This window comes from Manihot esculenta, chromosome 8, assembly GCF_001659605.2.
Source record: "Manihot esculenta cultivar AM560-2 chromosome 8, M.esculenta_v8, whole genome shotgun sequence".
NCBI classification, from domain to species: domain Eukaryota; kingdom Viridiplantae; phylum Streptophyta; class Magnoliopsida; order Malpighiales; family Euphorbiaceae; genus Manihot; species Manihot esculenta.
Genome location: NC_035168.2, coordinates 7,696,356 through 7,768,444, shown reverse-complemented (window position 1 = coordinate 7,768,444; position 72,089 = coordinate 7,696,356). Strand labels below are relative to the sequence as shown.

The window sequence follows — 72,089 nt, the reverse complement described above, 5'->3', positions numbered from 1 at the left end:
AAGTCTGGTCTGGGATTAGGAAGTGGTTCGAGCTCAGGTGCAGATAATGCAGTGTAACGACCCGAAAATCGGACCGCTACCGGCGCTAGGATCCGGGTCGACTTAAGGCCGCCGGGACCCGTAGCAAGCCTGACATATAACCTGTAAACCTGTATAATCCCATACATGATCAACAACATGCATAAACATTAAAACTTTTCTTCATACATACTGTCATCAACTAACTCAACCTGTGCATACTCTGAACATATACATAACATAGTCCCTCTGGGGGACCTCATCAAGCCTTAAAGGCAAAACAACCTGTGTTGAGTTAGTTTACATAAACATCATAACATAAGATCATGTAAATACAAAGGGATTAACAATATATTATGGTCAAGCACAACTCTATCCTCAATAACCTCATTACATACATACTGTAATCTTTTACATATCATCATAATACAATTGTCATGTCCACAAACTAACTATTACATACATATGACTTTTTCTCTTCTTGCCTTCTCTATCTATCCCGTACCTGCAAACCTGGGGGTTAGGGGAGAGGGGTGAGCTAGATGCCCAGTGAGTAGAACTATATAAAAGAATATTTAAAACATGCTATCATGAAATACGTCACTGCACAAACAAATCACACCACGGATGGACTGATTCAAAAATCCCTCAACTCCATGCCCGGCCCTATTATGGGCACCACAGGACTTCGTATTGCCCGGCCCTATTATGGGCACCACAGGACTTCGTACTCGGAGTTATTGCCCGGCCCTATTATGGGCACCACAGGACTTCGTATTGCCCGGCCCTATTATGGGCACCACAGGACTTCGTATACAGAAGGCTAATGAATCATCCTAATGTCCATCCACTATCATCTATCACAACAATGCAATGCGGCATAGTCGTGAATTCTAATGCAAACAACCTATAATATGATCATGATGCATGAAGCATGATAAAAGCATTTCATTTCTTAATTTAAAAAGGTTAAGTTTAGTTCCACTCACCTCTGGCTGACTCTGACAAACTCTGTAGCAGCTGGCTCACTGCTGGGGTCCTTGGTTCCTCGGGTCTGAACCTACACAGGTGGACTCCAATGAGGGACCAAACATACAAAAACATAACTCTAATATATCCCCCAAAAACCCCCTAAAACATCCTGAAAACATCACATGAAAATATGCATGAAATGGCTGAACAGGGCATTTTCGGCGGCACCTTCGGCGGCCGAAAGTCCCAGACAGAGACGAAAGTCTCTTTTCGGGGGCAACTTCGGCAGCCGAAAGGCCTGCCTCCCCAGCCATGTTCGGCGGCCGAAAGTGCCTTCGGCTGCCGAACCTGGTTTCTGCCAAAGGGCAGAAACTTGGCTCCTTTGTGCATTTTCGCCTCCAAACTCACCAATCATGCATATATCTCAACCAAAGCATGCATACAAGTTCCTAGGGGCCTCAAACATGCATATACCCCATCTACAACACTTCAATCACACACAATCAAGCTACATTGTTCAAAATCACAACATATACCCATAAACCTAACCATGAACTAAACATGCATTTCTACCCATAGATCTTGCATAAAACTTACTTAAAACACATAAGGAGCTTAAGATCGGCTCTTACCTCTTGAAGATCGAGAGGGAGACGACCTAAACTTGGAGATCCACGAAAATGAGCTCCTGAGTTCCCAAAGCTCCAAAACTTGGTTTAAATGCTCAAAACTTGCAATGTGAGTTTAAAACTCAAGAAAAATGGAAGAGATTTGGAAGAAGAACACAAGAGTTGCAAAGGGAAGGTCGGAAGTTTGCTGTGGCCGAAAATGGGAGAAAACTCACCCATTTCGGCTAAGTGCCCCTTTTATAGGTGGCTGGCCAGGCCACGTTCGGGGGCCGAATGTGCCTCCGCATCCATGCAATGCTCGGCGGCCGAACTTGACTTTCGGCGGCCGAACCTGAACTTCCCTAGCTCATGCTTTCGGGGGCCTAACGTGCCTCCAAAACGCATGCATGTTCGGCGGCCGAACTTGACTTTCGGCGGCCGAACCTGGGTTTTCCTCCAATGCTATTTTCATGCAAAAACTCATTTAGTTTCATACTTTAAAACCATTAAAAACATGAAAACATTTTATGAAAGCATGGTTCTACCTTTCTAGAGGTCTCCGACATCCGAGATTCCACCGGACGGTAGGAATTCCGATACCGGAGTCTAGCCGGGTATTACATGCAGTATGCAAAAAGTGTGGGAAGCCGCACAAAGGAGTATGTCTGGTTGGGATGACAGCCTACTTCAGATGTGGGCAGGAGGGACACATGGCACGGGAGTGTCCTAGTGCGGCTTTTGTGGCACAGCCTCAGCAGACAGCTTCTGGTAGTGTGGCTCAGCCAGTAGCTGCAGCCGCGACTCAGGCTAGTGGCAGAGGCAGAGAAAGAGGGGCAGCCTCTTCTTCAGCGGGTTTCAGGGGTGAGGGCCCGTCAGCTTCAGCACGGATCTTCACCATGACTCAGCAGGAGGCAAACACATCCAACACCGTGGTGTCAGGTAATCTCATCATTGGTTGTTCTAATGTGTATGTATTAATGGACCCTGGTGCATCTCATTCTTTCATTGCTCCGAGGGCCGTCGAGAGGTTGGGATTGATGGTCTCTGGGTTAGAGTGTCCCCTATGGGTCAGTGGACCCAAGTGTGACCCGTCAATGGCAGAGTCAGTCTGCCAGTGTAGTCCAGTTTTTGTGGAGGGAAGATACCTGTCCGCCGACCTTGTGGTTCTAGATTTGACAGATTTTGACGTCATTCTAGGGATGGATTGGCTATCTACCCATGGTGCCACCTTGGATTGCAGAGACAAGGTAGTCAGGTTCAGATGTCAGGATGGGTCAGAGGTTGTCTTCAGAGGAGACAGGAGGGGTACACCTAGAGGTTTGATATCAGCCCTACAGGCTCGTAGGCTGCTCAGGAGAGGTTGTCAGGGTTTTCTAGCTCATGTGAGAGAGCTGGATAGTCATGTCAGAGAGCCCGCCTCAGTGCCAGTGGTCAGAGAGTTCTTAGATATTTTCCCAGACAAGCTGCCAGGTTTACCACCTGCTAGGGAGATAGAGTTTGAAATTGAATTAATGCCTGGAACTAGACCGATCTCTATCCCTCCCTACAGGATGGCACCAGCAGAATTGAAGGAGTTGAAAGAGCAGTTGCAAGAGCTGGTAGATAGGGGTTTCATCCGACCGAGTACCTCACCTTGGGGTGCTCCAGTGCTATTTGTGAAAAAGAATGATGGATCTCTCAGACTTTGTATCGACTACAGGCAGTTGAACAAGGTCACTACCAAGAATAAGTACCCGTTGCCAAGGATCGACGATCTATTCGACCAACTAGCAGGAGCAGGTTGTTTCTCCAAGATAGATCTGAGATCAGGGTACCATCAGCTGAGGATAAGGGAAGAGGATGTACTGAAGACAGCATTCAGGACCAGATATGGGCATTATGAGTTCCTTGTGACGCCGTTCGGGTTAAGCAATGCCCCTGCAGCATTCATGGATCTCATGAACAGAGTGTTTAGCCAGTACCTGGATCACTTTGTTATTGTCTTCATAGATGATATCTTAGTGTATTCCAGGAATGTAGAGGAGCATGCCCATCATCTGAGGTAAGTTTTTGTGCTTTGTATGAATGTTTATGTTTTATCCTATGCCATGTGTTTATTTGGTGAACATTCGGGGACGAATGTTCTTAAGGGGGGAAGAATGTAATACCCGGCTAGACTCCGGTATCGGAATTCCTACCGTCCGGTGGAATCTCGGATGTCGGAAACCTCTAGAAGGGTAAAATCATGTTTTTATAAAATGTTTTAATGTATCTTATGGTTTTAAGCAAAAAGGAAATTGAGTTTTAAATGAAAAAGACCAATGAGACATTTACAGGTTCGGCCGCCGAACCCCAAGTTCGGCCGCCGAACGTGGGATGGTTTAGGGGGGCAAGTTAGGCTTCCGAAAGTTTCAAAGGTTCGGCCGCCGAACTTGCATGAGTTTTGGAGGCACTTTAGGCTGCCGAAAGGTGGTCTGCCAGCCCCTATATAAGAGCTCCATGGCCGAAACGGGCGAGTTTTCTCCCCATTTTCGGCCACGGTGAGTTCTTGCTCTCCCATGGTTCATTTTAGATGTTTTTCCTTCAATCTTTCATGTTTTAACAAGCTTTACGTTGATTTGAAGATATTTGAACAAAAGAGCGAGTTTTGGAAGCTTGGAGACCAAAGAGTTGAGATCTCTCCCATCTCCAAGTTGGATCGTCTCTCCTCTCGTTCTTCAAGAGGTAAGAGTAGATCCATAGTTCCTTTAATGTTTTAAGTAAGTTTTATGAAGTTTCGTAGGGTAGAAATGCTTGTGTAGGTTTATGTGGAGTTTATAGGTTTACTGTACGTTTATGAACAATATATGTTGGATATGCATGTTTGATGTGTTGTAGATGGGGTTTAGGATAGTTTGAAGCCCCTAGGAGCTTGTATGCTTGGGTATGCATGTTGTAGAATAGGAAAAATGCATGATTGAATGAGTTGGGAGGCGTTTATGCATGTTGGGCTGAATTTCTGCCCTTTTGGGAAGAACTCAGGTTCGGCAGCCGAAGGCTCTTTCGGCAGCCGAAGGCTCTTTCGGCAGCCGAACCTGCCTTTGGTAGCATGTATCGGCTGCCGAACCCTGCCCCCGAAAGTGGACTTTCGGCTCTGGAAGGGAGTTTCGGCCGCCGAAGGTGCCGCCGAACATGCATGAGTTTCATCTCTGGAGGGAACCTTCGGCCGCCGAAGGTGCATGACTTTCGGCTCTGGAGGGCCTTTCGGCCGCCGAACCTGCCGCCGAAAGTGCCCTGTTCAGCCCTCCTTTGCATGATTTATGTGATTGTTTTAAGGTGCTTTAGGGGGTTTTTGGGGAGTATTTTAGAGTCATGTTTATGTATGTTAGGTCTCTCATTTGAGTCCACCTGTGTAGGTTCGGACCCGAGGAACCGAGGACCCCAGTAGTGAGTTCAGCTGCTTCTGAGTCTGTTAGAGCTTCAGCCAGAGGTGAGTGGAATATCTAATTTCGTTTCAAAGTAAATAAATAAATTCTGAGCATGATACACGCATCATGAATGCCATGAGATATACTAGGGTGCTTGCATTAGAATTCACGAATATGTTGCATTGCATAATATGTTGTTGATGTGGGTGAATGTTGGATGATCCTTTAGCCGCACTACGTTATGATATGATGTGATACGGTATGGAAGACCAGTGAGGCCCATTCTACGCCCCTGGCACTATGTAAGAGAAAGACCAGTGAGGCCCATTCTATGCCCCTGGCATATTGGAATGTTATGTTATGAATGTAATGTAAGAGAAAGACCAGTGAGGCCCAGTCTACGCCCCTGGCACTATTGGAATGAGTAGTGGGCTATTGGTGACAAGTTCACCCTTGATGTGGATTATTTGTGATATGTTGCATTTCATGAAAGCATGAAATTCAAATTGAATGTTTAATTATTCTGCTCACTGGGCTTTATAGCTCACCCCTCTCCCTTAACCCCCAGGTTTGCAGGTACAGGGTAGACTAGGAGGTCAGCAGGAGTAGAGTCATGTGTTATGTAATAGCTAGATGTGGACATGGATATGATGTAATGTAAAAGTATGATATAGAAATGTTATGAAATGATGCTTATGAAAGTTTAGAGTTGTGCTTGACCATAGTATTATGTTAATCCCTTTCCAGTACATGATCTTAATGTTTAATGATGACTATTGAAAACCAAACTTAATGTATGTATGTTACCCCATTGGAGCATTGTTGAGGACTCCAGTGTGGGTTGATGATTATGATTATGTATAGTGCATGCACAGATTGAGTTTGGTGAATGAATGAAAGAAAAGTTTAAAATTTTTATGTGTGTGTTGATCATGTATGTGATTAAACAGGTTTACAGGATGAATGTTTGGCTTGCTACGGGTCCCGGCGGCCTTAAGCCGATCTGGATTCTAGCGCCGGTCGCGGTCCGAATTTTCGGGTCGTTACATTGTAAGTGCCATCCTCGGCCACTATTCACCTAGTCTTTCATGTTTCCTTATTGAAGAAAAAGGTGGGAGGGGGCACAACCTTGTTCACTAGTTTTCAAAAGGATGCAGTTGTCATTGAACCTGAGAGGGTGTTGAAAACAAGGGTGATTTCTAGAGATGGACAATAGATTTTATAATGTTTGGTTAAGTGCTCTCAATTGCCAACCGAGAATGCCACTTGGGAAGATAAGTCTTTTATCCTTGCTCGATTTCCTTTTTTCAATCTTCTTATGAACAAGAAGATCCTCGTGGAGGTATTATCACATATTATAGAAAAAAATAAGAAAATGAATAATTGAATGAGTAGATTGGAGGGAAATTATATTGAGAATGCACAAGTAATGTTGTTTGGTGGAAAAAAGTTAGTTAACAACCTAACTGATTTTCGTATAAATACTATCTCGATACTTTATCAACTATGATGAATAAGAATATAAGATTCCTCCCTCCTCAATTATATTCTCTCTCTCATATATTCTATTTTCTTCTCTTCTCATCTCTATTCTTTCTATTCTTCTCTCAACTAATTCTTTGCTACTTCTCATCTACTCATTTCTCACTATGATTTGTGATAGCCATGAAAAACCTTGCACTGACGTTACCTCCACCAAACAACACTCCTATCTCACTTATGCTTTTAATACCGAGCCATGAGCAATATAATTCATAATCAGTATCACCAACTAATGATCTCTCTTGTTGTTGATCTCTCCACCACAATAACCAATAGTGGATGCATACTATAATTACAGTCTCAAATTGATATTTTAAAGGCACAAACCTTTCTAGCCAAAGTGCATCATGATGTGCTTACATGTTGCTCAATAAATGGCAACATGCTATGCAGCAAGAGCTTAATGCCCTTATTCAAACCGGCATGTGGATGATAGTACTAAAAACAATCACTCAGAATATCAGTAAATGTAATTGAGATCTTTGTGTTAAGAAAAAACTTAGTGGCTTCATTAATAGATTCAAAGTACATCTTATAGCCAAAAAGTATCATCAACATCTTGAGATAAATGGCTTTGTTGATTCAAAGAAGGTCTCGTAGCCATGGAAAGTTCTTAGATAGATCCGGATCATTGTCAGTTTAAGAGATATTATAGTAGATTTCATCTATTTTTTATGAATAAATCTACTTATCTATATTTTAAAAATTCCTTAAATTCAGACAAGGAGGATATCATCATCAATCTGGAATAGGTTTTGCAAAGACATTTTCTTTGATAGTCGAGCCAAAAACAATCAGATTAATTCTTTCTTTTATAATATCAAGTACTTAGTCAGTATTTCATTTGAAACCATAATCTTATAATAATTAATTCCAATAATAAACTTCAGGCAGTGTTACTTATACATGAAATTTTTTATGCCTATTAAGTGTATATATTGGATCAATAAAAAATAAAATAAATTTATAATAAATTTCATATTTAATTACATTTTAATGTTTATCATGATATTGAATTCTCTTTTTAAATTTTACGATCTAAACGTAAATATTATTTAAATTATATTTGTCTACAAAAATATGTTATAAATATTAAATATGGTGTTGGAATATAAATATTTTAATTTTATAAAATGAAATTTACTGGTTAACAAAAGCGCTGTTGTCAAAATAATTTTAGTATTTAATGATTTATAAAAATTGTTGTAATCCATTTGGAGAAGAGATCGTAAGTTAAAAAAGTTTTGAAATTAATAATTTTTTTGTTCTTATATTACTTTATATATATTATTTTTGTAATCTAACTTTTAGATAAAAGGGCTTACACTTCACAATATTACAATAAAACCAGCGGAAACACACCCACAGATATTTTATTTTGGGGTAGGCTGTCATCAACACTGTCGCCAACAATATGGTCAAACGTATTTCAAGGAACAGCAGCCACAACAGCAATTTTGGCTGAACCTTTTGGCAAGGAATCAAATAATTGAAAATTACTGCTTATTCAATATTAGGTTTGAAATTTTTATTAATTAATTAATTAATTTTAAAAAATATATTAAAAATATTTAAAGATCTTTTAAAAAAATTAAATAAAAAAATTATTATTTAATTTTTTTATTAATTTTAACTAATATGATGAAACTTTTTAATAATTAAACTTTTTTTTTAGATTAAAAAAAGTTTATTAGTTAATTTTTTAATTAAAAATGTTTTAACTTTTTTAAATTTAATGGTACATCATTTGCTAGGGAAGACATACAAAATTCTCACTCTCTGGCTCTCTATCAAACAAATCATATATTATTTGCTAGAGAAGACAAACTCCCGCTCTCTCTCAATCTCTCTCTATCTGCTCCCGATGCAGCCACAGAAATGGATTACCATTGCAACAATCTCTGCGACTTTACTCTTTTTAGCAGCAGAATCAACCTCAGAACCTGATCAAATTGTCACTTTACCAGGCCAACCAGTGGTAAGTTTCAAGCAATATTCTGGTTTCATCACCATTGATGAAAAGCAGAAGAAAGCTCTTTTCTACTACTTTGTTGAAGCAGAGACAGACCCAGCTTTAAAACCTCTTGTTCTCTGGTTAAATGGAGGTATATTACAAACTTCCAGTTCAACTTCATCTCCAAAACAAATTCAAATTACATATTTTCAAGCTTCGATGATCTAAACTCATGAAATCCTTTATGGGTTTTGCAGGGCCTGGTTGTTCTTCCATTGGAGCAGGAGCTTTCTGTGAGCATGGACCCTTTAAACCAAGTGGAGACATACTGCTAAAAAATGATTATAGCTGGAATAAAGGTAAAGTTCATGATTTTGGTGCTAGCCCATAATTGAAACTTTACCCTTTTTTTAATTTAATATAATTTATTTTATTTGCTTTTGATTCCTTTTATTTTTCTTTTTTCTGCAGAAGCAAATATGCTGTACTTGGAATCTCCTGCTGGAGTTGGCTTCTCCTACACTGTTAATGAATCCTTCTACACTTCTGTGAATGATGAGCTGACAGGTTTCTTAATCATGAATTAATTATTCCGTAATCACCATAATTAATCCATTTAAATTCATAACTCGGATTTTATTTTTCTTTGGTAGCTCGAGACAATCTTGCATTTCTAGAACGCTGGTTTTCCAAATTCCCAGAATATAAGGACAAAGATTTCTTCATCACAGGGGAGAGCTATGGAGGTTGAATAATCTTTTCAATCCTTAGTTAAAGAATTTATTGGAACTAATATAAGAGGAGGATGAGGATGAGGATTCAGAAAGAAAGAGGAAAGTACTGAAAATTTTGATATTTCTTATCAGGTCACTATGTCCCACAGCTTGCACAGCTCATTGTCCAGTCCAATGCAAAAATCAACTTGAAAGGGATAGCTGTGAGTAACAAGACTATTATCTTCATAGATTTTCTGAAACTTCAATGGAAAAATTTGCTGATTTGAACTGTTAATTTTTCAGCATTTGCTCCGGCCTTTTCAAATAATTTTCTTTCTCTATGCGTATTATCTGCATGAATTTTCGGAAATTGAAATGGACACTTACTGATTAAAATTTTGAGCATTCAACCTCATCATTCGATCCTGCCTTGTAAACTTGTCATGCTCATCATTGCTTTGTTGTGCTTGCTAATTCAATTTCCTCTTCTGTCTGCAAATCTGAAGTGTCAGCTGTTAACATTTTGATTCAACTTTAATGGCTGCAGATAGGAAATCCTCTTCTTGAATTTAACACAGATTTCAATTCTCGAGCCGAATACGTTTGGTCTCATGGGTTAATATCAGATGCAACCTATGAGATGTTTACAACTGTTTGTAACTATTCTCAAATCAGGAGACAGTTTGAAACTTTTGGTGCTCTCTCCCCAGATTGCTCTAGAGTAAATAGCCAATACTCAAGAGAAGTCAGTAAATTCATAGATACCTATGATATTACTCTTGATGTTTGCTTATCTACAATCCAATTACAGTCTCATATATTGAATAAAATGGTATGCTCCTTTGCCTGTCCTTCTCCCATTTGTTATCCCCTCAATGAGATTGATTTACAGTTCTGATTCCATTGAAGGTTAACAAAGTGTGCATTGGAGTTACTAAGGCAACTGTATTCTGTGATGAACAGGAATATGTAGGGGAAATTGATGTTTGTGTAGAAGATGAAACAGTGAAGTACTTGAATAGAAAAGATGTACAGGAAGCTCTCCATGCTCAGCTTGTCAATGTCGACAGATGGACTGTGTGCAGCGAGTAATTATCTTTAACTTCATGACTCTAATACCAACAAAACATTTTTCATTTTCCTTGTGCTTGTTTACATATCACTTCCATATAAACTTTATTAGCAGCAAACCTAGGGTTATAAATGAATCAGGCTGCTCATGAGCTATTCGATGCTCGTCATGATAAAAGTTTGGCTTGGCTTGATTCTTTTGGTAAATAAGCCAAGCTCAAGGCTAATTTTTAGGCTTGTTTAATACATAAGCCAAACTTGAGTTTGTAAATATTTGGCTCATTAAATCTTGATAGATCGTCTGTTTATAGGTACACGAGTCGGCTCGCATATATGATTGTTTAACCTAAGATTGTTTAATTTTAAACTTATTATTTTTTAAATAAAACTCATTAGAGTTGTGAATAAATTAAATTATTTGTGAGCTATTTGAGACTTGATTCAACAAAAGCTCAACTCATCTTGACTCGTTTGCTAAGTGTACCGTACTTGAACTTATTAATATTCGGCTGGAATTCAAAATGATTCAAGCTCAAATTTGGCTTGAGCTCGAAAAAATTTTACAAACCAAACATGAGCTTTCCAAAACTCAGTTTGGCTTAGTTCATTTACAACCCTAAGCAAACCAAACTAAACCTCAGGAGACTGCAATCTAGTGCAAAATTGTTAGCAGTCCAATCCTTGTCCATGAATGGACATTGTGCATTGAGTACTTATCTTAACTTAATGATTCTAATGCTATCGAAATTGTCATATTCCTTGTGCTTTTGTTTACATATCAATTCTATTTGAATTATTGTAACATTGCCCTTGTTTACTCTCATGATAATAGTGTGGTCAAGTACAACAGGCAAAATCTGGAGATACCCACCGTTCCTATTCTAGGCAAGCTGATCAGATCCGGCATCTGGGTTTTGGTTTACAGGTAACTTAGTGGCATACAGTATAATGGTTACCATAAATTCTAATCATGATATGTATAGTAACATTTTAAAGTTTTTGCAGTGGAGACCAAGATTCAGTTATTCCACTGACTGGAACAAGAACACTGGCAAATGGATTGGCAAAAGATTTGGGTCTCAACACAACTGTTCCATACCGAACCTGGTTTGAAGGAAAACAGGTTTAGTTAAATGATGCATATAAAACTTCATATTATCATATATGGAAACTGTTAATTCTGTGGCTTGAATTTTGGGTATACTGGCCAAATTATGACCCGACCCAAATAACTGTATATTTTCCTACCATGTATTAATTATGTGAGATTTTAGGAAACACACCGGGTAAGAGTTTTGTGAGCTCTGAGAGATTGTAGCACACTTCTCTATCATAGTGAAACTTTATCTTTATTTTAACCATAGATGTAGATCTTACGGTCGAACCACATTAAATTTATTTATTGAAAGAAAATGCGCATACCTAAAATTGTGTTTGTTTCAACAGAACCATGAAGCCTAACATGCTTGAACTAATCAACAATATATTTTCTTTTTAAGGTTGCTGGTTGGACACAAGTATATGGAGATATCTTATCATTTGCCACCATTAGAGGTGCATCTCATGAAGCTCCATTTTCTCAGCCAGAAAGATCCCTTGTGTTATTTAGTGCATTTATAGGGGGAAAGCAACTGCCGGAAGCCATATTGTCAAATTGGTAAATAGTTTATTGCAGTCCAACATTGTAGTGAATCTGTTAAATTTGCTACAGCAGGTGCTTCATTCTCTTTGTTTTGAATAAAAATGTGTTGCAAATTGTATTGAAGTTCATCTCAATCATCTATCATGGTGAGACCACATCGAGTCTGCAATCGCTTGGAAAAGAGATGGTAATCCTTTCAAAAGAATCAAAACAAACAGTCATTTAATTTTAATAATTTATAATAATTTAGTCCTTAAAATTTTAATATTTATAATAATTTAATTCATTTAATTTAAATTGATTTATTCAATTAAAATTAACTAACGATAAATTTAACAGAAAACTTATTTTATTAATAAAATAAAAATTTAAGAATTAAATTATTTATTATTAAAAAAATAAAAAATAAATTATGAATTTTGTGGAATTTCAGAACACTTGCAAATATTAGTATATGGGTTACTCAGAAAATGAAAAATTATAAAATAATTAAAGGATTGAAAAAATTAATATTTTTTTGAATACTTACACATATAAACACACATACATAATCTATTTAAGTAAAATTAACAATATTTAATAAATTAAATTATTTAAATTATATTATTAAAAATTTTTAATAAAAGAGTTATATATAAATTATATGAATAATTTAATTTATAAAAACAGTTAGATAACATTAAACATAAAAATAATTAAAGAGGAAGTGTATATTAAACTTTTTATTAAATTAAGTATCAAATATTTCAAAACAATATCTATTTTTATTTATATTCTGACATATTTATAATTTTTTACTATATGATATTTAATAGTTTATAAAATTAAGATTTGAAATATTTAAATAAAATAATATATTTTTAATAATAAAATATATTATTAAAATTATATAATAGAATAATAATATCACTAAAATTATTAAAAATATATATATATATAATTCTTCATTGCGATTTTTATTTAGTTGCAGTATAATTTTTATAAAAAATTAAAATTAAATAATTAAATAAATTCAGTTGAGTATAATTAAATTCTTATGGGGATTAATTTTTTTAATTTTAATATAATTAAATATGATTTTTCGGTTCGAGTAAAAACTGTTATACGAGTGATAATGCTTTAAATTAGTATAAAAATATTTAAAAAAATTTAAAATATGGAGTTTATGCACATCATTAGGTTTTTGCTGATATTTTTATTAATTTTTTATTAACGGTATAAAGATATGTTGTGAAATCTAAATTTATTACTGTGCGAGGTTAGTGAAGCAATAATAGGTAAGATATATTTTATTAATTTAATTATATTTGGAAGAAGGTTATGTCGAACAATGGTTTGGTGAACTTATATTATTTGGATAGGAGGTGAACTTGTAAAGACAATAATGGCTTGTATGTTTATATTATTTATTAATTTGTTATATTTCTAAAATATCTAAAATTGTAAAATTTATTATTATTATTTTTTATCTTCCTTCTTATTTTTTTTAAAACAAAACTATCTATTGAATTAATAAAATTCTGTTAAATAAAGAGATATCATTCCAAACAGAATGATGATTATACCTAATAGATTCTCTTGCCAAAATGTAAGCGGTTAGAGTAGCACTATGACGAAATCATCTTAGAAATATCAGTTCTACAGTTTAATAAAAATTTACAGTCATTCAAAATCAAATCCCTACATAAAATAATTTGACAAAAATACTTCTCAAGTGTCTGTCTAAACCCCTGCATAAGATAATTTGGTAAAGATACTTTTTATTTTTTCTCATCTCTAGAGTATAAATCATTAAAATCTCCCGAACAAAGTTACGAAAGAGAGTTTCTACGAGATAAAATTCGAATAAGGTTTCAAGACTGACGTCGTCGTTGCGATTCCGGAAATCCATAATAACCCGTAAACCTCAATTGAACATTACCTTCTGAAACAACTGAATCAATAAAATTCGAAAAAAAGTTAACTATAGAAACAGACACATGACTCTTGCAAATTAACGAAAGATCTCCTCCCAACCCTTATCTATTGACTGAGAAGCAACCATCAAAATATAAAAAATTACGAAAAAAATTCCACACAAAAACTAAAAGGTCTGTATATTTTGAAGATTGATTAGATTATATGTGAGAAATATTCTCACCATATAAAAATCATAAGTGACGATCGGAATATTTTTGGAGCTCTTAATAGAGACAATAATATTTTCTTTTTCATCAATAGTTAATTGACGCAGATTGTTTTTTATGGGGAAGAGAAAAAAGAAATTAAGTTTAAGGAAGAAGAAAATGCGAGAACATCACAAAGAGAATACAAGACGAAAACTTTTTAATTCTCCTAAATTTACTCCTTCCTTCTTTATTATATTTAATTTGTTATATCTTCATGTGTCCTTCCACATTCATATTTCTTTTATAAAAATTTACATATTTTATTATTTATATTTATTAAAATCATAAAAAAAGCATTTACATACTTAACATCAAGTACATTTAAATAAATTTGAGCAATTTTAAATTTTATTCTTTTAATTTTTAATTTTTATTTTAAAAAAAATATAATTAATAGAATTATAATAATTAATAAATATGAAAATAATTAAACACTAAAAAATAATATAAAAATAATATAAACATCTTGCATGTCATGCATTCTGTATTCATAGAATTAGTATCATCATATCTACCGATTGATAAATGAGCTCTTTAATTTACGGCTACCTTTTAAGCAATCGAACCATCAATGTGACATAAAACTTTACTTATAAATGGAAATTTTGTTGTGAAAAGTAGAATCCATCATATCTCATCAGAATTGACCTTAAATTAAAGTTAAGGTGGTCAGTTTGAACAATTATATTGGATGATCACATGGACCCACCGTAAAACACTGGGTCCCACCTTGACACCTTAATTAGCTGATATTTGCATACCTTTACTGTAATACCCGGCATGTTCAGACATCAGAATTCCTATCGTTCGGTGGAATCGAGGATGTCAGAGCATCCCTGAAGGGAGAGTGGAGGTTTTCTAAAATGTTTTTAGGTTTTAAGCTTTTGTTTTAGCAAAGGAATAAGTTTTGAAGAAACAAGGCTAAGGAAAGTTTTGCCACTTTCGGCCCCCTAAAGTGTAAGTTCGGCCGCCTAAAGTAGCTCATGTTCGGCCCCCTAAACTCAATGTTCGGCCCCCGAACGTGATGAGGTGTTACATGTAGCTTTGGCCACCGAACGTGAAGCGGTGGTTCACTTTTTTTAAGTGGATATGACCGACTATGGAGGTGCTTAAGCTCTCCTTTGGGTCAGGAACAAGCACATGTTTCCCCTTGGTGATTTTCTTGAGTTTCTAATCAAATCTTTCAAAGAAAAATAAGTTTATGGTGAGTTTTAACTAGTTTTGAGAAGTTGTGGAGTTTGAGAACTTGTGAAGCTTGAATCTTCATTTCTTCAAGTTTGGGGTCACGCCAGCCTTTGTTCTTCAAAGGGTAAGAGTGAATCCTTTGTTTTTATTATGTTTTAAATGAGTTTGATGATGGGAAAGGGGAGTTGTGCTTGAGTATGCATAAGTTGTCCATATTAGGGTGTATGGCTCCTATGCTTTGTGTATGGTTGTTGTGTGTTGTTTGTTGGAGTTTAATTTATTTGAAGCTCCTTTATGCTTATTGAAGTGTTTATGCATGTTTTAGAAGGGGTAAATGCATGTGTTGAGGTCTGAGCAGGTGATGGAGGGATTGGCAGGCGTCCTTGTGCACGAAACTGAGTTCTGGATGAACTCAGGTTCGGCCCCCGAAAGTCCAAGTTAGGCCGCCGAACATGCCTGACTTTCGTCTCTGGAAGGGACATTCGGCCGCCGAAGGTGCCCCCGAAAGTGCCCTGTCCAGCCTTCCTTTGCATGTTTTCTATGTTTGGTCTAAGGTGTTTTAAGGGGTTTTAAGGGGAGATGTTTAGCGGTATGTCCGAGTATGTTTGGTCCCTCATTTGAGTCTATCTGTGTAGGCACAGAGCAGAGGAACCAGAGAGAGCAGCAGTGAGTACTGCTCCAGAGTTTTCAGAGCCTGCAGAGTCAGTCAGTTCAGATAGCCAGAGGTGAGTGGAACTAAACTTAATGCTTTTTGAATTGATCAAAGACATGTTTTAGCATATCTCATGCATCATGATTATGCCATAAGTTGATTGCATTAGTATCCACGAATATGTTGCATTGCATTGTTATTTGTTGATGTGGGTAAATGCTGAATGATCCCATAGTCACAGACAGGAAGACCAGGAGCCTTTGACTACGCCCTGGCACGTATAGCAAAGACCAGGAGCCTTTGACTACGCCCTGGCAGGTATATAGCAAAGTCCAGGAGCCTTTGACTACGCCCTGGCAATGGTAAGTTTACAGGTGTTATATACACATATACATATATGACAGGAAGACCAGGTGCTCGATTCTACGCCCTGGCACAGAGTTACTGGGACTATGTGGTGACAGGTTTACTCTTGATGTGGCTTGTCTGTGATATGGTGCATTCCATGAGATCATATTTTACTGAGATGTTTTACTGTTCTACTCACTGGGCTATAGAGCTCATCCCACTCCCTTAACCCCAGTTTTGCAGGTTCAGTGTACAGTGTACAGGGACAGTCCAGCAGAGTACAGGAAGAGTAAAGAGATCTGTAATAGCTTAGAGTGGACATGTAATATTAAAGAGATGTAATAGTTGTTGCTTGACCTAGTGATGTATATGTTTTGTACATGATCTGTATCTGTATATATGTTTTTCTGTATGTGAAAACCAGGCTTAACAGATATGAGTTAACCCATCTAGAGCAAGCTCTAGTCAGGGATACAGAGTACAGAGTACAGGAGTACAGAGTACAGAGATAGTGCATGCACAGGTTAAGCCTTGGTTCAGAAAAGAGTTTTATTTTCACATAAAATGTATGATCATGTATGAGTGTTACAGGTACACAGAGAGTATAGCAGGCTTGCTACGGGTTCTGGCGGCCTTAAGCCGACCTGAATCCTAGCGCCGGTGACGGTCCTTTTGGGGTCGTTACAGATTGGTATCAGAGCCCTAGGTTCACATGATCGGACCGATAGAGACAGTGTTGGGCTCAGACAGGTTAGAAGTGGTCAAGCACAATAGGAAATCATGTCCACTAGGATAGGGTCTTGAGTCCTATCTGCTATGATATGCCATGAGTATTGTATGTGTATGATTGTTATGTGATATGTGATAGTTATGTGCTAAAGTGGTATGTTATATGTTGTGTTTCCAGAGTAAAGATGCGAGGAACTCGTCGATCAGCTCGATTGACTGGAGTCCCACCAGAGAGTGAGAGACCAGCTGCTCGTCCTCCTGCATTGCCAAGGGCAAGGTCTCAGAGATCTAGCAGGGAAGGTACGTCGATAGACCCTAGAAGGTCTGTAGACGAGAGCAGAAGAGGAACAGTGAGGGGAGGAAGATCAGAGGAGAGAAGGGAAGCTATGGAGATTGATCAGTCTAGAGATGATAGCATGGGTATAGGCAGTTTTGAGGAAGGTATGGGAGAATCTTTGGGAGGTGTTCAGGCCTCAGGTTATGGCTATCCATCCTTGTTTCAGGAGCCAGAGTATCCGATGGAGGGTATGTCGGAATACTCTCGTTTTGACCCATATCCTACATACATGCCATATATGCCATATCCTCACTATTATCCCCCATATCCGAGGTATCCATCTTCCCCTATACATCCAAGTGCAGCACACCTAGAGCCAAATGAACCAAATGAACCAGTACTACCACCAGAACCAGTAGCCCCTGTTGTTGATAGACATGAACCTAGCTCATCTGGAGGTAAAGTTCAAATGACGGAGTATTTGAAATTGGATGCTCCTAAATACAATACGGGAGATGATCCATTTGATTACCTCAGAGCAGTTAGGATGATCACCAGTGAATTGGGAGCAGATGATAGGAGAGCCATTGAGATGGCAGGTTTCACAATAAAATGCAGGAAAGCCAGAGAATGGTTTAAGAATTATGTGGAGCCTAGAATGGACAGCATGTCATGGGGAGAGTTCGCTAATGAGTTTGCAGGGTGGGCTTTTCCTGATAGTTCGAGGGAGATGAAGATAATTGAGTTTGAACAGTTGAGACAAACAGATGAGATGACTGTGGATGAATTTACAGATAAGTTTCTGGATCTGCTTCAGTACGTGGGTCAAGCCTATGATACTGATCAGAAGAAGGCAAGGAGATATACCATGAGACTTCATCCCAGGTATTCTTCTTTGATCCTTCCAGCAGAAAAGGAGAGTTTTCACTCTATTATAGATGCAGCCAGGAAAATGGAAGCTAGTGCCAATATTCAGAAACAGTCAAAGGCACAGGCTTCGGGTTCTAAGGCCCCCAGTTCAGGTTCTACAGGCAGTAAAAGATGGGATAGAGCGAGAGGAACAAGGAAAGGGTTCTGGAATAAAGTCAAGTCAGGTCTGGGAATAGGTAGTGGCTCAAGCTCTGGCACAGCTCCAGTCTGCAGACGATGCGGAAAACCACATGGAGGAGTTTGTCGGTTGGGATCTACAGCTTGTTTTCGATGTGGACAGGAAGGGCATATTGCTCGAGATTGTCCGCAGATGACCTTTGTACCATCCCAGCAGATGAGTTCAGGCAGTGTGGTTCAGCCAGTTGTACGGCCAGCAGCTCCAGTCATGCCTCAGACTAGTGGCAGAGGCAGAGGTAGAGGGGTAGCCTCTACTTCAGCAGCAGGTTCCCGAGGTGGAAATCCGGTAGCCCCAGCACGGCTTTTCACAGTGACACAGGAGGAGGCTAACACGTCGAACACAGTGGTGTCAGGTAATCTCATCATTGGGTGTTCAGATGTGTATGCTTTGATGGACCCCGGTGCTTCTCATTCCTTTATTGCTTCGAGAGCCATAGAGAGGTTGGGTTTGATCAGTTCTGAGTTAGAGTATCCTCTCTGGGTCAGTGGACCTAGATGTGACCCATCAGTGGCAGTGTCAGTCTGTCGTTTCAGTCCAGTGTTTATTGAGAGTAGATGCCTTCCAGCTGACCTTGTGGTTCTAGACTTGACAGATTTTGATGTCATTCTAGGGATGGATTGGTTATCTACATATAGTGCTACGTTGGACTGTCGAGAGAAGCTAGTGAGTCTCAGAGACCAGGATGGGTCAGAGTGTGTCTTCAGAGGAGACAGGAGAGGTACACCCAGAGGTATGATTTCAGCCCTTCAGGCTCGTCGTTTGCTTAGGAGGGGTTGTCAGGGGTTTCTAGCTCATGTGAGAGAGCTAGACAGTCAGGTGAGGGAACCAGCCACAGTACCAGTAGTCCGAGAGTTTCTCGATGTGTTCCCAGACGATTTGCCAGGACTACCACCTGATAGGGAGATAGGGTTTGAAATTGAATTACTGCCAGGTACTAGACCTATCTCTATTCCTCCCTACAGGATGGCGCCAGCTGAGTTAACAGAGTTGAAAGAACAGTTGCAGGACTTGGTAGATAAGGGTTTCATCCGCCCTAGTACCTCACCTTGGGGTGCTCCAGTGCTCTTTGTCAGAAAGAAGGATGGATCCCTCAGACTTTGTATCGACTACAGACAGTTGAACAAGGTCACTATCAAGAATAGGTATCCCTTACCTCGGATTGATGATCTATTTGACCAGCTAGCTGGAGCAGGTTGTTTCTCGAAGATAGATCTGAGATCTGGGTATCATCAGTTGAGAGTCAGAGAGGCAGATGTGCCTAAGACAGCTTTCCGGACCAGATATGGGCATTATGAGTTCTTAGTGATGCCGTTCGGGTTGACTAACGCCCCTGCAGCATTTATGGATCTCATGAACAGGGTATTCAGTGAGTTTCTGGATCACTTTGTCATTGTGTTTATCGATGATATCTTAGTGTATTCCAGAAATGCAGAGGAGCATGCCCAGCATCTGAGGATTGTTTTGCAGACACTGAGAGAGCATGGTTTATATGCCAAGTTCTCGAAGTGTGAGTTTTGGTTGCGGAGCATTGCCTTCTTGGGACATGTGGTATCAGCAGAGGGTATTGAGGTAGACCCCAAGAAGATCGAGGCTGTAGCTAACTGGCCCAGACCCATGACAGTGACTGAGATTAAAAGTTTTCTGGGACTGGCAGGTTACTACAGGAGGTTCGTTCAGAACTTCTCAAAGATAGCAGCTCCTATGACCAAATTGACTCAGAAGAACCAGAAGTTTATCTGGTCAGACCAGTGTGAAGAGAGCTTTGAGGAGCTCAAGAGGAGATTGACCACAGCACCAGTGTTAGCTCTGCCTGTGAGTAATAAGGATTTCACAGTGTTCTGTGATGCATCTCGAGTGGGATTGGGTTGTGTATTGATGCAGAGTGATAGAGTAATCGCTTATGCTTCTAGACAGTTGAAGAAGCACGAGTTGAATTACCCTACCCATGACCTAGAGATGGCAGCAGTTATCTTTGCACTTAAGATGTGGCGGCATTACCTCTACGGGGTGAAATGCGAGATCTACACTGATCACAAGAGTTTACAGTACATCTTAAGTCAGAGAGAGCTGAATTTGAGGCAGAGAAGGTGGGTCGAATTGCTCAGTGATTATGATTGTAAGATCCAGTATCATCCGGGTAAGGCGAATGTAGTCGCAGACGCCCTAAGCCGGAAGTCACTAGGCAGTTTATCCCATATAGCAGCAGAGCGGAGACCAGTTGTGATAGAGCTTTATAAGCTCTTTGATGAGGGCTTACAGCTAGAGTTGTCGGGTACAGGTGCGGTGATAGCACAAATGAGAGTGACACCTGTGTTTCTGGAGCAGATAGCGCAGAGACAGCATGAGGACCCTGAATTGCTGAAAATTGCCAGGACTGTTCAGTCAAGCAACAATACAGAGTTTAGATTTGACAGTAAAGGGATCCTTCGCTATGGGAGTCGACTTTGTGTACCAGATAGGGGCAGTGTGAAGGAAGACATTATGAGGGAAGCTCATAATGCGAGGTATAGTGTTCACCCAGGAGCCACCAAGATGTATCAGGATCTGAAAAGGGTCTATTGGTGGCCAGCCATGAAGAAAGAAGTGGCACGGTTCGTGACAGCCTGTGAGGTTTGTCAGAGGGTGAAATTAGAACATCAGAAACCTGCCGGTATGCTTAACCCATTACCGATTCCAGAGTGGAAATGGGAGAACATAGCCATGGATTTTGTAGTGGGTTTACCAGTAGCGTCCAACAGGATAGACTCGATATGGGTGATTGTGGACAGACTCACGAAATCTGCTCATTTTCTTCCAGTACGGAGTAACTATTCTGTGGATAAGTTGGCACAGGTCTATCTGGATGAGATAGTGAGATTACATGGAGTTCCAGTGTCTATAGTTTCAGACAGAGGACCTCAGTTTACTTCCCGCTTTTGGCGGAGTCTGCAAAGTGCGATGGGCACGAGGTTGGATTTTAGTACTGCTTTCCACCCACAGACTGATGGACAGTCAGAAAGGACCATCCAGACCATAGAGGATATGCTACGCCTATGTGTGTTAGACTTTGGCGGTTCTTGGAGGCAGCATCTACCTTTGGTGGAGTTTGCCTACAATAACAGTCATCATGCTAGCATTGGGATGGCTCCTTATGAAGCATTATATGGGAGGAAGTGCAGATCACCTGTTTGCTGGGAAGAGGTAGGAGAGAAGGCTCTTGCAGGGCCAGAGTTAGTAGACATTACCAGTAGAATGGTGCCCATGATCAGAGAAAGAATCAGAACAGCTCAGAGTAGACAGAAAAGTTATGCAGACATTCGCAGAAAGCAGTTAGAGTTTCAAGAGGGTAATTGGGTATTGCTGAAAGTGTCTCCAATGAAAGGAGTGGTTCGTTTTGGGAAGAAAGGTAAATTAGCTCCACGGTACATTGGACCCTTTGAGGTGTTGCAAAGGATCGGAAATGTGTCGTATAAGCTGGATTTACCTGCTTCTATGGAGAGGATTCACCCGGTATTTCATGTTTCTATGCTACGACAGTTTGTGTCAGATCCGAATCAGGTTCTGAGTGAGCCTGAGGTGGAGATTCATACAGATCTCACCTATATAGAGCAGCCAGTGCGGATTCTTGACACGCAGATCAGACAGCTAAGGAACAAGGAGATTCCAATGGTGAAAGTGTTATGGAACCACCATAATCTCGAAGAGTGCACCTGGGAGACGCGGGAGTCTATGCTCCAGCAATATCCATATTTGTTTTGCGGTTAGTTTTCTCCGTTTCATGTTTTTATTGTGTGTTTTAGGAACATCCGAGGACGAATGTTCTTAAGGAGGGGAGAATGTAATACCCGGCATGTTCAGACATCAGAATTCCTATCGTTCGGTGGAATCGAGGATGTCAGAGCATCCCTGAAGGGAGAGTGGAGGTTTTCTAAAATGTTTTTAGGTTTTAAGCTTTTGTTTTAGCAAAGGAATAAGTTTTGAAGAAACAAGGCTAAGGAAAGTTTTGCCACTTTCGGCCCCCTAAAGTGTAAGTTCGGCCGCCTAAAGTAGCTCATGTTCGGCCCCCTAAACTCAATGTTCGGCCCCCGAACGTGATGAGGTGTTACATGTAGCTTTGGCCACCGAACGTGAAGCGGTGGTTCACTTTTTTTAAGTGGATATGACCGACTATGGAGGTGCTTAAGCTCTCCTTTGGGTCAGGAACAAGCACATGTTTCCCCTTGGTGATTTTCTTGAGTTTCTAATCAAATCTTTCAAAGAAAAATAAGTTTATGGTGAGTTTTAACTAGTTTTGAGAAGTTGTGGAGTTTGAGAACTTGTGAAGCTTGAATCTTCATTTCTTCAAGTTTGGGGTCACGCCAGCCTTTGTTCTTCAAAGGGTAAGAGTGAATCCTTTGTTTTTATTATGTTTTAAATGAGTTTGATGATGGGAAAGGGGAGTTGTGCTTGAGTATGCATAAGTTGTCCATATTAGGGTGTATGGCTCCTATGCTTTGTGTATGGTTGTTGTGTGTTGTTTGTTGGAGTTTAATTTATTTGAAGCTCCTTTATGCTTATTGAAGTGTTTATGCATGTTTTAGAAGGGGTAAATGCATGTGTTGAGGTCTGAGCAGGTGATGGAGGGATTGGCAGGCGTCCTTGTGCACGAAACTGAGTTCTGGATGAACTCAGGTTCGGCCCCCGAAAGTCCAAGTTAGGCCGCCGAACATGCCTGACTTTCGTCTCTGGAAGGGACATTCGGCCGCCGAAGGTGCCCCCGAAAGTGCCCTGTCCAGCCTTCCTTTGCATGTTTTCTATGTTTGGTCTAAGGTGTTTTAAGGGGTTTTAAGGGGAGATGTTTAGCGGTATGTCCGAGTATGTTTGGTCCCTCATTTGAGTCTATCTGTGTAGGCACAGAGCAGAGGAACCAGAGAGAGCAGCAGTGAGTACTGCTCCAGAGTTTTCAGAGCCTGCAGAGTCAGTCAGTTCAGATAGCCAGAGGTGAGTGGAACTAAACTTAATGCTTTTTGAATTGATCAAAGACATGTTTTAGCATATCTCATGCATCATGATTATGCCATAAGTTGATTGCATTAGTATCCACGAATATGTTGCATTGCATTGTTATTTGTTGATGTGGGTAAATGCTGAATGATCCCATAGTCACAGACAGGAAGACCAGGAGCCTTTGACTACGCCCTGGCACGTATAGCAAAGACCAGGAGCCTTTGACTACGCCCTGGCAGGTATATAGCAAAGTCCAGGAGCCTTTGACTACGCCCTGGCAATGGTAAGTTTACAGGTGTTATATACACATATACATATATGACAGGAAGACCAGGTGCTCGATTCTACGCCCTGGCACAGAGTTACTGGGACTATGTGGTGACAGGTTTACTCTTGATGTGGCTTGTTTGTGATATGGTGCATTCCATGAGATCATATTTTACTGAGATGTTTTACTGTTCTACTCACTGGGCTATAGAGCTCATCCCACTCCCTTAACCCCAGTTTTGCAGGTTCAGTGTACAGTGTACAGGGACAGTCCAGCAGAGTACAGGAAGAGTAAAGAGATCTGTAATAGCTTAGAGTGGACATGTAATATTAAAGAGATGTAATAGTTGTTGCTTGACCTAGTGATGTATATGTTTTGTACATGATCTGTATCTGTATATATGTTTTTCTGTATGTGAAAACCAGGCTTAACAGATATGAGTTAACCCATCTAGAGCAAGCTCTAGTCAGGGATACAGAGTACAGAGTACAGGAGTACAGAGTACAGAGATAGTGCATGCACAGGTTAAGCCTTGGTTCAGAAAAGAGTTTTATTTTCACATAAAATGTATGATCATGTATGAGTGTTACAGGTACACAGAGAGTATAGCAGGCTTGCTACGGGTTCTGGCGGCCTTAAGCCGACCTGAATCCTAGCGCCGGTGACGGTCCTTTTGGGGTCGTTACATTTACCATATTTTAATGCTGGAGCTGATTATGCCTTTGACCAACTAACAAACCAAATGATTCCTCTTTCTTGACTTAATTTCGAGTATTATTGAATCATGTTTTCAATTATGCGACCCATAGCTAGCATATGTGTGTAATTCGTCGGTTAGATTCTTGATAAATCTTTTCCTTTTCCTGGTCCATGATAGATTTGGTTTTCTTCTGGATCCCTTCTTGATGGGCTCCCTGATGGGTCTCTCCATGTTCTACCTGGTGAAAGGACCTGTAAAATAAAAAAGAATGGTCAGGGGCCTACCGGGGTTGTCCCGGTGGGGACCCTCCGACGCTCAAGTCAGATTTTATGGCTCAGAGTAGTATATTTAGGCAAGAGTTGCAGAAAGAATAAAAATGGTGTCCAGGAAGGAGAAGGAAGAAGAAGAGAGAGCCCCCTTTTGCGTGGCTTTTACCGTGATATATATATCTGTCTCTCTGCCACAATGCTAGCTGTCTTCTGCCGCTCAGCTCCGTATGTACGGATGTGTCAGGCGCCTGCTCCATGCGTAACGGCCATTAATTCTCCTCTGATACGCATGCGGAAGGACCTACCAGCGGGGCATCTTGGTCATTTTCCCCTTTCCAGGCTGGGTTGAATGGTAGGGCTGAAGTTGAGCCTGGTGAGGGCCTGATTACTGGGCCGAGAGGTTTGGGCCGGCTTGATTGAGGGGTCTAGGCGGAGTCCGGCCCTGTGACTGAGCGGGTTGGACCTGACTCTCGAGGGGAATATTGAAGCCTTCGGATCATGGACTGTTTTCGTGGGCCTGGCCTTTTAGACCGAGGTGAAGAAATCCATCAATCATCAATTGCCCCTTTATCTCCTCAGCAGTTATTCCATGACTGGTGAGGGGATAAATCTTTAAACTCTATTCATGACCGTGTGGTCTGAGAACTGCTCTTGTCGAAAGTATCCCTTTCCTGCCTTTTTATTATTTTTGCCTGAGCGTTGGACTCTTGTGTATGTTTTTGCCCCTGAGTATTTATGGGTTGTCTTCTTTCGAGCGTTTTGCGGGCTCTTTGTTGCCTGGACCTTTCTCTAGGTCAGCTGAGTTGGTTTAGTGTGAGCGGTCAATTCTCGAGGTCGTTGCCTCTTATGATTGCCCCTGATTCTCTGTTTGGCTTTGTATTTTGGTATGCAGTTTGCTTTAGGAATCACCTTGCCTTAATTCGGTCTGCCTATTGGGTTTACCAGTACTGCGCTCATTTTCTTGAGATCGGCATGATGCTTTGGTACTTTTGGCTGTTGTGTGAGATCAAAGTCTCTCTACCTGATGACTCGAGGTCCTTTGGGAGGTCGGAGTTTAGCTTTTCATTTATGGTCCCGTGCCCCAATCTTTTATGTGAGATCGGAACTATGTTCTTATGAGTTGTTTTTGCTTGTAGCACCGGATGATCTTGGGGATTCCGGCTATTTTTGCTCCGGGAGATCTTTGAGATCTTCGCCGGTCTTCTACCTCAGTGAGGTCTTCTACCTCTCAATGAAGTCTTCTGCCTCAGTGAGGTCTTCTGCCTCATTGAGGTCTTCTGCCTCTTTGAGGTCTTCTACCTCAGAGTGAGGTCTTCTGCCTCAGTGAGGTCTTCTGCCTCTTTGAGGTCTTCTGCCTTTTTGAGGTCTTTTGCCTCAGTGAGGTCTTCTGCCTCATTGAGGTCTTCTGCCTCAGTGAGGTCTTCTGCCTCAGAGTGAGGTCTTCTGCCTCAGTGAGGTCTTCTACCTCATTGAGGTCTTCTGCCTCAGTGAGGTCTTCTATCTCTCAGTGAGGTCTTCTGCCTCATTGAGGTCTTCTGCCTCATTGAGGTCTTCTGCCTCATTGAGGTCTTCTGCCTCAGTGAGGTCTTCTGCCTTATTGAGGTCTTCTGCCTCATTGAGGTCTTCTGCCTCCGTGAGGTCTTCTGCCTCATTGAGGTCTTCTACCTCTCAGTGAGGTCTTCTGCCTCATTGAGGTCTTCTGCCTCATTGAGGTCTTCTGCCTCAGTGAGGTCTTCTGCCTCATTGAGGTCTTCTGCCTCATTGAGGTCTTCTGCCTCATTGAGGTCTTCTGCCTCCGTGAGGTCTTCTGCCTCATTGAGGTCTTTTTATGCCAGGACCTCAGTGAGGTCTTCTTTTGGCAGGACCTCATTGAGATCTTCTCATGCCAGGACCTCAGTGAGGTCTTCTCATGCCAGGACCTCATTGAGGTCTTCTTTTGCCAGGACCTCATTGAGGTCTTCTCATGCCAGGACCTCAGTGAGGTCTTCTCATGCCAGGACCTCATTGAGGTCTTCTTATGCCAGGACCTCAGTGAGGTCTTCTTTTGGCAGGACCTCATTGAGGTCTTCTCATGCCAGGACCTCAGTGAGGTCTTTTCATGCCAAGACCTCATTGAGGTCTTCTTATGCCAGGACCTCATTGAGGTCTTCTTATGCCAGGACCTCAGTGAGGTCTTCTTTTGCCAGGAGATCTTGGGGACCCTGGTCTTCATGCTTCGGGAGGTCTTTTAAGATCCTCACCGGCCGTTTTTATTTTATTTTCCCGGGAGTTCTAGGGGATCCCGGTCTTCATGCTCTGGGAGGACTTTTAAGATCCTCACCGGCCGTTTTTATTTTGTTTTCCCGGGAGTTCTAGGGGATCCCAGTCTTCTTTGTTTTCCTAGGAGTTTTAGGGGATCCCGGTCTTCATGCTCCGGGAGGTCTTTTAAGATCCTCACCGGCCGTTTTTATTTTATTTTCCCGGGAGTTCTAGGGGATCCCGTCTTCTTTGTATTTCCGGGACGACCTCGGGGCCTCGCCGGCTGTTTTTGCTCCAGGAGATCTTACGGGATCCTGGTCATTTTTGTATTTCCGGGATGACCTCGGGGCCTCGCCGGCTGTTTTTTGCTCCAGGAGATCTTACGGGATCCTGGTCATTTTTGTATTTCCGAGATGACCTCGGGGCCTCGCCGGCTGTTTTTTGCTCCAGGAGATCTTTGAGATCCGCCGGCCTTGTACCTTCTTGAGGTTTTTCATAAGATTCGGGATCTTTGGCCTTACTGTCGCTTCCAGGCTCTTTAGCCTTGCATGGGATTCAGGCTCATTGGCCTTACTGTCGCTTCCAGGCTCTTTAGCCCTGCATGGGATTCAGGCTCATTGGCCTTACTGTCGCTTCGTCATCTCAGCTGGTTTTGTGCCTAACTGAGGTCTTAGGCATGATTCAGAATTCTTTCTGCAAAATAAGAGCTTACATAGGGCGTATATAACGAGGATGCTCGTTGTTAATTCAATAATATTCATCAATAATATGTCACACATGTCTTTTAGTTTCATACTTCAGATGAACAATTTATAAAATACCACGCTTGAACATGTAAAATATTGTGAATAGTATAAGTATTATTTACACTTTATAATTCTGTAATTGATAATAACTGCAAAACAATAAATGAAGGTAACGTAAAAGACTCTTGATTTTGAGGTTTGTCTGGTGGTGATGATGATAAATAATTAATTGCTTGCAGTAGTTGTGGATCGTGCATAAGCTAATTTTAGAAAATCATTTATAATGGCATTGTTGTAATATTTATAAGGGATTTGGGTACTTACCTCCCAGTGATCAAGAGCCACGTCGACCACTTTTGCATGGATTGTGTGGGCGCGTCACTTTGCTCCAATCCCATCAAACTCAATCTTGAAAAATTGTTAATTTTGGTATTTGGCCGACCTGCTCAATCGGTCGTCCTGCTCCAGTAAATCCAAGTTCGAGACTTGCACCCGTCTTCAAGCTGGCCAACAGGGCCGAGCTCCTTTCAGTCCTGCTGCTCCGACCGGCTGACCGACCCGTTTTCCCCAACTCATTTAATGAAGGGACAGAAGGAATAAACGGGACAGGAGAGAAGGAGACTTGTATCATCCAGTTGAACTTTCATATTCACATACAGACAAAATGTCAAATCATACTTCTTATTGGAATTCTCAGCAATTTGTGGACAGAGTGAAGAAAACCCACTTCCAAAAGGAACCAGAATGAATTGTTTTTCAAATGACACATGTCCTTTATGACCCAGCTCTTCTCATTCTCATTGCCATCCTTTTCTGTGGCATATTGCGTCATGTGCCACTGTTCATCTCCAAATTCCCATCAAATAACCAAAATCCACTCACAAAAATTAACCCTCATTTCCCAGCTCTAGCCACGAAGGGTCGTAACGCTCGCTTTGCCCAGTCTTACCATCCAACGGCTCTGATTTGGAGCCGGTCTCATTGTCCTTTGATTGTTCTCGATGCTTATTCCCTTCATTCCCTTTTTCCTCCTTATTTCCATTCCTCATTCCCCGGAAGCTGCCCCATCTTCTTTCTGTCAGCAGATTCTGCGCATCCCATACCCCAGCTATCGTCGATGGCTTTGGGTCATTGGAAGATCGGGAGCAACGTCTTCACAAACCCCAATACTTTGATCAAGTCAACAAAATTTTCCCTCAAAATTGATTATTTTACCTCTCACAGAAAAATCCCCACCCTTTCAAACGGACTGCCACCAAAAATCACAAAAGGGGATCACAAATCTAACTCCACCAGTGTTGTTTTCAAGTTTGTCTTCCCCCAAACATTGCATTCCTTTCCCACTCTCTTTTTTTTTTCCTTTTCTTTTCTTTTCTTTTATATATATATATATATATATATATATATATATATATACACGGCCGACCTCAGAATTTCAACAAATACATAAATTACTCACATTTTTTTCCTTTTACAGAAAATATTCACCAGGCTTCAAAGAAAAAATCGGCCGTAATAAAACCTTTGTGCTTCGCCGGCGTTCCTTTCCGCCGCCGGCGCATACGAAGTTGAAGGCATCGCAAGGGATCCCGCGACCTCCCACAGTTGTCTTCCCCATCCTCAAGATGACCGAGCTTTCTCTGTTGTTACAACGCACGGCTTCGGGCTTCGCCGGTGACACCCATGACTGGACGCGACATTGGATCGTCACCTTCCTGCGCCGGCTGTCCCGACGCCGTTCACCAGGCATGAAGTCACTGTTATCATGAACTCAAAGCAGCAGATTCCCAATTTTTCACTCTTTATGTGGATCTCAATGGGTGGATCTGGAAACTTTAGAGATAGTAAAATCTCTTTCGTTTCCCACAGACGGCGCCAATTGATAAATCTTTTCCTCTTCCTGGTCCATGATAGATCTGGTTTTCTTCTGGATCCCTTCTTGCTGGGCTCCCTGATGGGTCTCTCCATGTTCTACCTGGTGAAAGGACCTGTAAAATAAGAAAGAATGGTCAGGGGCCTACCGGGGTTGCCCCGGTGGGGACCCTCCGACGCTCAAGTCAGATTTTATGGCTCAGAGTAGTATATTTAGGCAAGAGTTGCAGAAAGAATAAAAATGGTGTCCAGGAAGGAGAAGGAAGAAGAAGAGAGAGCCCCCCTTTTGCGTGGCCTTTACCGTGATATATATATCTGTCTCTCTGCCACAATGCTAGCTGTCTTCTGTCGCTCAGCTCCGTATGTACGGATGTGTCAGGCGCCTGCTCCATGCGTAACGGCCATTAATTCTCCTCTGATACGCATACGGAAGGACCTACCAGCGGGGCATCTTGGTCATTTTCCCCTTTCCGGGCTGGGTTGAATGGTAGGGCTGAAGTTGAGCCTGGTGAGGGCCTGATTACTGGGCCGAGAGGTTTGGGCCGGCTTGATTGAGGGGTCTAGGCGGAGTCCGGCCCTGTGACTGAGCGGGCTGGACTGACTCTCGAGGGGAATATTGAAGCCTTCGGATCATGGACTGTTTTCGTGGGCCTGACTTTTTAGACCGGGGTGAAAAAATCCATCCATCATCAATTCTGAATTAAAATGAATTGAAAAAATTAAAATTTAAAATTTAGAAATATTAAAAATTAAATTAAATTAATTATTAAAATATATTTAAATTAAACTAAACTAATAAAAATCAGTTTGATTTGATTTAATTATATTAAAATCGAAATTTATAAATTTAATGTATTTAAATTTGAATCGATAATTAGATTAAATAAGAGAGCGGAAAAAAAAAAATTCAACACCGTTAATTGAGTTGGATAAAGATTAATATAATAGTGTAAAATAAAATCGATTAATTTTAGTTAATCAATTATTTAATATGTTTAAATTGAATTAATTAAAAATTAAATAATTTTAAAAATATTAATTGAATCAAATTAAATATTTTAACTAATCAAATTATTAAATTAAAATTAATCAATTTAATTTAATTTTTTAATTTAAATCGATATATACTCTCCCTGGTCAGATTCCCTCACTCTCTGATCAGATTCCCTCACTCTCTGTAAATTGCAAGTTAGACACTGTATATCAAGATGCGGTAATTTTATATTTCAAATTATGAAGACGCCTTGATTTAAATAATTAAAATAAAGGTTTATTAAAAATTATTATTTAACTTAAGAGTATAAATTATTATTTTATTATTTAAAATTTAATTTTTTTTAAAAATTTTTTTTTAAATAAAAATTAAGAATTGAATGATTAAATCTCAAATTTTATTCAGATGTATTTACCACAAAACCAAACGACTATGTCTGTTAATATATTTTTATAAAAATATTAAATATATTAATTATTAATTATATATTTAGTTATTTAAATATTATATTATATTAAACAAATATAATTTACATACTCCAAATTAAATTAGCATACCAATTAAATATATTACTAATTAAATTAGTATATTAATTAAGTCTATCTTTATATATTTTATATTTTATTAATTAATATACCGCATACTATTTAGTCATTCTAAACTTAAAGAGTACCATGAACTAAATAGCTATATATAATTATAGTATATAGTAAATTAAGAGAAAAAATCTATATTATACAAATTAAAAATAAATTTTGACTCCGTTTATTTATAAAAAATAATTTATATTTGAAAAATATTTTTTATAAAAATTATTTTTTATATTTTTTAACGAGATAATTTATATTTATTTTTTAATTTTAATTTTAAAAAATAAAATTTATTAATAAAATTATATATATAAATTTTAATAAAACTTTTAAAGTGTGGAAAATAAATTTTTTTAAAGAAAAATTATTTTTCTTAAAGTAATTTTTTTTAATCAGATTAATATTTTTCTTAAAAATTTTAAAGTTTGGCTATGTTATTTATTCATACCTTAGGTGATGTAAATCTTTCCATTAATAAAATGCTGAAATTTAAAATTGATTGTATTGGATTCATAGAGAGACTATAGAATTAAACGGTGGTCTTAAAACGCCACCAAAGTACAGTGTGCTTTCCATTGATTGGCCAAGTTAGATGCTCTATCAATATGATTAGAACCTTTAAATCAAGACAATTATTATTTTTGTATGATGTGTTTTATATCAAATTTACTTACGCAAAAAATATAGTAAAATATTATTATTCGTTTTTTTTTTATATATATTTGCCTTTTGTTTTCAGTTAGTGAATATATTTTTTTCTTTTATCTGAAAAAAAACTTCAATTAATTATATTTTACCAAATGGCTTTGCCTAAATAAAATTTTTGAGAATGAGATTTAACATTCTCACATAGGTTGGGAATGAGAAGGTAAAAGGCTTATCTAACCTAAGCTCAATTATTAACTATTAGGCCTAAAAGTTTATTTGTTTCAATTGTTCCTTGGTGTTACAATTAATATTAAAATTACCCTAAATAATAAAATTATGCAAAGACAGTAGATCAGGAAAGAGATATCTATTTCTATAAATGAGATAGAGTTGCAGCAGAAACCAAAACGCCTCCCAGAAGTTCAATCCTAACTTTAATTATATTCAGGCTCGGTATTCGGTTTAAATTAAAAAATGGATTGAATTGAATTAATTTAAAATTTTAGTTCAATTTTTTATTTATTTCGCTTCGATTTGATTTTTAATTTTAAAAATTTTGATTATTTCAGTTCTATTCGATTTTGATCAGAAAAAAATCAAAAAAATTGAACCGAACCGATTAGTGATAATAATATGTTATTTTCAATAATATAGAGAAATTAGATCATATTAAATTAAAATATTTTAATTAAATTTTAAAATATTAAAAATAAAGTGTAAAAAATGAAAAAAATTAAAAATTAAAACCGATCAAATCAAACTGAATCATATCGGTTTAGTTCGATTTAATTTCTGATCAAAATCAATTCGGTTTGATTTTCATAAATACTAAAATTTTGATTTTCAATTTATTCAGTTCGATTTTAAATCGAACCGACTGAATGTTCACTCCTATTTATATCTAATGAATGAAAATGAGGACTTCACAAATTTAAGTGGTAATATTGTAACGTTTCTACACTTGTGGGAAAATGAGATAAGTTCTATATATCTAGTTACTGACTAATAAAATAAATTTATTTAATTATTTTGGATTAAGTGGTTTAAACTTCAATTTATTTGAATTAATTGGCATTATGTTGCTACTAATAATATACTCTACGTTTAATAGAATAATTAGATATTATTTTTCATATATTTTAAATATTTAATTATATTATATAAAGGCTGTTATTTATTTTTAGTATTAATTTAATTGAATCTTGAATAAAAATAAAATTCATGAGATTATGTTAATATGTAAAAAAAATCATGGTTATAGTTGTGAGATTTCTTTTATATTTAAGTAATATCTCTAAATATTTCTAATTGATATTCTTATCACGATTGTACAATTATTTTAAACCAGTATATATTATATTTTTTACCTTTTAGAGAAAAGAACCGATTTCATATGTTGAGATATTTAAAACTGATATGTAATTGCTTATTTTATAAATAAATACACTAAACTGATTCCCCTGAGAAATCAATATAAAAAATAACCTGTGTTGTTACTCAAGTGATGGCCGTGTAATTCTGTGTAAGTGATCCTTTAAATTGAAATCAATAAATGATCTGGGACTTTTATGTTTTAATTTATCTTATATGTTATTTGGTTTATAAATAATAAATGGAGATTAATTGAATGTTTATGTGATTGAAATAAAATTCATCACCCTAAATTAAATTAGAGAATGTCTTATTTATTTTCTACTAACATTAATCATGAAATTCTTGTTCAAAGTAAAATAAAATTAGCAAATGAAATTTAGAATTTTATTTAAATAGTCAATACTTGATAGATGATAACTAATATGATTTAATATTATAGATACGTTTTACATATTAAATATTAAATCGGGACATTTGTAATGAAGGAATATTAATTACACCGACAAATCATACACTCAAAAAGATCCAATGTTTGCATGTATTTATTTTTTAATCCAAATTTTTTAATTCCAATTTAATTAGTCTAATTTTTGCATTTTGATATAATTTTAACCAATCTATAAATTTCTAAATTTGATCGTGTATGTGACAATTTATAATCTAACTAGCTTACCACGTATATTATTATTATTAATTTTTAATTGGTCAATCGATTAAAAAAGGCCTAACGTTTATATTATTTTATATTTTAATTCACATATTTAAATTTTGAATAAATTAGTCCAATATTTATATTTGGATATAATTTTGGCTGATTTTTAAAATTATAATTAAAAATAAACCATCTAATAATTAAATATATAATTCATATCTTTAACGATGATAAATTTTATTTTATAATAATAATTATAAATATTTTATAGCAGGCATATTATTTAATTTAAAATAGCAGTATATACAAAATAATAAAAATAATATACTATTTTCTTTATGTCATATTTACTTAATTTGATTATTTTTATAATTATAAATATGAGCGAGTAAATTTATTTATTCTAGAATTTAAAAAGTATCACTTTGATTATATGGACCTTTTATTATTTTTATTCAACAAATTTAGAATTATATTATTTGATTCAATTTTATGTGGATTTAATGCTTTGCTCTATATTGATACCCACTTTTACATTGATTTAATATATTAATCGGAAAACTAAAAGGTGAGTATTCATATAGAAAAATGAATTTAGGATTTTAGATCTAGAAATAGACTTTAAATCTCTTAATAATTTAAATAATTAAAATAATCAATATTTAGTACTCAATATATTTCCATAGGAATGATAATTCTCTCATTACTTTATTATTTGTTAATGATCTGTATAATAATAAAAATTACGCAACATTGTTTTTTTAGTAAAAATTAAATATTGAATGAAATATTATAACAATAAATACTAACTTTCAATAATTTTTATTTTTCTAATAAATACAAATTAAAAAATTCACAATTGACTAACAATAGAATTATCATAAATATATTTTTCGACTATAATTTCTATATTTAATGTTGATCGAGCGACAATAATATATGTATATTTTTCATTTAAAAATAAGCTTTCATTTCTCTTTCTATGTATAAAAAAATTATAAGTTTGAATAATTTTTATTTCTATATTAATGAATTCATATAAATTTTCGCTCACTCCAATAAACATATTCATGCCATGAAATATAAATTTTAAGTTGCACATATTCAAATTCTATATAATATTTTAATATTTTTATTTTTTTAGCTATAATACTTTGAAAGATGTCAAAATAAAAAGAAAAATATTTTTTTATCTTCGTATTAAAAGAATATAAGAAATGACTCACTTTTTTATTACAATCCAGATGTACGTGAAGTTGGAAAAATTGGAATGAAAGAAGAACATCAATATAAAAATCACTTTTTGTTTTATTAAAAATAAAGTAAAGCGGAAAGAAGGATATATGAAGTAATAAGATTATTGCTTCGTTAAAGCCATTTGAAAAATATAAGATTCACAAAACGGAACCAAGAAACGAAATGAAAAAGAAGCAATGAAAATGCAAGGAATACACAGTGGATATGAATGGAAAGGGAGACATCTTAGGAAGATGAAAAGAAGAAATTGAATGGACAGTATAAAAAAGAGCAGTGCAAGTAGAGTAATTATTACTGTGACAGAAAATTTATTTATATGTGTATAAAAATAATAAATTTTTATTGACAATATTATTTTTATTTATTTATGCATAAAAAATAATAAATTTTTATTGACAATATTATTTTAAATGGAAACTTGTAATACTTTTAAATTTATAAAAGAGAATTTAAATGTGCTAATATTTTATGAAAATTTCTATAAAAATATTATAGTACAAACATCTATTATTTTTTAAAAAATTATTAAAATATTACCATTCAACCGTATTAATTAATTGTAGCTCAATTATATATTTAGACTATAAATTTTTATAAATTGAATTTAGGTAAAAATTATTTATTATAAAAAATAAAATATTCATTCTATTGTCATGTCTGAGTACAAAATTAGCTTCGTTAATTTACTAAATTGCCCTTGGGAATAAGGTTAAGGGAAAGGTAAGTAATTTTGCCTTTGGCTGACATTTATCTTTGAGTGTACACATACTATATATATAATGTTAAAAGGATATTCTCAGTTCTCACATGTTATTACCATTAAGATCTCTATAAGCTAAACAAAGAAAAATCCAAGAAAATCAATTGCTCACAACCGAAAGAAAGCTAAAGCCCTAGACCCCCTTGAAGGTGCTTTCATTTTCAGCTCAGGGAATTGAATATCCCTCTCTCTCAGCAAGCAGATCACATTAGGCTTTGAAATCAGCAAATAAAGTAAGTTTACAATAACACCCTCTCTGAAACCCATCTATATATTTTAAAAACAAGGGCAGCAAATCCTATGCATTTTGACTCTCATCTCAAATTGACTTGCCTCTTCTTCAAATTCCCAGGCTAAAGGCTTCTAAACATATAACCAAAAAGTTTCTTGATTTTCAGAACCCAAGAAAATAAAAACCAACAAGGCCCCCAAACTCATACCTCACATTCCTCCAGATTCTTGAAAGAGGAGAGAGAGAGAGAGACAAAAAGAGAACTTTTGTTAAAAGTTTTCCATGCCATGAATTGGGTTACAAGGAAGAAGCACAAGATGGGTCTTAAAAGAGAGCTAGCTTGCATATCTCTTCTTCTTCTTCTGATAATGTCACAGTTAGAGACTCCTCCTTTTGCTGTTGGGTATGGAAAGTTCAGTAGATTCAAAAGTGAGTCTGCTTCTGATCATCATCTCAGCCCTACCAACTCTAATGGTGTCTTCAGAGGAAAAAATGCAAATAAAGATTCTGATGAAATTTTTGGTGCTGAGAAGAGGAAAGTCTATACAGGACCAAACCCTTTACACAACAGATAAGTTTACTGCTAGAATCAGGAAGCTTGAATTCTGTTTCAGCTACTAAATTTTCATTTCTTTTCTTTTCTTTTCTGATCCCTTTTCTTTATTTTTTTTCATTTCTTGCTTAATATCTTGATTTTCTTCATCCCCCTTCTTTTATGAGCAATTTTGGTCCTTGAGTGCTGGTTCAAGTAATCTTATAGATGTAAATGAGAGTTTAGGTTTGAGACTTTGGTTCAGAAAATATACTTATATGTATTTTTTTTTTCTTTAAAAAATTTTATATATAAAAGAAAAATTATATATATTTATTACTCTTGCAACGTTAATGCCATTAATGTAGTTGTTGGTGTTTTGAATTCTCATCTGCTTTGATTTTCTCAGATGGATCCTTTAATTCTTTGCAGCTTCTGTTGCTAAATAACAATTGCACTGTTCCCAATAGGGACTAATACTTTATTCTCATTTTATCTCATTGTATATTCAAAATTTAGTAAGCTTTCCATTGGTAGAAAAATCATAAATAGAGCATTTATTTTGTAATAAATTTAATTTGTTCTTTACAAAATCTGTATTACTGTTGAAGACATAGAAAAGAAAAAAAAAACAACTTCGGAATTTATTAATGAATATTAAAAAATATTTAAAATTAAATTTAACAAATGTTTATTATAAAAATATATTAAAAATAATATGATTGAAAATATATTAAAAATATAATATAAATTTATTGTTTAACTATATATTACTCATCATATTTTCTTAGTTTATATGAAATAAAATAAATAGATTAATTTTGTGAAAGAGAAATATTATATATTTAGAATTAGAAATATATATATATCTCAATGCAAAATTTTGAGTTTAAATTTTTGTTCACATTCTTGTGAAACTATTTTTATATAATTCAGAAAATAAGAAAAAATAACAATAAATTTTATCAATCAAAAAGTAAATTATTCATAATTTATAACTTATTGAATTATTAATAATTTATCAATAAAATAAAAATTTGCAGTTGTAATTTTATTTTTTATTTAATTTATTTTTTATTATAAAAAATTATAAAAAAATTGAGAGAATAAAATTTAAAATTTTCGATTTAATTTATTTTAATTTAATTTAATAATACCCATACAACAAAGGTGTGTAGAAATGTACAATCAAGACATTAATGGGATATGATGTACAATTATTTTAGACCTGCAGTGGTAGATGGTTTTTATAGATTCAATGATTTCATATTGGCTGGAAAAAGGCAGGAAGACTGTGAAGCCTTAAATTACTTTGGAATTTTTATGTGAAAATTTTTTTTAAAGTTCTAGGACCATCCAATCATCTTAATTTTCTTTGTCTTGAATGATTATGTAGCAGGCCCCACTTCATGTTTGCTTTTTGATTCTCTCTCTATGTGCCAACCATATGTCCACTATATAGGTTTTCTAAATTTCAAATATTCTTTTTACATTTTTTTCCTAATATTTTATAAATAAAATTACATTTTTTGACAAATACTAAAATATCAAATATAATAATATTATAAATTAATATAATAATACATAATTTTTAATGTAATTAATTAATTAATTAAAAGGAATAAAAGGGCAAAGAAAAGGCCATAATGATTAGCAGTTAGAGGTGATAATTTTCATCTGACGCTTTTGTAATGGAGAAATGTTAGCTATGCTTATTTTTTAAGTGATTGTATAAAACTTTTATAATAATTATTATTATTATTTTCTCTATTTTTTATCATTAATTTTTTATTTTTCAACTATAAATTAAAATATTAAATAATTACTTGAAAAAAAATATATTATTATTAGCATTCAATCTCATACTATATTTATCTCATTTGATTTGAAATAATTTATTTTTATTAAATATTAAAAACATAATACTAAAAAATGTTGAAATGAATGGTAAAATATATTTTTTTAAAATGAGAGTGAAATTAAATAAATTTTCTACTAAAAAAATATTAAAAGCATAACAAAGTAATAATTGTATTTGTTAAATTGATTGAAAAGCTTTGACTTTTACCTTTACTTATCACATAATCTTTTGATGCATTTTTTACTCTTCATATCTTTAGACAATAATGCAAAGTATCAATTACTACTCTAAGTTAGTTGATCGTTTCTTTATTTTTAAGATGTAAAAAAAAAAAAGTAAGTTTTTAATTTAAATATTTCTATCTATTATTGTAAAATTTATGCATATTCGATATTAATTTATGTATGTTTTGTATAAAAAAAATTCGACTCTCATATATTTTTTTTTTGCAATATTTTTTTTACTTACCAAATATGCATCCATTATTTTCACACTCATATAATCTAATATTTCTCGTATTAACTTCATAATATCATACGACAGGAGCATTCAACTACATTATTCAATCTTTTTTGGTAAAAATTAAAACCACTTATAGTTTAAAAGTAAACACTTGCTTTCTTATACTCTTTTTTTTTTTATAGAACAAACTCTTATTCAATAAGACACTCAATACAGTAGAGATAATAAATAAAACAATAAATAAAACGTTCACTTGAGCTTAACGTATAAATAATTAAACTCAAAGACTTACTTTTAAGAAATTAATATTATGCCTCAAATTTTAAAAAATGATAAATTCTCAATCAAATGGTTGTTATATTTGTAAGATTAAAAATAAATTTTTTTGTACTTCTAACATAAATATGGTTATTGATAGTATATTTGATGAAGGCGAGATCGAGCAATGTGTCCTGACGTGAACACTTAAGCAACGTCTCGATCTAATGGGTTGATTGTTGATCTGGGATTGATTCTATTTGGTCCCTCCATGTTTGATTCTGAGGAAGAAACTTGTGAGATAGAAAAAGGCAGTCAGAGATCCACTAGGATGTTTTCGGAGAGACCTTTCGACGTTCAAATTAGATAAAAAATTATTTGAAATTCATTAACATAGAAAGAAAATAAAAAAAATTAAATAACCACACATCAAGTTAAATAAAAAATTATTTGGGATTCATTAACATAGAAAAGAAAATAAAAAAAATTAAATAATAACACGTTGGTGAGAAATCTTTAAAGGGTGATATAGAGCAATTAGCTTTGGACTTTACAGTAAACTTGGACCGAACCTAACTTTTACTGCCGACATCCGATAGATATCCACGATAACTTTTTAATATTTTCGTAATTTTACATATTAAAATTTTATTTTTATTATATTCGACATTTTAAATTTTTATATCAAATAAATTTTTTTAGAATTAAATTAATTTTTTATAAATTAATAATAAATTATAATATAATCTTTAAAATTCTATTTAAATAATAAAATAAATAATAAAATAATATTAAATATATATTTTATTACAATAATATCATTTTTTTATTGATATCATTATTTACTCTCTATTTTTATTTTTATATAATATTATAAATATTAATAAAAATTTAAAATATAAAAAAATAAAATTTTATAATTTAAAATATATAATATTTTATTTTATTTAAAATATTATTAATAAAAAATAAAATTTTTTAAATATAAAAATTTATAATTTATAATATTAAATATAAATATTAGTGAAATATTTTAATATATATTATTTATACATTATATTTTGTATAATAAAAATTTATTTATAATACATATTTATTAATATAATATATTTAATATTATATATAATAAATATAAAATATATTTAATTTCAATATAAAGTTAAATTAAAAAATTATATATTTTATTAATAATATAAAATTTTAAAAATTATATTATTAATTTTTTAAAATTTAATTTAATAAGTTTTGAAATTTTATTATCTAAAGATTTAAAATATTATATATAAATGTGAATTCCTTAAAATTTAGATTTTTGTTTTCAAAACCCTTATTTATTCATCTCTCTCTCTCTCTCTCTCTCGTTTCCTTCTTTTCTCTCGAAGCCTTCTATCTCTCTGTCATTCTCTCTTTATTTCTTTCTCATTTCACATTGCTCTCTCCTTTCCTCCGACGGTTTCTGTGCATTGAATCTGGACCTCGCTCGAATCCAGATCATGCTCTGTCTCATATTGCCGACAACCTCATTCTCGCTGCTGTTCACTGACTGCAATTCAACCCATCCGCATGCCTTTGGCTGAGGTTTGTTCTTTTTCTTTTTGATTCACCTCTGTTCGTTGTTTGCTAGTTTACCACTATGCTGTAATGTACTTAGTGTAGGCATGTTGAGCTAGCTTATCGCACCAAAACAGTTTGATTTTAGGCTAAATTTGAAGGGCTACTGCTGATCATCACCTAAGGTTTACGAGTGAAGTTAGACAAGAAAATGATTTGCATTTTTTCAGCTGTGATTAGACCTGGTTAGGTGCAGTCAGCCCTTGAACCGGAATGGTTAAACGTAGAATCGGTTTGGCTTTATGGTTCAATGAATCAGACCGGCTCTGATCCAATACATGTATATTTAAAATAGGGGGCCAATAAGGGGCCTGCTGCTGAGGACCTAAATTGGAACCTACTATAACCGGCGGTTCGAATCGTTAGTTCTAATCTGGATGTTTTGGGTTGGATTTTTTTTTTCTTCCTCTTTTTAAATTGATATTGTATTCCTCTTATTTTTCTAAAGTAGAAATTAAATTAATCAAACTAAATTTATTCATTATAAAATAATCTGAATTATTGAGTTTTATTTTTTTTATTTTATGTGTGAATAACTTTTATTAATTTTGATATTTGGATGATGTTTAAATGACGTTTAAATATTTGGATATTTAAAATTTCAGATATATTTGAATGATTTGATCATTAAATTGTGTTTATTTGTGTAAAATAATTTGTATTTAAAAAGAATTTTTCGTAAATTTAGTAAAACAAATTTTTAATAAAATAATCTATTTTTTATTATTTAATTTTAATTTAAAAAATAAAATACATTAATAAATTTATATAAAAGGGTTGTAATAAAATTCTCAAATAGTAAAAAATAATTTTTTTTAAAAAAAGCAAGTCATTTTTTTAAAAGTGATTTAATTTTTTTTTTTCAGAAAAATATTTTTTATTAATTCATTTTATATTTTCGGTTAACTAATTTTTTTAATATTTCAAATAATAAAAAATATATTTTTAAAAAATATTTTATTTGAATAAACGGAGTCTTAAATAATATTTATTAGTGTTGAGGACCTATTTGACAATAGTTATATATATATATATATATATATATATATATATATATATATATATATGATTTTATTAAAAATAGTAATAAAGTAAGTGATGATTAATTAAAAATAAAATATTGCTTTTAACTATTTTTTTAGTTAATACATAAAGAGTATTAATTTAAGAATAAAAGAAAAAATTATTCTGATTACCTTCGATTTATCTGCTCTTTGGCTTTGGGTAATTGTAATATTTCTGGTAACTAAAATTTCTTTATTTTCTAAATATTGTAAAATGATACAAAGTATTTTTGGGAGAGAGACAAAAATAAAAGAGAGAGAATTGAATTTTTTTATTATTATTATTATATATATAATGGGGAGAGAATAAAAATAAAAGAAAAGCATGCCAAAGAGAAAACCTTTTCTATTCATTTTAACTTAACAAATTTGCAATAAAAATTAATTTAAAGTTTGAGAAGTTCTAAAGAAAAAATTAAAATTGAGTGATAATAATTACCGGTAAAATTTAATCAAAGTTTTTTATAATAAATTTAAATTTTAAAAAGTTTTAAAAAAAGTAAATTAAAATTTAATGATATTTTAAAAATAATAAAAATAAAGGATGATGGCTGAAATTAGCCCACTTTGAAGATATCAAACGGATCATTATCCATATTTAACGTTTGTCCAGCTCCTATAGTGGTCGTAGCCCATTGTCTAGCCGTGTGGAAATCATATGATGGTTCGTTGGATTTCAAAAATTATCAAGTGACACCATGGGAGGAAAAAAAAAAAAAAGATATTACTTTATGCTCCTTCACTACTAGAACAAATGATAAAATTAGTAGCAAAAATTTTTTTGCTACTTGATGATCGCTGGAATTCTCCATTCCGTCCCAAGGCCGGGTTGACAATGACTGCCCCCTTTCGAGGGCCTCTAAGTCTTCTGAATGGGCCGGCCCAGTCCGTTCGGCGCTAATATCAAGATCTCCTCTGGGCCTCACTCCCAATCTCTCCTTCTAGTCCGCTCAAGAGGGAAAGAGATGACTAGCTCATTCGCCTAGTAGGTCCGTTCGCAAGCGTGCCAAGGAGAATTAAATGGCCGTTCAGCGTGGATCAGACATCTGACGCCTTGATACGTATGAATCCGTATAGCAGAGACAGGTGGCTCAATAAGAACAAGGCCGTTACACGTCACTGGCAGACAAAGTAAAAGAATAAAAGGAGAGAAGCCCCTTCCCCTTAGACCAAGCTTACAAACCCCTTGTAAAACCCTATTTTCTGAATCTCAGATCATCACTATTAAAAGTTAAATTTGCTACTATTGCATATTATTGGTATTAAATTATGCTTATGGGTATTTTTTTAGGTTGTTACTTAAAAGAAGATATTGACAATAATAAATACTGCTATTAAAATTTTTTTTTTATTAATATCCACAATTTTATTGTTAAATATTTTTATTAATATCCCCAAGTAAGATTAATAAAAATATATAATTAAATATTTAATCTACTTAAGTTATATAATTAAAATTACATATAATTTTTTAGTATTTAATTTAATTTATTAACTGTAATTAATTATTGATTAGTTTTTTTTTTTTGAAATTCAATTATTGATTAGTTATATGGTTAGTTATTTTTTATTCAGTTATTAGTTTAGTTGATTTAATTATTTTAAATCATTTAATTTTTTGTCTAATGCTTCATAGTTATTTATATATGGGTATAATTACATCAAATTGATACTTAAATTCTATAATTTTGTTTTTCTTTTACCTTATCGCATGAAATTATAGTTATATGAAATTATGTGAGTATAGATTTTTAGTTTATAGTTGCTTATATTCTATAATTTTAATATTTTTCACCTAATTGTATGAAATTATAGTTATATGTAATTACAAAATTCAATGGATTAATTACACCGTATGACATGCTATTTACTTGAATAGGAGTGCAATTACGTCAAATTAGAACCTAAATTACATAATTTCGATACTTTAATATAATTGCATAATTTTAGAGTTACATGAAAGCTTATATATAACTTGATTACAGAATATGATTTGGTAATTTTTTACATATAAATACAATATCAAATTAGAATCTGAATTACATAATTTTAGTATTTTTTATCTAACCACATGATAATAAAAACTCGTGAATATAACTTGATACAGTAGGATGGCTCGATAATTATTTGTATAGAACTTTAATAACATAATTTTAATGCTTTTGGCCTAATTGCATAAAATTAAAATTACACGAATATGACTTTTTTTTTTTTTTTGAAACAGGGGTGGAGGGAGTCTACACGAATATGACTTGTTATTTATGTTTATGAGTATAATTACATCAAAATTATAACTTGAACCATCGATACCCAATCTCAAGTAAAAATAAAAAATTGAATCTATTTATAATCTTCTATTAATTGGATCGTCCAATTAAAAATGATAAGAGAACACATAAGTCATTAAAAGTAGCTCAAAGATGCATATAAATATAGTATACCATTTAATTACTTTATTTTCTCTGTAAGAGGAAAAGAAAATTAAGAAACCTTGGATATCGGTAAAGCTATAAATATTATTAACCGAAAAAATAACTCTTACATCATGCGATTAAACTAAAAAAAACTGAAAAGTATTATTTCAATGCAGGCCGCAAGAGCGATACCAAATTGAGGTAAACTCTGAATACTAGATATGAACTCAAAATAACAGGGGTCAAGATCGGCTATGTAACAGCCCGAAAACCGAACTGTTACCGGCACTAGGATCCAGATCGACTTAAGGCCGCCTAGACCCGTAGTAAGCCTGCCGTGAACTCTGTGCACCTGTGAAATCCCATACATGATCATGCATTTTTTTGTAAAAATGTAAACTTTCTTTCTCCACGGCTTAACCTGTGCATACTCTATCTCTATACTGTAAAAACCTTGCCAGAGCTCTTATCTTAGCTCAAGGCAACTCATTCCCATATTATTGTTAAGCCTGGCTTTTTCATACATAACGTAAAACATTTTCATAAAAGGACCATGTACAACTCAAGGGATATCAACTCTTAAACATCAAGCACCATCTAAACACTACACATCACATTATCTCTTTTACATTTACGTGTCCATTCTAACTATTACATACTCTCTGTACATTCTTCCTGTACCCTTCTTACTCTTCATGAACTCAGAACCTGCAAAACTGGGGTTAGGGGAGAGGGGTGAGCTTCTATAGCCCAGTGAGTAGAACGTTAAAACAATTCATTAAACACATGCTCCCATGATATGCGTCACAGCACAAATCAATACACATCAAGGATGAGTTTGTCACCTATAGCCCTCTACATAACTCTTACACGGAATAAAAGATCAGTAATGCTCTGTGCCAGGGGCGATTAGGCCTCCCTGGACTTCAATTACTCTGTGCCACGGGCGATTAGGCCACACATGGACTTCAATTACTCTGTGCCACGGGCGATTAGGCCTCACATGGACTTTATGCACCTCTGGACATGCTCCTCTGAACATGCTACTCCTATCATGGTATAACATACTCTACTGAGGGCTAACGGATCATCCAACATTCATCCACATCATCACCAAGTTATGCAATGCAACGTTTTCGTGAATCCTAATGCAACATCCTATTATCTCATGGCATTAATAATGCATGTTTTATGCTCATATCTTTAAACACCATTAAAATCATGCATAGTTAGTCCCACTCACTTTTGGCTGACGCTGAACTGACTCTGCAGGTTCCGTAGCAATGCTCACTGCTGATCTCTCTGATCTCTCTGGTCCGTTCCTACATAATTGGACTCAGATGAGGAACCAAACTAACTCAAAACCTTTCTAGGAACTCCCCCAAAAGACCTCTAAAAGACCTTAGAACTATTACATGAAACATGAAAATACAAGCTGAACAGGGCACTTTCGGCGGCAGGTTCGGCGGCCGAAACTCCCCTCCAGAGACGAAACTCACCTACTTTCGGCGGCCGAACCTCTACTTTCGGCGGCCGAAAGTCACTTACTCTCCTTCGGGTGCACCTTCGGCATCCGAAAGTCTCGTCCAGAGACGAAACTCAACCTTCGGCGGCACTTTCGGCGGCCGAATGTGTATGACAGATCCGAAAGTCCAGCTTCCGGAAGCAGCCTTCGGCAGCCGAAGCCACCTCCTCAAGGCTTTCGGCGGCCGAAACTCCCTTCGGCGGCCGAACCTGGTTTCGCCCGAAGGGCAGAAACCTACTCTGCTTCATGCACAACTCCTCCTAACCTTCCCTCAACATGCACTTACAACTCCTCAACATGCATATACACTTGTACATGCTCAAAGGGGTCTAAAACTAGCCTATAACCCCAACAAACATAACACATAACATATAAACATGCTTGAACATCAACAACCCTCCTATAACCTAATCATGCATACTACCCCATAATCTTACATAAAACCTTTAAAAACCACATTAAAAGCTTAGGATCTATCCCTTACCTCTTGAACAACTTGAGGTTGGAGGATCCTAACGTGGAGATGTGAAGATTTTGGCTCTCCAAGCTCCAAACTCCAAAACTCACCCTTTTTGCTCAAAACTTCAAAACAACCAAAACTCATGGAAGATTTGAAGGAAAACTCAAAAATAAGGAAAGTCAACGTGGAGGAGGCTTGGCTCACCTTTGGCTGCTGGTGGGAGGAGAAATATCCCCCTCTCACCGACTCTCGGGCCTTTTATAGGTGGCTGGCCAGACCACCTTCGGCAGCCGAACGTGAAGCCGAATCCATGCAATGTTCGGCGGCCGAAACTCAACTTCGGCGGCCGAACCTGGCAAATCCTCCTTAGATCCTTTTATTTCAAAACTCATTTTTTTTCTTTATACCTAAAACATAAAACCTTCATAAAATACTTTAAAACATATGAAAACATATTAAAACTCTTCTTAAAACACTCTTTAAAACATATGTATTACCCTTCTAAAGAATTTCGACACCGGAGATTTCACCGGACTATAGGAATTCCGATGCCGAACTCTAGCCGGGTATTACATTCTCCCCCCCTTAAGAACATTCGTCCCCGAATGTTCCTCCTACATAGGTATCGCTGGAACTTAACTCCTGTATCTCCCCAGAGCTCTTCTTTAACTTGTAGTGGTTCACCTAAAACCTTTACCGTCAGAACCTCTTTATTTATTACTCTTTCTTTCTGTTGGATCATTTCTCTTATAGTGAACCTTCACTTACTTTGGGAACACCTTCAGCAATACCTAAACTCTCATCTAACCTTTATACTTGGCAACTTGACCACCTCCGTGTTCTTCTGCTTGTTTCTGAGTTACTTGCTCCAGAAACACTGGTGTGACTTCCATCTATGTCCTTCACGTACTCTAACTATCCATCCTTCATCGCCTATCTTCTAAACTTCGCAAGCTTTCGCTGCGCACTCTGGTTCTTGCCCTTCTCTCTTCATCTTTTCTATCTTGACTTCCTTTCTAACTCTTAACAGGTAGTATCCTTATACAACTGCTTCCAATCGTACAAGGTATTGAGGATTTATCCTTCGTTTCCCTTTATCCATACTAACCACTCTAGAGTGGGGTACTAGGTCGGATAAAACCCTTATCTACCAAAACTCTCAACTATACCCTTAACTCTCTTTCTCTTAACTTTACTCATGCTAAAACTTTCTTTCCTTCATATGCTATAACCCCTGATCATCCATACTATACTCTGTCCCTCAAAAGGACTATCTCTGATCCATCATAAACTCTAAACATATCTACCTTGTCCCTGTAGACTCGGCAGTAACACGAGTAGCTAGCCAACCCATCACTAGACTGACGTCTAAACAGTCCAATCTAGAACCATAGGGTTAGGTAGATGGCATCTACTCACCATTAACTAACTCTATCACTGATGGATCATCCTGGAGTCTGCTAACTCCACAACACTTTAAGCCCAGAAGCTATCTGACCTACTCTCTCTATATGGGTTTAGGAACCTCAAGGAAAAGGAATCCTCAGGGTTCAAACAGACATACCCCTTTTACTTCTCAACCTTATTAAACTCTCTTCCTCTTACTTTGATCTGACTCACTTACTCCTCTGTTCTCTTTCCTTATTCTTGCTCTTTTCTTACTTTTCTGACTCTTGCTCTTATTTTGATACTTACTCTACCTCTTCTTAGTCTTTCTCTTATCTTTTACTTACTCTTTCTCTTTTCTGCATAGTTCTAGAACCACAGAAGAAAAACATCAAAACTTTAACAGGCATACACATTAAAACGTCCAAGATGTAATTACCTGACACCCTGGTGTTAAACGTGTCTGCCTCTTGTTGTGTCATCGTGAAAATCCGGCCTGGAGCTGACGGACCTTCACCTCTGGGACCTACAGGTGAAGAAGTTGACCCTCTTCCTCTGCCTCTGCCTTGTGTCGTGGCCGGAGCCACTGGTCGTGGGACACTTCCCAAAATTGTCTGATGGGTCGGTGCCAATGAGGGCACAATGGGACACTCACGTGCTATGTGTCCCTCTTGGCCACATCTGTAGCATGCTGTCGTCCCAAACCGACAAACTCCTCTGTGCGATCTCCCGCACCTTAAACATTCCGCAACCTCTGTTCCTGAACTCAAGCCAACACCTGCTTCCAGACCTGACGTCGACTGATCCCAAAACTTACTCTTCTTTGATTTCCTAAGACCTCTTCCTCCCTTTTTACTCTTGGTAACTGCTTCGTTCAAAGAGGAGAGATCAACATCGCCTGCCTCTAGGTTTTTAGGACCTGAAGACTGTGCCACGGACTGCTTGATTGTCCCTTGTACAATGGCACTGGCCTCCATCTTTCTAGCTGCATCCACTATCGAGTGGAAACTCTCCTTTTCCGCCGGAAGAATCAAGGAGAAATACCTAGGATGTAACCTTGTGGCATATCTCCTTGCCTTCTTTTGATCCGTATCATACGCCTGTCCCACGTATGGTAACAATTCCAGGAACTTGTCCGTATACTCATCCACACTCATTTCTTCCGTTTGTCTGAGCTGCTCAAACTCTACTATCTTCATTTCCCTGGAACTGTCCGGAAAAGCCCATCCGGCAAACTCGTTCGCAAACTCTTCCCATGTCATACTATCTATCCTGGGGTCCACATAGTTTTTAAACCATTCTCTCGCTTTCTTACACCTCAACGTGAACCCTGCCATCTCTATGGCTCTGCAGTCATCTGCTCCTAGCTCACTCGTTATCATCCTGACTGCACTGAGATACTCAAAAGGATCATCTCCGGTATTAAACTTAGGAGCGTCCAACTTCAAGTACTCAGTCATCTTTACCTTACTTCCCCCTGAAGAACCTGGTTGTTGTACTTCCACCGCAGGGGTTACTGTTTCTGGTGGTGGTGGAGGTACTGTTTCTCTTGGTTCAGACTGTGATGGACTTGGTTGAAAAGGTGGGGGTGGATACATGTAATAGGGTGGATAAAAAGAAGGATATGGCATATAAGGCATGTAGGGTGGATATGGGGCGTAGCTGGAGTAATCCGACGTACTTCCCATCGGATACTCGGGGCCCTGTGCTCCTCTCTGAGACTCCCCCATACCTTCCTCAGACCTTCTCACACCCATGCTCTCATCTTCTCTTTGCTCTTCTTCTACAGCTTCTCTTACTTCCTCTAATCTTCCTCCTCTACTTACTCCTCTTCTACTCTCGTCCGGCGACCTCCTAGGGTCTCGTGACGTTCCCTCCCTGTTTAACCTATGTGTCCTTGTCCTTGGAACTGCAGGAGGACGAGCAGCTGTACTCTCACTTTCAGGTGGTACTCTAGTCAATCTCGCGGATCGACGGGTTCCTCGCATCTTAACTCTCTGGAAAACAGCACATAGCATACACATCAATAACTTATAATCCATGTGGAACACATGAACTTCTAGCATACATCACATATATACGAATGCACATGCATCAATCATGGCATTTCACATCATCATATAGACAGGACTATTATCCTATCCTAATGGACATGTTTTCCTATGGTGCTTGACTCACTCTACTCTCTGTGAACCCATCTCTAACCATCTAGGTCCGACCATGTGAACCTAACTGCTCTGATACCACTCTGTAACAGCCCGAAAACCGAACTGTTACCGGCACTAGGATCCAGATCGACTTAAGGCCGCCTAGACCCGTAGTAAGCCTGCCGTGAACTCTGTGCACCTGTGAAATCCCATACATGATCATGCATTTTTTTGTAAAAATGTAAACTTTCTTTCTCCACGGCTTAACCTGTGCATACTCTATCTCTATACTGTAAAAACCTTGCCAGAGCTCTTATCTTAGCTCAAGGCAACTCATTCCCATATTATTGTTAAGCCTGGCTTTTTCATACATAACGTAAAACATTTTCATAAAAGGACCATGTACAACTCAAGGGATATCAACTCTTAAACATCAAGCACCATCTAAACACTACACATCACATTATCTCTTTTACATTTACGTGTCCATTCTAACTATTACATACTCTCTGTACATTCTTCCTGTACCCTTCTTACTCTTCATGAACTCAGAACCTGCAAAACTGGGGTTAGGGGAGAGGGGTGAGCTTCTATAGCCCAGTGAGTAGAACTTTAAAACAATTCATTAAACACATGCTCCCATGATATGCGTCACATCACAAATCAATACACATCAAGGATGAGTTTGTCACCTATAGCCCTCTACATAACTCTTACACGGAATAAAAGATCAGTAATGCTCTGTGCCAGGGGCGATTAGGCCTCCCTGGACTTCAATTACTCTGTGCCACGGGCGATTAGGCCACACATGGACTTCAATTACTCTGTGCCACGGGCGATTAGGCCTCACATGGACTTTATGCACCTCTGAACATGCTACTCCTATCATGGTATAACATACTCTACTGAGGGCTAACGGATCATCCAACATTCATCCACATCATCACCAAGTTATGCAATGCAACGTTTTCGTGAATCCTAATGCAACATCCTATTATCTCATGGCATTAATAATGCATGTTTTATGCTCATATCTTTAAACACCATTAAAATCATGCATAGTTAGTCCCACTCACTTTTGGCTGACGCTGAACTGACTCTGCAGGTTCCGTAGCAATGCTCACTGCTGATCTCTCTGATCTCTCTGGTCCGTTCCTACATAATTGGACTCAGATGAGGAACCAAACTAACTCAAAACCTTTCTAGGAACTCCCCCAAAAGACCTCTAAAAGACCTTAGAACTATTACATGAAACATGAAAATACAAGCTGAACAGGGCACTTTCGGCGGCAGGTTCGGCGGCCGAAACTCCCCTCCAGAGACGAAACTCACCTACTTTCGGCGGCCGAACCTCTACTTTCGGCGGCCGAAAGTCACTTACTCTCCTTCGGGTGCACCTTCGGCATCCGAAAGTCTCGTCCAGAGACGAAACTCAACCTTCGGCGGCACTTTCGGCGGCCGAATGTGTATGACAGATCCGAAAGTCCAGCTTCCGGAAGCAGCCTTCGGCAGCCGAAGCCACCTCCTCAAGGCTTTCGGCGGCCGAAACTCCCTTCGGCGGCCGAACCTGGTTTCGCCCGAAGGGCAGAAACCTACTCTGCTTCATGCACAACTCCTCCTAACCTTCCCTCAACATGCACTTACAACTCCTCAACATGCATATACACTTGTACATGCTCAAAGGGGTCTAAAACTAGCCTATAACCCCAACAAACATAACACATAACATATAAACATGCTTGAACATCAACAACCCTCCTATAACCTAATCATGCATACTACCCCATAATCTTACATAAAACCTTTAAAAACCACATTAAAAGCTTAGGATCTATCCCTTACCTCTTGAACAACTTGAGGTTGGAGGATCCTAACGTGGAGATGTGAAGATTTTGGCTCTCCAAGCTCCAAACTCCAAAACTCACCCTTTTTGCTCAAAACTTCAAAACAACCAAAACTCATGGAAGATTTGAAGGAAAACTCAAAAATAAGGAAAGTCAACGTGGAGGAGGCTTGGCTCACCTTTGGCTGCTGGTGGGAGGAGAAATATCCCCCTCTCACCGACTCTCGGGCCTTTTATAGGTGGCTGGCCAGACCACCTTCGGCAGCCGAACGTGAAGCCGAATCCATGCAATGTTCGGCGGCCGAAACTCAACTTCGGCGGCCGAACCTGGCAAATCCTCCTTAGATCCTTTTATTTCAAAACTCATTTTTTTTCTTTATACCTAAAACATAAAACCTTCATAAAATACTTTAAAACATATGAAAACATATTAAAACTCTTCTTAAAACACTCTTTAAAACATATGTATTACCCTTCTAAAGAATTTCGACACCGGAGATTTCACCGGACTATAGGAATTCCGATGCCGAACTCTAGCCGGGTATGACAGGCTAGTGAGACAATCTGGGATATTAGTACAATTACATCAAATTACATAATTTTAATATTTTTTACCAACATAAAATTATAGGATTAGGTGTGCTTGATACTGAAAATACTAATTTGCACATAGCTGAGCATATTCTTTCTTTTGATATACCTGTACTTAATTCTATGGGTTTATTTTGCCTCACCAAGAGGAAAAAAAAATTGTATTTTGTCCTCTAGGACCTAACATTCCACCACGATCGCGTTTATTTCGAACAGAGGACAAGTCATTATCAATTTTGAAGGTGATAACGAGGTCAGGTATAAAATTTTTCTCCATTATGATATATATGCTTGCAAAAGAATAAGTGATGGTGCCTTAACCCAATTGCAATTATATGATGATGTAACAGCCCGGAAACCGAACTGCTACCGGCATTAGGATTCAGATCGACTTAAGGTCGCCGGGACCCGTAGTAAGCCTGCTATACTGTCTGTGTACCTGTGATATCCCACACATAATCATACATTTTCTGTAAAAACATAAAACTTTTCTGTACTCCACGGCTTAACCTGTGCATGCACTATAACTCTGCTATTTTATCCCCACGCTAGGCGGATATAACTCATAATGTTAAGCCTGGTTTTCTCATAAACATACAATGTAAATAAAATACTGATCATGTGTATACACAAAGGGATTACACCTCTTCTAAGTCAAGCACAAGTCTATACATTACACACTACACCATCTCTTTCCAATTACATGTCCACACTAGCTAGTACAAAACTCTTCTTCTTCCACACTCTGCTGGACGCCCCTCTGAACTCTGAACCTGCACAACTGGGGTTAGGGGAGAGGGATGAGCTATACAAGCCCAATGAGTAGAACTATAAAACATGGTATTAAAACATGATCTCATGGAATGCATCACATCACAGACATTTCATCTCAAGGATAGACATGACCACCAAAATTCTCAGTGGGAGGATGCCTGGCCTAGCCAGGTCTGACAACCTCAATTTGCCTGGCCCGGCCAGGTCTTACAAACTCTGCTCGCCTGGCCTAGCCAGGTCTTACGATAATCTGCTGCCTGGCCTAGCCAGGTCTTACCTACAGAAGGCTGCCTGGCCCGGCCAGGTCTTACACAGAGCTAGGGCTATTGGGGTCACCTTGGTCCATCCATCTCATCATATACATCGTAGTATGCAATGCAATGCGCCATATTCGTGAAACTAGTGCAATCAACCTACTATAATCATCATGATGCATGAAGCATGCTAAAAGCAGTTTAGTTCTGAAAAGAGAAGTTCCACTCACCTTTGGTAGACTCTGAACTAACTCTGCAGGTGCAGTACTCACTGCTGACTTCCCTGATTCCTCTGGTCCGTACCTACACAGGTGGACTGAAATGAGGGACCAAACTAACTCAAGACCATCTCTAAGAAACTGCCCTCCAGAGACGAAACTCATGCATGTTCGGCGGCACCTTCGGCAGCCGAAAGTCTCGTCCAGAGACGAAACGCAACCTTCGGCGGCACTTTCGGCGGCCGAACCTTGCCTCCAGAGACGAAAGTCCAAATGTTCGGGGGCAAGCTTTGGCAGCCGAAACTGCCTCCATAAGGGGTTCGGCGGCCGAACCTGGCTTTGCCCGTTGGGCAGAACCCTGCTCTGTTTCATGCAAACCTCACCCAAAAACTTATCCACATGCATAGCAACTACTCCCAACTAGCACATACCATATAACATGCATAAAGAGGTCCAAAACTAGCCTAACACCTCAAACAAACATAGCAAACAACACTTAAACATGCTTGAACACCAAATCATGCACAACCTCAACCGAAAACCTATTCATGCATACTCACCATACAACTCCCATAAAACCTTCAAAAACCATCAAAGAAGGTCAAGATCAACCCTTACCTCCTTCAGAACTTGAGGATGAGGGATCCTGACGTGGAGATATGAAGAAAACCTCTTCCAAAGCTCCAAACTTCCAAACTTGCTATTTGTGCTCAAAACCTTCAAAACACACCAAAACTCTTAAAACCCTTAAAAGATTTGGTGAAAAACATGAAAAACATGAAAAACATGAAAGTCAACGTGGGAGAGGCTTGACCTCACCTCTGGCTGCAAGTGGAGGAGAAATATCCTCCTTCCACCGACCCTTGGCCCTTTTATAGGTGGCTGGCCAGACCACCTTCGGCAGCCGAAAGAGAACCCGAAACCATGCAATGTTCGGCGGCCGAAAGTGACCTTCGGCGGCCGAACCTTTGCATTTCGCCCTTGTTGCTTTTCTTTCACAACTCATTTCCTTTAACACTTTAAAACATGTAAAACTCTTAAAAACACATGAAACATATGTCTTACCCTTCTCGAGGGTCCGACACCCGAAATTCCCCTGAACTACAGGAATTCCGATGCCGGACTCAAGCCGGGTATTACATTCTCCCCCCCTTAAGAACATTCGTCCCCGAATGTTCCTCAAACAACGAAACACATATACACATTTAAAAAGGGGAAAACTAGCTAACTAACCTCAAAACAGATATGGGTATTGCTGGAACATGGACTCTCGTGTCTCCCAGGTGCACTCTTCTAAGTTGTGGTGGTTCCACAGGACTTTCACCATTGGTATCTCCTTGTTCCGCAACTTTCTGATCTGTGTGTCCAAGATCCATACTGGCTGTTCTTCATAAGTGAGATCTCCAAGGATCTCTACATCAGGTTCACTGAGAACCTTCTCTGGATCTGACACATATTTCCTCAACATAGAAACATAGAATACCGGGTGAATTCTTTCCATCGATGCAGGTAAGTCCAGCTTATACGACACATTCCCGATCCGTTGCAAAATCTCAAAAGGACCAATGTACCGTGGAGCTAGTTTACCTTTCTTTCCAAATCGAACCACTCCTTTCATCGGATACACCTTTAGCAATACCATATCCCCCTCCTGGAATTCTATCTGCTTCCTGCGGATGTCTGCATAGCTTTTTTGTCTGCTAACAGCTGTTCTGATCCTCTCTCTGGTGATAGGCACCAACTTGCTGGTAATCTCAACTAACTCTGGCCCTGCAAAAGCCTTCTCTCCAACCTCTTCCCAGCAAACAGGTGTTCTGCACTTCCGTCCATACAGAGCTTCATAAGGGGCCATCCCTATGCTAGCATGATGGCTGTTGTTGTAGGCAAACTCCACCAGAGGTAGATGCTGCCTCCAAGAACCGCCAAAGTCTAACACACACATGCGCAACATATCTTCAATCGTTTGGATGGTCCTCTCTGACTGACCGTCTATTTGCGGATGGAAAGCAGTACTGAAATCCAATCTTGTGCCCATAGCAGCTTGCAGACTCCGCCAAAACCTGGAGGTGAACTGAGGTCCTCTATCTGATACAATCGACACTGGAACTCCATGCAACTTTACTATCTCATCCACATACACCTGCGCTAGTTTGTCCACAGAATAGTTACTCCTGACTGGAATGAAGTGGGCAGATTTAGTGAGTCTATCCACAATCACCCATATGGAGTCTAACCTGTTGGACGTCGCCGGTAACCCCACTACAAAATCCATAGCTATGTTCTCCCATTTCCACTCTGGAATCGGCAGTGGGTTAAGCATTCCAGCCGGCTTCTGGTGCTCTAGCTTCACCCTTTGACATGTCTCGCAGGCTGACACAAACTGTGCCACTTCTTTCTTCATTGCTGGCCACCAATACACCCTTCTTAGATCTTGATACATCTTGGTGGCTCTAGGATGAACGCTATACCTTGCATTATGAGCTTCCCTCATAATGTCTTCCTTCAAACTGCTATCATCGGGTACACATAATCTCTTACCGTGACGAAGAATCCCCTCACTGTCAAATCTAAACTCTGCACTGTTGCCAGACTGAACAGTCCTGGCAATCTTCACTAACTCAGGGTCTTCGTGCTGTTTCAGAGCCACTTGCTCGAGAAACACTAGTGTAACTCTCATCTGTGCAATCAAAGCACCTGTACTAGATAACTGCAACTGTAGCCCTTCATCCATGAGTCTGTAAAAGTCCTTCACCACCGGTCTTCCCTTTACTGAAATGTGGGATAAGCTGCCAAGTGACTTCCAGCTTAAGGCATCAGCTACAACATTAGCCTTACCCGGATGATACTGGATCTTGCAATCGTAATCACTGAGCACTTCTACCCACCGTCTCTGCCTCAAGTTCAGCTCTCTCTGACTCAAGATGTGCTGCAGGCTCTTATGATCTATGTAGATCTCACACTTGACCCCATAGAGGTAATGCCTCCACATCTTAAGTGCAAAGATAACAGCTGCCATCTCAAGATCGTGTGTCGGGTAGTTCAGCTCGTGCTTCTTCAGCTGTCTAGAAGCATAAGCTATCACTCTGTCTTTCTGCATCAACACACAACCTAATCCCACTCGAGATGCATCACAGAACACTGTGAAGTCTTCATCACTGATTGGCAGAGCTAACACCGGTGCTGAAGTCAACCGTCTCTTCAGCTCTTCAAAACTCTCATTACATGCCTCTGACCATACAAACTTCTGATTCTTTCTGGTCAGTCTGGTCATAGGAGCAGCTATCTTCGAAAAGTCCTGCACGAACCTCCGATAGTAGCCTGCCAAACCCAGAAAACTCTTGATCTCTGTCACTGTAGTGGGTATAGGCCAGTCGGCTACTGCCTCTACCTTTTTGGGATCTACTGCTATTCCTTCCTCTGATACTACATGTCCCAAAAAGGCAATGCTCCTTAGCCAGAACTCACACTTGGAGAACTTGGCATACAAGCCATGCTCTCTCAAGGTCTGTAGCACTATTCGCAGATGCTGGGCATGTTCCTCTACATCCCTGGAGTACACTAAGATATCATCTATAAAGACAATCACAAAGCGATCCAGGTACTCTCTGAAAACTCTATTCATGAGATCCATGAATGCTGCAGGGGCGTTAGTCAACCCGAACGGCATTACTAGGAACTCATAATGCCCATATCTGGTCCTGAACGCAGTCTTGGATACATCTCCTTCCCTGATCTTCAACTGGTGGTATCCGGATCTCAGATCTATCTTCGAAAAACAACATGCTCCTGCCAGCTGGTCAAATAGATCATCGATCCTGGGTAAAGGATACTTGTTCTTGGTAGTGACCTTGTTCAACTGCCTGTAGTCGACACAAAGTCGAAGAGGTCCATCCTTCTTCCTGACAAACAGTACTGGAGCACCCCAGAGTGAGGTACTCGGGCGGATGAAACCCTTGTCTACCAAATCCTGCAACTGCTCTTTCAACTCTCTCAGCTCTGCTGGTGCCATCCTGTAGGGAGGAATAGAGATCGGTCTGGTACCAGGCATCAATTCGATCTCGAACTCTATTTTCCTATCAGGTGGTAGTCCTGGAAGCTCTTCAGGAAACACATCTGGGAACTCTCGAACCACTGGTACGGAGGACGGTTCCCTAACCTGACCGTCTAGCTCCCTCACATGAGCTATGAACCCCTGACAACCTCTCCTCAACAACTTACGAGCCTGAAGGGCTGATATCAAGCCCCTAGGTGTCCCCCTCCTATCTCTTCTGAAGACACACTCTGATCCATCCTGGTCTCTGAAACTAACTACCTTGTCTCTGCAGTTCAAGGTAGCATTGTACATAGATAACCAATCCATCCCTAGAATGACATCAAAATCTGTCAACGCTAGAACCACCAGGTCAGCTGGAAGGTATCTACTCTCTATGCACCCTGGACTGAACCGACAGACTGACTCTGCCAAAGATGGATCACACTTGGGTCCACTAACCCGAAGAGGACACTCTAACTCGGAGACCATCAGACCCAACCTCTCAGCGGCGCTCGAAGAAATGAAAGAGTGAGAAGCACCGGAGTCCATCAAAGCATACACCTTTGAACACCCAATGATGAGATTACCTGACACCACTGTGTTCGAAGTGTCTGCCTCCTGCTGAGTCATGGTGAAAATCCGTGCTGGGGCTGACGGACCTGCACCTCGGGAACCCATCCCTGATGAAGAGGCTGCCCCTCTTCCTCTACCTCTACCACTACCTTGTGGTACGGCTGAAGCTGCTGGCTGTGCTACACTGCCTGAGGTCATCTGCTGGGATGGTGCAACCAAAGTCGCCTGAGGACATTCCCGTGCATAATGTCCTTCCTGCCCACATCTATAGCAGGCTGTAGATCCCAACATACAAGCTCCTCTGTGCTGTCTTCCACACCTCTTGCAAACTGGAACATCTGCGCCAGAGCTGGAGCCGCTACTCATTCCCAGACCCGACTTAATCCTGCTCCAGACCTTGCCCCTTTTTCCTCTGAGTTTATCCCATCTCTTCTTGCTCACACTTGTTGTACTTTGTGAGGAGGAACCTGGTTTAACACCAGAAGACTGTGCCCTTGGCTGCTTAACTACTCCCTGTAATATGGCACTGGCCTCCATCTTCCGAGCAGCATCCACAATGGAGTGAAAACTCTCCTTCTCCGCGTGGAGAATCAAGGAGAAATACCTGGGATGAAGCCTCGTGGCATATCTCTTTGCCTTCTTCTGATCCGTATCATACGCCTGACCCACGTATGGTAACAATTCCAGGAACTTATCTGTATATTCATCAACGCTCATCTCCTCCATCTGTCTCAACTGTTCAAACTCCACAACCTTGAGCTCCCTGGAACTGTCAGGAAAAGCCCACCCAGCAAACTCATTGGCGAACTCTTCCCATGTCATACTGTCTATTCTGGGGTCCACATAGTTCTTGAACCATTCTTTGGCTTTCTTGCATTTCAACGTGAACCCTGCCATCTCAATGGCTCTGCTGTCATCTGCTCCCAACTCACTTGTTATCATTCTGACTGCACTGAGATACTCAAAGGGATCATCTCCCGTGTTGAATTTAGGAGCATCCAACTTTAAGTACTCCGTCATCTTCACTTTGTTTCCCCCTGAAGCATTGGGTTGTTGTGCTTCCACAACAGGGGCTACTGGTTCAGGTGGTGGTGGAGGTACTGTTTCTCTTGCTTCAGGCTGTACTGGACTTGAATGAAAAGGTGGGGGTGGATACATGTGATATGGTGGATAGAAGGAAGGATAGGGCATATATGGCATGTAGGGTGGATATGGGGCGAAGCTAGAGTCATCCGACGTGCCTCCCATCGGATACCCTGGGCCCTGTGGATAGGGTGGATAACCAAACCCCGAGGCCTGTGCGCCTCCCTGGGACTCCCCCATACCTTCTTCTGCCCTTCCCACACCCATGCTTTCATCTCTACTCTGATCCCCCTCCATAGCAACTCTCTCTTCTCCTCTTCTGCTCTCGTCAGAAGACCTTCTAGGGTCTCGTGACTTTCCTTCCCTGCTTGACCTGTGAGATCTTGCCCTTGGCAATGCAGGTGGACGAGCAGCTATTCCCTCACTTTCAGGTGGGACTCCGGTCAATCTCGCGGATCGACGAGTTCCTCGCATCTTAACTTTCTAGAAAACAACACATAACAGAGCACATAAACAACACATATAAAAGAATGCACATGCATGAATCATGGCATTTCACATCATCCTATAGACAGGACTCAACATCCTATCCTAGTGGACATGTTTGCCTATTGTGCTTGACCCACTAGCATCTATATGAGCCCAACTCTATCTCTATAGGTCCGACCATGTGAACCTAGGGCTCTGATACCAATCTGTAACAGCCCGGAAACCGAACTGCTACCGGCCCTAGGATCCAGATCGACTTAAGGTCGCCGGGACCCGTAGTAAGCCTGTTATACTGTCTGTGTACCTGTGATATCCCACACATAATCATACATTTTCTGTAAAAACATAAAACTTTTCTGTACTCCACGGCTTAACCTGTGCATGCACTATAACTCTGCTATTTTATCCCCACGCTAGGCGGATATAACTCATAATGTTAAGCCTGGTTTTCTCATAAACATACAATGTAAATAAAATACTGATCATGTGTATACACAAAGGGATTACACCTCTTCTAAGTCAAGCACAAGTCTATACATTACACACTACACCATCTCTTTCCAATTACATGTCCACACTAGCTAGTACAAAACTCTTCTTCTTCCACACTCTGTTGGACGCCCCTCTGAACCTGCACAACTGGGGTTAGGGGAGAGGGATGAGCTATACAAGCCCAATGAGTAGAACTATAAAACATGGTATTAAAACATGATCTCATGGAATGCATCACATCACAGACATTTCATCTCAAGGATAGACATGACCACCAAAATTCCCACTGGGAGGATGCCTGGCCTAGCCAGGTCTGACAACCTCAATTTGCCTGGCCCGGCCAGGTCTTACAAACTCTGCTCGCCTGGCCCAGCCAGGTCTTACGATAATCTGCTGCCTGGCCTAGTCAGGTCTTACCTACAGAAGGCTGCCTGGCCCGGCCAGGTCTTACACAGAGCTAGGGCTATTGGGGTCGCCTTGGTCCATCCATCTCATCATATACATCGTAGTATGCAATGCAATGCGCCATATTCGTGAAACTAGTGCAATCAATCTACTATAATCATCATGATGCATGAAGCATGCTAAAAGCAGTTTAGTTCTGAAAAGAGAAGTTCCACTCACCTCTGGTAGACTCTGAACTAACTCTGCAGGTGTAGTACTCACTGCTGACTTCCCTGATTCCTCTGGTCCGTACCTATACAGGTGGACTGAAATGAGGGACCAAACTAACTCAAGACCATCTCTAAGAAACTGCCCTCCAGAGACGAAACTCATGCATGTTCGGCGGCACCATCTGCAGCCGAAAGTCTCGTCCAGAGACGAAACGCAACCTTCGGCGGCACTTTCGGCGGCCGACCTTGCCTCCAGAGACGAAAGTCCAAATGTTCGGGGGCAAGCTTTGGCAGCCGAAACTGCCTCCACAAGGGGTTCGGCGGCCGAACCTGGCTTTGCCCGTTGGGCAGAACCCTGCTCTGTTTCATGCAAACCTCACCCAAAAACTTATCCACATGCATAGCAACTACTCCCAACTAGCACATACCATATAACATGCATAAAGAGGTCCAAAACTAGCCTAACACCTCAAACAAACATAGCAAACAACACTTAAACATGCTTGAACACCAAATCATGCACAACCTCAACCGAAAACCTATTCATGCATACTCACCATACAACTCCCATAAAACCTTCAAAAACCATCAAAGAAGGTCAGGATCAACCCTTACCTCCTTCAGAACTTGAGGATGAGGGATCCTGACGTGGAGATATGAAGAAAACCTCTTCCAAAGCTCCAAACTTCCAAACTTGCTATTTGTGCTCAAAACCTTCAAAACACACCAAAACTCTTAAAACCCTTGAAAGATTTGGTGAAAAACATGAAAAACATGAAAAACATGAAAGTCAACGTGGGAGAGGCTTGACCTCACCTCTGGCTGCAAGTGGAGGAGAAATATCCTCCTTCCACCGACCCTTGGCCCTTTTATAGGTGGCTGGCCAGACCACCTTCGGCAGTCGAAGGAGAACCCGAAACCATGCAATGTTCGGCGGCCGAAAGTGACCTTCGGCGGCCGAACCTTTGCATTTCGCCCTTGTTGCTTTTCTTTCACAACTCATTTCCTTTAACACTTTAAAACATGTAAAACTCTTAAAAACACATGAAACATATGTCTTACCCTTCTCGAGGGTCCGACACCCGAAATTCCACTGAACTACAGGAATTCCGATGCCGGACTCAAGCCGGGTATTACAGATGAGGTTTATGCTTTGATTGACAATATTGAGTGGAGAAAGTTTTTTGTCATAAACTGTCCTTCCTATGTTAAACTATGCTGTGAGTTTTATGCCACCTATGAATTTTCTTTTAATGTGCAGATTTTCAATTTAAATATGCCTATAATTCATTTTAAATTGCAGAATAAAATGGTCAATTGTTCAGTCACAGGTTTTAATTTGCATTTAGGTGTTTATAATAATGAATATATTAAAACTGCTGAGTATCTAGACTCATTGTGTGATTACCCGGCTGGTTAGAATCTAATTTTGGCATATAAAGAATTAACAGGGAAACCTGAGTTTGAATTTAAGGGTGGAAAATCTAAAGCTAATGATATCCAGAGCTCTGCCCTTAGATACATGCACAAGTTCCTTTGTTATATATTTTTGGAAAAAATAAAGATCCCACCAAACTAACAAAATATGAGCTCTTCTTTTTATGGTATATATTAAATAAAAGGAAAGTTAATTTTGGTTTTTGCCTCCCAGTTTAAAAGTGTATCTGATGTTGGGTGTGATATATAGCTAGATTCTGTGATTTCTATGCTAGCTATAGGATTAGGTGTGCTTGACACTGAAAATACTGATTTGCACATAGCTGAGCATATTCTTCCTCTTGATATACCTGTACTTAATTTTATGGACTTACTTTGCCTCAATGAGAGGAAAGAAATTGTATTTTGTCCTCCAGATCCTATCATTATACCACAATCGCGTTTATTTTAGACAGAGGACAAGTCAGCCCCAGCTTTCTCAACAGCACCTCCAGAACCTAGTGATCAAGCCCGCCTAGCTAAAATTGAGGCGAAATGTACCACATTGATGTAAAGTTGGATGTCATCCTCTCTCACTTGGAGATGCCCATACTCCAGCCACCAACAGCCTGAGTTTTAGGCAACTTACTCCTCAGGCAAGTTCTTTTTACTCACTTTTTGCTAATTTGCTTATAAACTTCCCCCGTTACTTGAATTTTTTCCACATTGAGGACAATGTGAGAAGTAAGTATAGGGGGGGAGAAGTGACTGGAATAGAAGTATTTTTTGTTTTTGTTGTGTTGGTTGATATATATATTTTTCTGCTATGTTCTGCATATTTCTCTTCTGTTATGCTGATTCTGCATAATTTTTTCTGCTGAGTGCTAGAGGCTTGCCTAAGCCCATACTCTTGCCCTGTTTTTTCTATTTCTCAGCAATTTCTTAGCACCTGCACTTGCTGATTTGTTTTTTTTTTTAATTATCATATTTTAATTTCTCTGTTTTCGAGGTTTATTATTTTTAAAAAATATATTAGTTCCTACTTGCCATAAGAAGTTTAATATGTGCTTATCACATATTCAAGTTTTTATACCATTTGTATACTAGCCTAAATAGAATAAATTCATCCTTGTTCATTTTGTTAGTCTTGTTTTTAAGGCTTATTTTGAAAACTTATGAAGTATGGCCCTTATTTTAATAGTTAATAATGAATGCATATTCTTTTAAATGAGTTGCTGCCCTTTGTTAAGAATGACTTTAAGGACATTGTCTAGACCATATATTTATGTTAAGGGGGTTCTGCATCAATAGCAAGAAAAGAAAAGAAAAAGCAAAAATCAGAAATTAATGCACTCTTATGACCCACTCCTCTAGTTATTTGGTTACTTGGTTATCAACCCGATGGCCTAAGTAGTGTAGTACTTGGTGACCCATTAAGATGATTCTATATAGAAAAATCAGTGTTTGGGAGAGTATCACCTCTTTTGGACCGTTTAAAAACTCGCCTCATGCCTTTAGTTAGGTGATCATAAGTGGAACTAGTAGCCATCTGAACTGAATAACCTGGGGCAAGTGGCTCAGTAAGCATTTATTTCACGTTCACTTTATCGGTTTCAGGCAAGATATAGTAGGAAGTGTAATAAGACTTATCAAAGTCTTTAAATTTTGTTGGTCTAGTCAAGAGTTTTTAAGAGTTTATTCTTTCAAAATGCCAGTTTAATATTATATGGTATTCTAATATTTTGTGTGCTTGAAGTTGAATTGAGGATCAACTTTATGTTTTGAGAAACAAGCTTTAAACATGAAATTTGTTAAAGTGAACTTTGGTGAAATTAAGCTATTTCTGCTATTATCCTATTGCACGACAATTTGGTTTGTTTTGGACAACTTAAGTTTTAAATGGTTGAGGACAGGGCTGTATTTTATTGTTATTTTGAATTTCTATGCTTGAGGACAAACAAAGGTGCAAGTGTGGAGGAATCTGATAAGTTGCAAAATTCATCACTTTTTCCATATTAAATTCCATGATTTTGCTATAATCTTGATGAAAACAATTGATTTTTACTTGAAATTTAATTTTGGACAGGTTTATGAGCAAAAATTGAGAAAAGGAACAAAAAGAGGCTGAATTAGAAGTTTTTCTAACTGGAGGGTACAACCTTGCCCAAGGCTGTAGCCCAAGGCGATGGAAAACTCCAGAATTCTAATTTTCCAACTGTAATTTCGATTTTTCCAACTGTACAGAGTAGGGCTGAGCAGTATTCGGTTCGAACCGAAAAACCGACTGAACCGAATTAATTTCAAAATTCAGTTCGGTTTTTTATTCAATTCAGTTCGGTTCGGTTTTTAATTTTAAAAATTTCAGTTATTTCAGTTCGGTTCGGTTTTGATCAGAAAAAAATCAAAAAACCGAACCGAACCGATTAGTCATAATAATATGTTACTTTCAATAATATAGAGAAATTAAATTATATTAAGATTAAAATATTTTAATTAAATTTTAAAATATTAAAAATAAAGTGTAAAAAATAAAAAAAATTATTAAAAATCGAAACTGATCAAACCAAACCGAATCGAACCGAATCAGACCAGTTCGGTTCGATTCGGTTTCTGACCAAAATTGGTTCGGTTTTTATAAATACTAAAATTTTAATTTTTGATTTATTCGGTTCTGTTCGATTTTAAACCGAACCGACCGAATGCTCACCCCTAGTACAGAGTTCAGATCAGTTTTAAATAGAAACAAACACAATCATATTAGAATTGGGATAAGAGTTATCAAAGGAGCAGCAGAGTTTTTTTTAAATTGTGAATATTTTTCTTTGTGTTGGAAAAGCCTGTATAAAGGCTGTCTTAAAATTAACCTAAGCATCTGATATTTTTCTCTTCTCCTCCTCTCTCATATTCGGCCACTTCTAGCCACCTTCTTCTTCTTCTCTTTTCTTTATTTCTTTGCAATTTTATTATGCCCCTTAAAGGCTAAACTCTTATTTTTAGTTAAAGGTTAATCAAAATTGAGGTTTATTCAAAGTTGTGAGATTATGTTCTTAATTTCTCTTCATCTTATTTTTGTTTTCAATTAAGTTTTATTTTCAAAGAACATCACCTCCATCTCAAGAATTTAAGAGACCTATTGAATCTCGTGAAATGACAACATATTATTAATTAATCCAATTAAATTCGTAATTATTTAATTGGATTGATAATAAATAGCAATTAGCATATTCGTTTATATTAAGGAATTAATTGATTTGGTTTAAATAATTCGCGTGTTATTATTGATCAAGTTCGAATTCTTCTCTCTTAGAGCAGTTAACTAATAAAATCTATACGTGTGTTGAGATTATTAATTATAAATTAATTTAAACGTGTAGCAGATTATTCTAATTATAAGGAAGAATTGGTGGGATTCGCATTTTTGAACACTATAACCAAACGATAGATAATAAAATAAATTATCGCCAATCTCTAAATTTTGATTACCTTTAGCTGAATTTTAATTCGATTATTTATTTTACTATTTTAATTGTATTAGTTTTTTTTTTTAATTTTTTTTTAATTAATTTCTCCAAACAGTAATTTGTTTTTCAATAACTTTAATGTCTCCGTGAAATTAACACTCATTTGTTCTATTTATAATTTTTTTAAATCAAGAAAAAAAAATAAATTTTAATTGACGGATTTAACATGTGTTAATAGTCGTAGTCGATTCTCTAGCCATGTGGAAATCATAGGAGTGAACCATCAAAGTCATCAGCATCCATATTTAATGTCATCCTACTTCCATGATAGTCTTAGCCCATGTGAAAATCATATGAGGGTTCATTGGACCTCAAAAACTTTGTTTACATGATTTGATTTTTGCTCTAAATCACCTAAATGTAGCATGTATAGTCTAGTCTATTAGGGTTAGGCCATATGTCAGAAATATGAGATGTATACCAAGAAGTTGTCTTCACCAAATTTTATGAAAATAACTAATTAGTAATCAGCAGATGACTTTGTGCATGCTAGCAACCTAAATGACCTTTAGCTACTTTATTGCTTTGAACCAAATTTAGAAACATGCATGCTTAAATATTTAATATGAATAAATATTGTACTCTAAACAATTAATTAATACAAAATAATTATTTAATCATAATATTAATTTACAATTATAATCAATTGTGTATCGTTATAATTTATTATTTATTAATGAATATTTAGTTTTCAACTTTATTATATTAATATTTTATATTTTAATAATTTAATTATTATTAAAATTAATATGCATTGTAAAATTATTGTATTTTGTTATAATATTGTAATTCAATTATCACATTTAATATTCTTAACATTTAAAATAAATAATTGTATTTGTCATAAAAACTTTTCTAATAAGTGTTTCAAATAAATAATATTTTTAAAATAGTTTAGAAAGAGATAATATCTTAAAATTGACATTTTTTCTGTAATTTTGGTAAAAGAAAATTTGATGAGAATTTGTATAAAAAAGTACAAAAATTAATAAATCTAAGAATTTTTATTATTAAATTTAAATCAATTGATTAACTGATAATTCAAAATTTAAAATAATTAAGCTTTGTAATTTTATCGTATAAATTTTTAATATATTTTAAAGAAACCAATTATGATAATTGATATTAATATTTAATTAATTGAATTAATAAAATTTTATTTTTATAAATAGAGTAATTTCACTTATATTTTTAAAATATAATTGTGATAACTGATATTAATTTACAAATTAATTAAAAACTATTAAGTCTAAATTAATTAAGAAAAATGAAATGAAAATTAATTTAGTAATAATAAATTTAATTATTTCAAGTTAAAAAATTGAAATAAAAGTTTAATTTATAATTAATTTATAAATTAAAATTAAAAAAATGTATACATTTCGTTTATAGTGTATACATATATAGCTTGCAATTTTGAACTACCTAATTACTTTACATTTTTAAAGTACTGACATGTGTCATTAGTAAAGGATATTTAAAGCAGGAGATAAGCCACCTAACCCACTAACGCTCCATCAAAATTTCATAAAAAATTAATTTAATTTATTTATTTACGTGTGATTATCTAATAAAAATTTTATTTTTTAATTAAAAAATTCTATAAAAATAAAATTATACATCATTTTAAAATAATTTATTTGAATAATTTTATAACAATATTTAAATTAATCATTTATGCTAAATGAATAAAAGTATTTTTAAATACTTTTTACAAATTTTGAAACGTCAAAGTTAAGATAATAAAATTTTCAATCAATTTTTTAAATTTAAAATCCAAATACAAAATTAAAATCCTTCTTAAATTTATCAACTATTATTATTTAAACATAAATCTTAAAGATATAAAATATTAACTTATTTTAATTTAAAACCATTAAAATATAATATTTATTTTAAGATTTTTACTATTTATGTAAATTAATATATTTTTTAAAATTATACAATTTTAGAATTATATATATATATAATTTTAAGATAAATACCTAACACTTAAATTTGAAATTTTTTTGACACACTATGTTATAGCTAATTATTAAAATGAATATTATCTAAATAGTTATATTAAAAATATAAAGATATTTCTCATTTATCGTCAATTATATAGTACGATGTCGTCTTTTCACATTATGTTTTCAATATAATTAATTCTTTATTAACAAAATTTTATAACATAATTTTAAAATGTACATATTAAATTATATTTTATTTCATTACAAGACAATCATTTAAAAAACATTATCAAAATAATCGTATATTACTCATATATCACAAAAAAAAAATCATTTATATAATATGCTGTCTGCTTTTCACTTTAATTATTGAAATATTGATAAAACTTTTCATCATTAATATAATTTTATTGCATAATGTTAAATTATAAAATATAAAAATCATATTAAACTATATTATTAAAATAAATAACAAATAATCGGCGCATGGGTAAAACAACTAGTTAAAGCTTCATAGACCAATCTTTAAAGCAGAAATATTCCCATAATTTGTAGGTGTGGTCGACTTTTTAATCCTATCATTAGAAGGATATAAAGTGCAAATATGGTAAAATGGAAATATAAGAAACTGGGACTCAATCACAACCTTGCCAAGAAAGCTTGATCAGGACTGCCATGTTCCAATTTGAAATTCTTTTACAGCACAGTATATCATTCTACCTTTCAGGTTTTTTTTTTTTTTTTTTTTAATCAAATCCTACCTTACAGTTCAATGAAAACTAAATTGACACACAAACAGAAGAAAATATAAAGGTCATGTAAAGAAAACTCAAAGGGACGAGAATATAGGAACACCTGGCAGGGTGGCCCCTGCATCAACAATGAATATATTTCCAGTCACATACTCTGAGGAATCATGGATTAAGTATCGAACCAGTGACGTTAAGGCCGGATCTGAGGTGCCGAATTCTTGTAAAGGAACAGTTCTCAAAGCAACATTATTTAGCCATTCCTTTTGCATAAGACCCTCTGTGATCTCAGATTTGAAGAGTCCAGGTGATATTGAGTTCACTCTGATTTTGTGCACGCCCAATTCCAGAGCCATGACCTGATATTACCATCATTTTCCATTTTCAGTTCTCCACAAAAAGGTCAGACGATTAGGATGTAACGAGTAATAACAACTAAAGTCTCAAATTCACATCACAGAATAAATGGCAAGATAGTACCATGATTTGGCTGTCAGAGAACCAAAGCAGTTAAGAAAACAGGATGAAGGAAAGAAAAATGTTCAGAGTGAACCCCTTCTCCCAAGCAGCCATACAACCAGTACACATAATTTTTTATCAGCTAAAGCAAAGTGGCAGGGCGAGCGTTCAGCATTTCTTGCTTATATTCGATCCCATGAACCCAAAACACAAGATATGTGGTGGAACCGCCTATCAAACACCAGGGGTCCCACATATTTGTGTGTTGAATACGTGGTGGACAAGATACAGGAAGAATGCCCCCATTATTATTACTCTCTTCCCCTACATATCCATATTGAAAGCTTGATTCCTTTAGTTCCTAAAATTAATTTGAAAAACCTCAGAATATCTAGAAAGTTCTAACATGGTGACACTATTAATTTCGGAGAAAAGAATACACATTAGCATTTCAAGAAAATGTTGGCAAGATATGCCAACATATTAAAGGATCATATCAAACATCTATTTAGATTACAAGTTCAGTTGAAACATGTGTATAGGGCCTAGAGAGAAGGGTAATTGCTGTATCAACTGTGGATTGGTCTGATCCACATGCTACTAAAGGTGGGATGTGAACTACCATATTACAGGAATGGATTAGCATCCTCTCCAGGTTTCTTTTTGAGCATTCTCCCATAACATATACCTCTAAAATTCTCACCTCGTTTTATGTTTCAACAATCGAGGCTTAGCAAAATTAATTTCAGGTCAGGCAAAATGGAAGCAAGTAGAAAGATTGTACCATCACACAAGGCTTAGCTTAACATTTGACCACTGCACTTGTGATTGATTGAGTAAAACATTCACAACCAGGTGATAAAAAGGGAGAATTATTAAAAATTCAAGAAATTGGAAGACCGCAAGGTTAAAGCAAATACCTTGGTCATGGCGTTTAAGCCCGCCTTTGAAGAAGCATATGCAACAGCTCCAGGTAACTGACCACGGTGAAGACCAGCAATGGAAGAAATATTAATGATTGATCCTCCTCTTTTTGAGTCGCGCATACGTATGCATACAGATTTGGACACCAACCAGGATCCAGTCAAATTTGTCCTGACTGCGTGATCCCACTCCTGCTCAGACAAATCCAGCGGAGTCTTCACGCTACCTGAGAAAACGACACCCTTTTTTTTATTATGCATATTTTGGAAACAGAAGGGCCAAACTGGAAAGTTGAGGATCAACTTGACATCCTTCGTGATTTTCTAAAACAAAAAATTGGTATTCAGTGTCAAATTTCTGAGTACAGTTTTCTCGAAATCCAAACAGGATAGTTAATTCAGAAAAATTTGAACAAAAAAACACACAGCGATCGAGAATACCTCTAACTCCCGCATTATTTACCAAAGCATCGATGCCACCAAAGGCTTCCCAAGCCATCTGCACGCACCTATCAATAGTAGCCCCATCGGCGCAAACGTCAAGCTCCACAGCAATAGCTCGGCGAGCAGAATTGGGCCTATCATTCGGCGAAGAAAGAGAAGGAAGCTGATTAATTTCTTGACAGAGAGATTTGAGACGATCTACGCGGCGAGCGGCAGCAACAATCCTGCAGCCGGCTTTGGCAAGATTCAGACAGAAGTCTCGGCCTAAACCAGAGGAGGCGCCCGTGACTAGGACCACCTTGTTCTGTAGGTTGTACCATGGCTCGAGCTGGGCGGAAAGCTGGTCCGCCATTTGCTAGTCAAAGGAAAACAAGCAGAGGTGAGGTTGAACGGTGACAGTACTTAAAATAGAGGGAAGGGAAGGAAAACGAGGCTTTCATTTAACTGACACTTTACACGTGAACTTACTGTGGACTAGGCACTTCCGCGTCCCACGTCAACCAAACTTAAATAATTTAAGTCATCTTCCTCTCATAAATTTTGTACACTTTTTTTTATAACATATTAAAAAGACAATATTTTTTATTTATTCATTTTAAAAATATTAATTTTTATTAAATATTAAAAAAAATTTAAATATCTATTTAAAAACTAATATTTAATAAAAAATTATATTATAAATTAAATAAAACTATAATAATTAATTTATATATTATTATAATAAATAACAATTTTAAAATAATAAAAAAATAAAAATTATGGACGAAAAAGTAAAATAATTGATTAAAATTTAAAATAAATTATTTAATTCTTATATTTTAAAAAATTTATTATTTATTTTTTTAAAAAAAATACATTATAAGTTTTAAATGCTTCCCAATTTAATTTCTATAATTTTAAAATTTATTAATTGATTTCTAATTTTATAAAAAATCTATAAATTAATTTATCATATTTAAAATATTTTATATTTTTTATAATATTTTTTTAAAAATAAAACTACTGCTTGTATTAATAAAATTTCATCAAACAAATAGGGATATCATCTCAAACAGAGAGACGATCATACCTAATAAATTCTCTAGCCAAAATATGAGTAGTTAGAGTGGCATGACGATGAACCCATCTAACAGAAATATCAGTTTTAGAGTCTAATAAAAATTTACAATCATTCAAAATCAAACTCAATTCAGAAATGTCTAAATATGGAGACTGAAGAGTTTGAACCACTTGCAAACAGTCCATATGCAGCCATTAAAAGGCAAAAATTCCGTCGCAAAGAGCAAACAGTGACGGAGAGCTAAAGTTTCAACAATTACTGGAGTACCATTACCTTCTGAAAAACTAGAAACATCACGTTGAAATATACTTTCAGAGTTTTCCACAACAAAACCGTAGCCAATAAAATCTTGAACTTGAAACAAAACTCCATCAACTTGATAAAGGTAACTGAAATTGTCTAAACTTGAAGATGACGAACGAATTTGAAGAGGAATGGCTTTAGGATCACAAGCAGCGTTGGAAGAATAAAACAAGTTCCTGTCCTGATATAAAGTAGTAGTGGTATTTCCATGCTAATTATTAAAATTAATATAGTGATTAATTAATAATTTTTTAAAATTTAAATTTTTTAATGTATTTTTTAAAATTAGGAGAACAACTAATAAATTTTTTCATAATATAAAAATTAAATAATAAATTTTTTAACATTAATTTTCTAATGTAGCATATTAATATTATTGATGCTACATGAAACTCGCCTAAAGTATGTTGCGAGCTGTCATCATAAGATAGAGTCACGTGGTAAGGATCTGATAAATTTATGCGCAGTTCTACCCATAAAAAAGAAGAACCAGAGGTTCAAGTCGGTTTGAAAACAAGTTGGCCTCAGCTCGGACAAACTCGCTCTTTTAGTTCTAGGGCGAGTCTCCACAAGGAAGTTACCATTAAACAAGTACAGTCTAGCGTATCCTCATTATGTCTGTAATCTTAGAATCACC

At 36.8% G+C, this 72,089-nt stretch overlaps 2 protein-coding genes and 1 long non-coding RNA gene across 5 annotated transcripts; 2 read left to right on the top strand and 1 right to left on the bottom strand.

The window, feature by feature from the left end:
- The first annotated feature begins 8,302 nt into the window (after positions 1–8,302).
- On the top strand, positions 8,303–12,032 carry LOC110620035 (serine carboxypeptidase-like 45). 2 transcript variants are annotated; one of them, XM_021763595.2, is made up of 10 exons: positions 8,303–8,631; positions 8,738–8,839; positions 8,952–9,047; positions 9,134–9,226; positions 9,347–9,417; positions 9,744–10,028; positions 10,160–10,284; positions 11,100–11,192; positions 11,273–11,390; positions 11,767–12,032. In XM_021763595.2, exons 1-10 carry the CDS (start codon positions 8,391–8,393, stop codon positions 11,926–11,928), a joined length of 1,386 nt encoding a protein of 461 aa, XP_021619287.1. In that variant the 5' UTR covers positions 8,303–8,390; the 3' UTR covers positions 11,929–12,032. The 2 variants fall into 2 exon arrangements, with proteins under 2 accessions (XP_021619287.1, XP_021619286.1); XM_021763594.2 differs by having other exon boundaries at positions 10,106–10,284.
- Positions 12,033–40,393: 28,361 nt separating this feature from the next.
- On the top strand, positions 40,394–64,369 carry LOC110607862. Of its 2 annotated transcripts, none has more exons than XR_006351628.1 (2): positions 40,394–40,632; positions 62,479–64,369. It is a non-coding gene; the product is annotated as an uncharacterized LOC110607862 (long non-coding RNA). The 2 variants fall into 2 exon arrangements; XR_002486789.2 differs by lacking the exon at positions 62,479–64,369 and adding an exon at positions 40,711–41,059.
- A 3,792-nt stretch (positions 64,370–68,161) lies between these two features.
- Positions 68,162–70,502, bottom strand: LOC110607859 (3-oxoacyl-[acyl-carrier-protein] reductase FabG). Its single transcript, XM_021747025.2, has 3 exons — positions 70,087–70,502; positions 69,643–69,872; positions 68,162–68,622 (listed from the first exon to the last, which is right to left on the bottom strand). Exons 1-3 carry the CDS (start codon positions 70,439–70,441, stop codon positions 68,344–68,346), a joined length of 864 nt encoding a protein of 287 aa, XP_021602717.1. The 5' UTR covers positions 70,442–70,502; the 3' UTR covers positions 68,162–68,343.
- Between the last annotated feature and the right edge of the window lie 1,587 nt (positions 70,503–72,089).

Coding starts and splice junctions, on each gene's coding strand:
- LOC110607859 (XM_021747025.2), bottom strand. CDS start 70,441: ATGGCGGACCAGCTTTCCGCCCAGCTCGAGCCATGGTACAACCTACAG. Junction 69,873..70,086: donor AAATAATGCGGGAGTTAGAG/GTATTCTCGATC, acceptor TCGTTTTCTCAG/GTAGCGTGAAGACTCCGCTG. Junction 68,623..69,642: donor GCTTAAACGCCATGACCAAG/GTATTTGCTTTA, acceptor TGGTAATATCAG/GTCATGGCTCTGGAATTGGG.
- LOC110620035 (XM_021763594.2), top strand. CDS start 8,391: ATGCAGCCACAGAAATGGATTACCATTGCAACAATCTCTGCGACTTTA. Junction 8,840..8,951: donor TGATTATAGCTGGAATAAAG/GTAAAGTTCATG, acceptor TTTTTTCTGCAG/AAGCAAATATGCTGTACTTG. Junction 10,029..10,105: donor CTCATATATTGAATAAAATG/GTATGCTCCTTT, acceptor ATTCCATTGAAG/GTTAACAAAGTGTGCATTGG.